This window comes from Haliaeetus leucocephalus, unplaced genomic scaffold, assembly GCF_000737465.1.
Source record: "Haliaeetus leucocephalus isolate CR32 unplaced genomic scaffold, Haliaeetus_leucocephalus-4.0 Scaffold340, whole genome shotgun sequence".
Lineage (NCBI taxonomy): Eukaryota > Metazoa > Chordata > Aves > Accipitriformes > Accipitridae > Haliaeetus > Haliaeetus leucocephalus.
This window is the reverse complement of record NW_010972776.1, coordinates 1431082-1499290: the sequence shown is the minus strand read 5'-3', so window position 1 is coordinate 1499290 and position 68209 is coordinate 1431082. Positions and strand designations below refer to the sequence as shown.

The 68209-nt window shown below is 59.1% G+C and overlaps 1 protein-coding gene across 2 annotated transcripts; it reads left to right on the top strand.

Moving 5' to 3' along the window:
- Positions 1-26489: 26489 nt before the first annotated feature.
- On the top strand, positions 26490-46618 carry EFNB1 (ephrin-B1). Of its 2 annotated transcripts, XM_010572367.1 has the most exons (4): positions 26490-26765; positions 43399-43491; positions 44524-44652; positions 45759-46618. In XM_010572367.1, exons 1-4 carry the CDS (start codon positions 26492-26494, stop codon positions 46145-46147), a joined length of 885 nt encoding a protein of 294 aa, XP_010570669.1. In that variant the 5' UTR covers positions 26490-26491; the 3' UTR covers positions 46148-46618. The 2 variants fall into 2 exon arrangements, with proteins under 2 accessions (XP_010570669.1, XP_010570668.1); XM_010572366.1 differs by lacking the exon at positions 45759-46618 and having other exon boundaries at positions 44524-45207.
- The last annotated feature ends 21591 nt before the right edge of the window (positions 46619-68209 follow it).

The following is a 68209-nucleotide window of genomic DNA, read 5'->3' as shown; positions in this document are numbered from 1 at the left end:
GCCCGTGCGGCCCCTTGCACGACACACGTCGGGAGGTGCTTGGGTTGTCCCCTGGAAACTGGGGGCTTAGCTATAGGGGTGACCCTCTTCTTTCCGTGTAGGATTTTTTGGGTCCCGCCTGCCCCACAGCTTCCCAGTGGCATTCCGGTCCCTGCCCCGCTGGCAGGGCACCCTGTCATCAGCAGAGCGGTGGTAGTGCTGCTGGGAAGCCGGTCTACCCAAGGAGCACTGGGGTCCGGTGGGAAAACATCTTGTACCGATCAGTAGCACATGCTACTTGGAGTCTGGCAGCTGAAACAGGGTGGGGAGAAACAAAGCTGAAATCCATTCTGTGTCTAATTAATGATTGCTTGTATCGGGAGAGCAGGAGGAGGACTCTGGGCTCGGCGCTATCTTGGCGTCACATCTGGGCAGGAATGTGGCGGCGGTGCTGTGGGGCTTTTGTTGTGCTCGCCTCGAAAGAGCCGGGGTCCTTCCTGCTGCTTTCTGATGCTTTTCTCCATCCCATCCCTGGCTCTGGGGCCGGTGGCATGGTGGAGAAACCTCCTTGGGCGAGCAGGAGGGGGGGGGTGGTGGTGGTGGTGGATTGTGTGTTTGCAGAGAGGTTCGGTGCCCCTCCGTGCATCCCCAGCATCCTTCGGGGAGGTTTTTCTTGCCCCTCGTATCTTGTCTCCAGTTGGAGCACCGGTGTTCTGCTCATGGCTCTGCTGGAGCTTCGGCATCCCGGTGCTCCCGGCTGGCTCCACCAGCCTGTCCAGGCTCGGTCCCAAAATGAGTCGGACAAGCCAGGGCTAAACGTCCTGCCTGGTTAGGCTGGATTTGCGGACGGGGTGGGGTTTGCGCAGCTTCTTCGCTTTCGGGGAGCGGGGTTCTTCCTCTGGGGCTGGAGCCAAACCCCGCAGAGGCTGTGGGTGATGCCAGGAGGGGATTTGGGGCTTGGGGGGCCTCCAACACCCTCCAGCCAGAGCATGGGGGGACAGGCTTGGGGGGGTCACTTGTGGTGTTTCAGCGAGCGGTGGCTTCTCCTCGGTGAGCTCTCCCCGCTGGCGCCTCCGGACGGGATCCGACCCGGCTCAGGTGCCGGCGTGGCAGTGCCGCCCCGGCCGAGCCGAGCAGCTGCACTTCAAAAATGCCAGCTATTTATAACCCTGGCTCGGCTGCTCTGGAATAACCTTTCCCTACCCGCAGCCGGCCCTTCCCAGGTGGGCTGCTCCTGCTTTCCAAGGCCGTGGGACCGGGTTTGCCAGCGGGGCTGCCGTGGGGGCTGCGCCGAGAGACAGCGGGGCGGGGGGGGCTTGTTAGCATCCGACCGTGAACTTCCCTCGGTCTTTTCCAAGGGCTCCATCCCGCCGTGATGCTGCGCCTGCGCCTACGTGTGCCGCCTCTGCTGGCTCGGCCATCGGCGGGGTTGGGCCGCGGTGAGGGGCTTCGTGCTAACGCGGTTTGACGTGGGTCGGCTCTTGCTGGGGGTGGGATGCCCAGGGGACGCTGCGGGAGCTCTCTGTCGCTGCTCCTTCAGGCTGGAGTTTTGGAAGTGCCTTCCTCGTGGTGGCCGGGTCCCCCTCCCCTGCAAAGGCCTGGGGTGGGTGCCGTCCCTGGGAGGGGTGTCCCAGCTGGTTTTGGTGACTGGTGTCCCTCGTCATTCCACGTGCGGTGATGGGACACGAGCGTCCCTTTTCCCGGCAATCCCTTTCCTTGTACGTGGCAGCGGCTGGCGGCTCCCTGGCTTGCAGCACGAGCCCAGCCTTGGGGACCATCTGCCCCGCCTGGCTTTCGGCATCCGACGGCTTCCGAGTAGGTACTCCAGAAAAAACAAAATGCGTTTTCACGGCTTCTCGGCCAGAAATACCCTTACACCATTAATATTGATCACAGAGCGTTTGCATGTTTTCCTTCTCATTAAGGCTGGGAAACGTCTGTGGTTGCACATGCATTAGTGGCAAGGCTGAGACTTGACACCGTCTTCTATATCCCACCCGTTTTAATGTTTTAATGGGTTTCTGAAACGTGCGAGCGCAGTCTGGTGTGTGGGTTTGCGCGCAGGGATGGCAGCCTCGGGTCTGGCGGCAGCGCGGTGCGATGTTCGGGGACGCAGTGATGCTCGGGGATGTGATGGTGCTGGGCTCCGGCGTTCTTTGTCTGGGCTCGCTGTAGTATCGCAGCCGAACGCGAGGGGGAGGTCCACGGGCCCCCCCCCCGGCTCCCACCGGCGTTTCGGGGGGCAAATTGTTGATGTGCGTTGGAAAGGGGGAATGGGTGCAAAGGTGCTTCCCCCCTTAAAGCGGGGGGCAGCCGGTTTTTGCCCAGGCAGAGGGTCAGGGTGGGCTCCCCCCCCCAGTGCCGGCAGGGATGACGGCATGCCCTGCCTGCAGCCGGGCGGGCAGCATATGGAAAGGATCTGGGTGTAATATCCTGGGCTGCAGCGCGGCTTTGCTGAAGAGGCCACTTCAGCAGGGGACGCGGCGTGGTTAGTCCTCCCGGCTGACACATCCCAGGCCTTCCTCGGACTTGAAAGAGCTGGAGTTCGCCTTTGAATCTGAGGATTTATAGCCCTTTTAGGCCTCTCCAATAAAAGCACGGCTCCCTCCTCAGCCGGAGCCCACCGTCTCCCTCCTCCGGGCTCATTATCCCGGGGATTTGCGTTGCGCGCTCTCGCTCTGTTGTCGGCTACCGTCGCTTTCGTCAGATGCGCGGCCGAGAACTTCGGAGCGTCACGGCGGAGCTGCGGGTCCCAGCCGCGCTGCCAGGATGCGGCCCCCGCCATCATCTTCAGCGAAGGCGGCTCCAGACCCAGCAGGGCGAGGACCCCTCCTTCGATGGTGCTGGGGGTACGCCCACGTCTCCCCGCTGCGGTTGGGGACCGTCGGCTCCCCTTGCCCCCGCGTGTTCCCGGTGATCCCCCTGCCGTCCCTTGAGGACCACGAGCAAACTGGGATGCGGTCCCATCCCTCTGGGCGAGCGCGGCGTGCCCCCACCCCGCCTGCCTCGTCTCGGCACATGTGGGCACTTAAGCATCCTCAGCCCTACGGATCGTGTCTGCTTTCTACCAGGCACGACAAGCCCCTAACTGTTTAAAGAGAGGCTTAGGAAAGAGTCCAGAGAAACGACATAATAATTATTGTATTACAAATTGTTTCCTTTAATGGGCCCTGTCGGATCGCTCAGTCTGCTAAACACATTGTGCCCTCCCCCAGCCCCGCGCTGCTGCGGCCCCTTTCCACCGCTCCAGCCTCCCCTTCGCAAACCCGGCCCCGCTGGAAAATTCCTCCCGCCGAGGAGCCCGGCTGGTGGGGTGAGGGATGGGGGGGCTGCGTGGGGACCCACCCGTCCCCCCCCCGAGGGGCTCCGTAAGGTGAGGGGAGGATGGAGCGGGCCCGTCTTCGAGGAGGGGTCCTCTCCCTGCAGGGGGGTGGTGGTCCCTGCCCCTTCCCGTCCTCCAGAGCGTCGCGTTGCCCTGGACCTCGCGCATCCCAAGGGCTCTTTCGGGCCAGTGGCACCCCCAGCTGATGCTGGGGGCTCAAGGGCACCCACTCACCGGTCAAAAACTTCTTGCCCGCACCGGTGCCGCAGGCAGGGCAGGATGGGCAGAGCGAGGCTCCTGCCCTTCCCCGGCGTTGCGGTGCTTGCGTGGCGGTGGACGGCTCCCAGGCAGTTTTTTGGCAGCTCCCACCCCCGAGGGCTGCGGGGTGTAAGGAGAGGAGCCACTAGCGGCAGCGCGAATTTTTTCGTTGCCCCCAAAGAATAAACGTGTCGGAATTAAGCAGCAGGTTACGTTTCTTCAAGGCCGAGCAGCAAATATGTTTTAAATTTGGCAGCCGGCAGCGGAGAGCGGGTGGGAGAAATTTTCCAGGTATTGCGTTACACTTTCCCCTAAAAGGGCTCTGCTTTGGGGCTGGGGATTAAAGGGAGGAGAGGAGGGGGCGGCCGCGGGGACGGGGGCTGCAGACCCCCTCCCTCGCACGTGCTCGCAGCCCCGCGCGCTCCCGCTCGCTCCGGCACATTCCCCAGGGCGTGGGGGCCGCGATGCTCGCCCCGGCTGACTCAGGCCCTGCCCGGGGCAGAGGTGCGCTGCGGGGGATGGTCGGGATTAATTTTTGGGCTTCCTCCCTCTGGGCGCGATGGGAAATTTCCACCTGGCTGTGGGCACCGCCCTGCTCCCCCGGCTTGCCGGGCTCTGCCTTGCCCTCCTCTCCTCCTCTGATGTCTTTAATAAATGCTTCATGCAAGAGCGAACCTGGGATCCACTCCCAGCATGGAACTGGGGCTCGGCCAATTAGTCAATTATTTTAGAAGAAGAAATTAAAAAAAAAAAAAAAAATCTTTTTTTTTTTTTTAGGGGAAGGTCTGGCCAATGCGTCAGCCGGCAGCCCTTCTCCCGTGGGAAGCGCTGGGGTGGGTGGGAGCTGGGGGGGGCTTTGCACAGCCCCTGCAGTCACTGAACTCGGGTGTGTGTCCCCCCTCTGTGTTGGTGGGACAGGGTGCTGCCCCTTGTACCAAGCAAGAGATGGGGTCTTGGCAGCTGCCTGCGCTCTGGCTCGCTGCCTGTGTCCCCTGCACTCGGCTGTCCCCCCCCCAGCATGTCCCTTGTCCCTGGGCAGCCAGGCGGGTGGTCCATGAGCATCCCCTCCAGAGCTGGCACTGGTGCATCCCATTGTTTCCAGCTTCCTTCGCAGTGGGAGGAGGAGGAGAAGATGTTTCCCCAGGAGGTGGGGAAGGGCTGTCCCAGCCCCGTCGGGGGGCGTGCAGAGCCCCCTTCCCTCTCGCTGGGCAGAGCGGCCGTGCCCCGTGGTCCCCACTGCCTGAGGGGGCCGGGGATTGGGGGGGACCCGGCTGGGCTGGGGTTTCAGGAAGGCGCTTGGAGGTGCGAAGGGCTGGAGGTGCCTGGAATTTCCCCTTCAGCTGTGTTTGGTTTTAAATTTGTATTATTCTTTCGTGTAAATTCCGCGAGGACACGGCCTGGTTGCGCATCCCTGCTGGCGTGTGCTCTCCGGTGGTGCACCTCCCTCCCCTGCACTCCTGTTAGTGGTGCCTCAGCTGTAGCTAATTGCTGAAATAATTGGGGCAGCAACAGCCTGGCAGGGCAGCGGTGCTGGGCCAGGGTCAGTGGGGGGAGAAGAGAGAAGGGTCCATCATATGGCTGTGCCTCCCAGTCCCCCCACCCCTCTCCCACCCCTCCGTCCTGCACTGGCACGGCTTTGTGCCTGTTGCTGGTGTTGCTGCACTAGGATAACTTTTCCCTATTTCTTTTTTCTCTTTTTTTTTTTTCCCCCCCCATGCCTGAGCTACAGAAAAACTCAGCGTTGGGGATAGGGGATGGAGGAGAGCCGGCTGGTGGGATGCTGGTGGGATGCTGGAGGCTGTCGGCTCGGTGTTCCCTCCCCAGGAGCGATGGGTGCTGGGGCTCGGGGGGTGGCTCTGCAGGGATGGCACGGAATGGTGCACGGGCCCATCTGCTGGCTTCGTGTCTCAGGCTTTCTTTGCAGAATTAAACTTTGTTCCCAAAAAGGCGGGGAGAGGATGGCACCCTGGGGTAATGGTGGGGAGCAGCCAGTGCCCTTCCAGGGACTGCCTCCATCCTGCGTGGCCGGGGTGGGGGGAGTCCCATGCAAACCCCTTCCCAGGAGCGGCTCCCGATCCCCGGGAGGTTTAACACTTGATGCTTTTGATCTCTGCCTTGACTTGGTTAGCGATGGGCGCTGCTTCCCTAATTACCCCCTTCATGTGGGGCTGTGCTGGTTGTTTGTGCTTACCCGGTCTCTCTCTTTCTCTCAAGAAAAAAAAAAAAAAAAATACCCTGGAAGGGTGTGTGCGGGGTGGGGGAGCGCAGCGTGCTTTCCCATACCACGCAGGAATCCTACAGCGCTCTTCATATAGCCCTGGGTGCTCCCACCCACGGCAGGCAGTTTCATGCTCCTTGGCTGGTTTCATAACATCCAGGAGAGGCACGAAAGTCTTCCAAAACCACCTCCCTTTGCTGCGTGTGGAGCCCACGGCCTTGGGAAGGCGGGTGGGGGGTTGCCCCCCTTTAAGGGTGCCAACCAGTCAGTGGGGCTGGGGGTTCTTCGGTCATGCCACCTGGCTGGGAGAGTGCCAGTGCCCACCTAGCATCCCTTCTCGGCTGGATTTTACTCCTTTCGGGGTGCAGGCTGCACATCATGCCTGGACGTGTTGTGGGATGGTGACGGTGGCAGGGAGAGCGCAGGGACTCCTGCTGCTGTCCCCAGCTAGGGGTGGGCGAGAGCCGCAGGGTCCTCCTGGCTCCTGCTTTCCCAGGCACAGCCTTTGCCTTCTCCTTTTTCCTCTTCGAGCATGAAGGCGTGTGGGTTGAGGATGGAGATGTGTGGTTTGAAGATGGAGGCACATGGACCATCTTGCAGTGCTCCCAGGAGTTCCTCCCTGCCTGTAAAGCGGTGTTGGAGGTTTGAGGGACGTCAGACTTGCAAGTAAAGCATGAACATGCTGCAGCTTTGTACCAGTGCACGGGCGGAGCAGAGAAATTTTTGTATTTCTTATCCGAGAGGGCTTTCTCCTTAAGGTACCTATGGGTGCCTGTCCCTGGTGCGCACGGTTCACCCCGCGTGCCCGAGACTTGGCAGGAGGGACCTTTCCCGTCTACCCTGCGCCCTCCGATGGGAAAGCCTCCGCTGCCTACTTCTTGTCGGGGAGCGGGGCGAGAATCCTAGTTTGTTGAAGAGATTTGTTGATAGTACGAATGGTTTCCTTACACAAGGACGGGGAGCGGGTGACAGATACAAGAGCGGTGGGATAATTGCTTCCAGATGCTGCCTCCCCTCGTCGCCGGAGCGTGTGTGTTCCAGCACCCTGCCAGCTCCAGCGAGCAAAACCAGGGAGTCAGCCCAAAAAAGGGGGCTGACCCAAGCGGTTTCAAACAGCTCAGACTGCGACGGCTCTCGATTTCACCGCATCTTCTGGCAGCCGGAGCGGTCCTGTGTGGATGTGGGAGCAGGCCGGCTCGGGAGCTGCGGCTCTTGGGGTTCTGCGAGCCCCCGAGCTGGGGCTTTATGAGGAACGCTGAGCGCTGCCGGCCTGGGGATGCAATCCGGAATTGGCAGCGCCGGCTGCGTTGTGCGCGGCAGGCGGCTCTCCCGGATCCGTGCCGGAGGAGGCTGCCTCCGCTGCGCCCGGCTTCCCCGCGGCTCGGGATGCTTTTGCTGTAAACACCGCGTTTTTTGGCATCCGGGCTTTCTTGCAGGGAGCATCGTTGCTAGCAATAGATTAATGATTATTTATTGGTTCTTAATGCCAAGTAATGTAAACATCTGGCTAACGCAGCGCACATGTTGCTCGCACAATGAGACATCTCCGAGTGTTTGGCGTTGGGTTTACGCGCTTTATGAATTAGAAGGCGGCAAATGGTGGGTTGTTTTGATAAACTCCCCTGAAGGTAGAGATTCTTGAAGGGCTTCGCTGCTGACCTTCTTGTTAATTACTGCTCTGCAGCGCCGGGAGGACCAGCTGAAAGGGAGTAATGAAGCGTTGTCATCCGGCGCGCTCAGCCCGGCCAGGGCCCCGTGAGGAAAACGCCTTCTCCCTTTTGCACTGGGGATGTGTGCCTCTCTCTGCATATTTATCGAGCTGGTTCCCCACGCCTGGTAGATCGGCGCCTCAGCTCATAAGACCGATTTTAAGGCTACGGTTCTGACCTTGATTTACACCGGTAGTGGGTGTCAGTGCAGGATTTTTCCCAAGGTAACTGCTATAGAGGTAAATCTAGCTGATGGTAAAGGTGCTGGCCAAGAAAAGGGAGCAAAATGGCTTGCTGGCGTCTTGCTTGCTGATGGACATGGGTTTTACTTCCCCGCAATTTCCCCTGCTTTTAGCCCCAGACAAAGCTTGGTGGGAAGGAGAAAGGAAAATGTGAACGGGGGAAAACTTACTACTCCTGTGATTCCTGTAGTGCTTCTGAAGGTGAGAGTTGAGTCACTTTGCTTGGTACTAGCTCAGCAGTTCCACCTCGTCCCCGGAGAGTGTCTGAAGTCACGCAGGGAGAAATAATGCTTGGGGTTAAAAATAGACGCTGACAATAGGAAGGGCGGACTGGAAAAGCTCCATGTCAGGGGAGGTGGACGGAGCCCAGTGAAAGGCATCAGGATTACGCTGCACTGCTAGAGCTGGGCTTTAATGGGTTAGACCGAAATTAAACCTCATTTGCACTTGTCATAACCTGGAGCGGATTTCACTCTTGGGCTTGGATGTCAATCAGTCAACCTGGAGAAAGTGCCTCTTTTTAAGGGTCTTGCAAAAGTTTGTTAGCGAGGATGCGGTGCTGTCAGGGCCAGGGCTGGGAGGAGAAGGCAGCTCATTAAATCCTAATTGTTTGAGGAGGGCAGGTGGGGCACGGCTTTGGCAGAGGAGAGCCTGGCACGGGATGGAAGTGTTCCAGCTCCTCCGGCATTTTTTAGGACTGATTTGGAGCGGGAGGAACTTCAACTCGATCTGCCAGCTGGGATGCGCAGTCGTGCTGCGCCCAAAGCGCTTTTGTCGAGCTTGTCCCAGTGCCACCAGTAGCCACCTTGCTGGGAACGGGGCGTGCAGGGTGCCGGGGATGGCGGTGGTGCCGAGGGGAGGGTGCTGAGCGGTGCAGGACTGCAAATTCTGCAACCCTTGCCCGAGGCTTTTGTTAAAGCTCGTTAAAACCATCTGTGGTTACCAGAGCCTGACCAGAAAACCGGGGCGGCAGCGGAGGCTGGGGCAGCCCGAGTCCCCGTCCCCTGTCCCCAACGCTGGGGACACGGCCAGCGCCGTCCCCCCGGGGCAGCCGCCAAGCAGCGGGTGGGAGGAGAGGGGGGGTCACAGCTCCCGCTGGAGCAGGACCAGGAGCGATTCCGGCTTCTCCCTTAGTTTAAAGCTTTTTTCATTCTCTCCTGTTTCTTTCACTCTGGCAGCCCGTTCGGCCCTCTCCACCGCGCGAGATGCTGCGAGTACAATAGGGCTGCGAGGTGGGGCGGGAGGGTGGAAGGAGATGAAAGGGGAAAAGTAAAATTGAAGCATGTCTGGAAGGGCATTTTGATGTAAATGGGACTTTTTGATAGACTTTGAGAGACACCGGCAGAAAGGGCACTGGCCCCCTTCAGCGTGCTGAGCTCCGGGCTCGGCTCTTTCATTTGCTCAGGAAAAGGGCATTTTTTTTTCATCTGTGTTGGGTGCACCCACAGTTCGTACTGGTCCTCCCCGTCCTCATAACCACCCGTGTCCTGGCACGGGGCAGCCCCGTGGGCACATCATCACGAAATCTGATGAACTGGAGAGTCCTGTTCAAAATGGGAAAGTGGTGGCTGAGTCTTGGGAAAGGGAGGTGGCTTCTTGCAACCCAAGCAGGCAATCCATGGGTGGCCGGGAGGGCACGGCTCCATCCCACCTTCCTCCCCCCGGCAGCTCCTGCAAAACTTTCCCCTCCCCGGGGAGGGCGCGCGTTTGATCCGCTCTCGTCCTTTTGATCCCAGCCCTCGTCCTTGGCACCATCTCGGCAGCTCTCCTGCGTTTGTGGAGATGTGGCCTCGCCGTGAGTCATCCTCCTTCCTTTCTGCTGCTTTTTTATTTTTCCCTTTTCCTTCTCCTAAGAGAGCACTTATTAAAAGGAAGCAGCATATTCATCCAGGAAACAAGAGCACAATAAACGCATGGCATTTAAAGTTTAAAAGCCGTCTCCATCGTGGTTGTCGCTGCTGCTTTGACAAGCTGGGAGCAAGAGGCAGCTGCTGGTGGTGGGGGGCCGGGGATGCTCCCCGTATGCATCGGACTTGGGGTCCCTGGTCCTGCCCAGCAGCGGGGAGCCCTTGGGGGGGCAGGGGGGTCACTGGTCTCCTGTCGCCTTCCTACATGCTCGTGTGCTTCTGCTTGGCAGCTTCTGACCCTGCCAAGGCGAGAGGAGAAGAAATGAGGACAGAGCTGCTCCCCGGAGAGAAGTCTGACAGGTCGGGGGGCTGGGAGGGGAGAAGTTGGAAGGTCGGTCGGAGCTGGCGTCCGCGTCCCCATGCCGTCGCAGGCGATGGGTAGCCCAGGAGGAGACCTGTCACTTCTCATCTCCGTGTTGTCGGCTGAGCCCGTGTCCTCCCTGCATCTCCCCACTGCCATGTTCGTCTTCTTTGAGTTGTTGTCTTGCGCACCGAGCTGTTGGCAGTCTGAAAATTTACTGCCGGTATTAAAACCATCAAAAAACTGAACTGTTAGTCGGTAAAAATGGCAAGGCATTTGCAGGGAAACTTGTTTCTTCCTCTGACAAACTTCTGAGTCAGTCCTTTAATCTCTAATCTAGGTTTATGGTCATCTTTATTGAAATGCTGGGCTCTGCGAAGAGTTGACATGTATGACCATCATAAACCAGGAGTTATGGGAGCCCAGAATTGCCTTGATAGTCCAAGTGTCTGCAGGAAGCATTTTTAAAATCCGTAATCAGGATTTATTGGCCATTGTGGCTGAAACTGTCAGTAGAAAATAAAATAATCAGCCTAGGACTTTTTTTTTTTTGCCTCTTTGGCATTTGACTCCTTCCACATATTCTTAAATCATTTTGTGTCTTGCCTACATGCTTAATGCCTTTCTAACTGGGGGGCTGTGGGTGAGAGGAGGGGGATGCAGCCCTGGTCGGTGCTGGGCACCCCAGGTCCCATCCCTGGCTGGGAACAGGCTCCCTGTGCCCTCCCGCCTCCCCATCCTGGGCAGGCTGAACATCTTCTAGTTGGTGTACCACGGCGTGCGGTGTTCGTGGGCGCGTCCGTGGCAGCACCGCTGCCGTGGAGGATGTGGACACGGGGGACGCGGAGCAATACGCCTGCCTGGAGGAGTCTCAGCTGGTTTCTCGCCTGGGGTAGCTGGGTCCTACAAACGTTATGTGCTTTTTGGGTTTATTTCGCTGTTGTTAAAGATGTACGTAATGGGAAACATAAGTTGTGGAAGGGCATCCTGCTTGGGTCGGTCGGGGAAGGGAGCAAAGCGGCTCCTTGGGTCGGTCGGGGAAGGGAGCAAAGCGGCTCCTTGTGTCCATTGCTGGCCCGGCGGTGGGTATGGAGGCTGTCCTCCTCCTCCTCCTCATGCTTTGGGGAAACGGAGACTGCCAGGACCTTTACCACTCAAACTATCCATTTCCGTCGAGTTACCACGGTACCGAGACCAGTGCGCAAGGCCAACAGCACATTTTTCTACAAGACAACTAATCTATGCCAGCGCCGCAGAGGAGCCCGCGCTGCTCCCCGGGTGGCACGGGCGATGCTGAGCTGTCCTCCCTGGGCTACGGCTGCGTTAGCAGCCCCGGCGCGCCCGCAGCCCCGCTCGGTATTAAAGCAGCCCTCAGTGCCCCGTAGCTTCTCCTTGCGAAGGACCTTGGTGTTAAATCTCCTGTTTTCTCTCTTTTGGATAAGCTAAACCGACGCGCCCCAACTTTTTTTTTTTCCCCCACTCTTTTTCCAGTCTTGGACTCACTTCTGTGCTTTGCAGTTGTTCCCTGTCCATGTCCGATGGGGGCTGTCCAGGCTACGGATGGGCAGTATTGCTCGTCCAGGCTATGGATGCACAGTATCGCTCTTGCTGCTGCCTGGCGTTTCCCTGCTCGTGGGTGCAGGATGCATCCCATGGTCCCCGCATCCAGAGCCAAAACTCTGACCCAGCCCTGAGCATCTTCTTGGCCCTTCCCCATTATCTGTAGTTGCCAATTTGCTCTCCACTAACCTGCGACCACAAGCAACACCCGACGGTGCTGGGTCCTGAGTTAGCCTGAAACAGTCTGCTCAGGTTGATAAATATCTCTGTTTCCATTTTGTTTAACAAATATCTTCTTTAATGGCAAGGGTTTTGGTTAAGCTTTCTCGTATTATCATCACGCTTAATCATGCAGGGTGACTTCTAAAAGTACTTTTTTTAAATGCCAGTTTTTATCCAGGTTTTAAAATTGAAATTCATTTTTTATCCAGAGGCAGGATATAAATGACTCTACTAAAATTAGATTAATCCTAATAAGAATGTCAGTTATCATTTCTGAATACATTAAATTTTTTTTTGAAATTTTACATGCCTCTTTAGCTATAATTGCTAGTGTAATTTCTTACATAGACATGGTGTGTCCTCACGGTTGACAGAAATACTTAATGCAATGTCGACACTGCAGTAAGTTACAAATTAGTGCGTCGCAGTCACTGCAAACATTTTGAACTTTCTCCTTAAGTTAGGAATAAAAAAAAAGAAAAAGCACCTTAAATGGAAAGCAAGGCTAAAATGCATTTAGCTCGTCGGAGTAAAGCAGGATGGTTGGAGGCTGGAGCCCTTCAGAAGGGCCTTTCCTGAGCTGGGAGAGGGAGGCAGAAAGCGAGGGGGGAGCTGAAGGTCCCGGGGGGGGCGATTTGGGGTCCCAGCGAGCGAGAGCAGGTTGTGGGGTTTGTGTGGAGGGGGGGTGAGTCCTGCCCGCGTCCCGGGGGCTGCAGGGCAGGACTTGGGGCGGTCCTGCAGCAGCACCCGTGCTCACTTGGGATTTTTTTTGAGGGATGGTAAATAAACCCCCTTTCCTGGTGGATGCCCCGAAACCGTCGCTGCGCGCGTGCAAGGTGAGCGTCTGATCTCTGTTTGCTCTCGCAGCGCCCTGAAAAGCTGGGGCGATGCCGGGGTGGGGGGGGATGATGGGGTGTCAGCACTGGAGTGGGGCAGACCCCGCTGCTGGCAGCGTCCCCGCGCACGGAGCGGGCGCTTTGCAATAAACTCCCCGTCGCAATGAAAGGGTTGGCAGCATCAGCCCTCTCTGGCTCCCGGCACGGTGGCATCGCGGGGACGTTGTCCCCAAGCCGGTGGCACGGCGCGCGGCGGGGCGAGGACGGCAGCCGGGAATGCCTGAGCTAGCGGGATTTTGGGGCAAGGCTCTGGGGAATCGCATCTGGCAGCAAAGCGGGAGGGGAGGAAGTGGTTGGGGGGAGACTTTGGTCTCTCCTGCGGCGTCTCGTCAGCTTTCTTCCATGCGCGTGGGTGGCAAGCCGGAGGTTTTCGTCTCGGGGCGGGCGGGAAGGATTCCGAACGCTCCCCGTCCGCGGGCAACTGGGAACTGCCACGCGTTGGGCTGGCGAGGGCGGCCGGGGAGCGAGGTGGCAGGCTGGGTGCTCTGCCCTCCTCCTCCTCCTCCTCCTCCTCGCCAGGCCCAAGGGCTGGTTTATTTTTAGGTTTAAAACCCGAGCTTTTCTTAGCGCCTTGTTAAATCTCCCGCTGGGAGCAGGGGCCGTGTGTCCCGGCAGGGTCTGGGGGGACATCCCTGGGGAAGGGGCCGGAGAGGAGCACCAGTCCCGAGATCTCTGGGTCTGGCAGCATCTGCGACACCCGAGACAGCAGTGGGCTTTCTGGTTCCTCTCCTCCTCCTGTTCCCAGCAGGAGGTTGTACATTTTATTAAAGTTCAGCTGTACGTGTATCTGGCCTAAAAATAAAAGCAAGCATGAGCCAGATCTCTTTCAGCAGGAGGAGAGGTTTAAACCTGACACTCTTGTGTTGTGCTGGCCTCTCTCTCGGCCCCTCTCTCAGCTGCCACTGTGCCGACCAGCCCCGAACTGGGTAAACTGGGAGCAGTGAAGGGGCAGGCATGGGGGAGCACAGGGGGTCCCAGCCCCTTCCAGTGGTGAAGCCTTTAGGAGGGTCTTTCTTTTTGCCGCAGCCTGTAGACATGTAGAAATCTGGGCCTTTTGTGCCCAAACGGGACCTTTCAGTGAAGAGGGAATGTGGGCAGCCCTAGGAAGAGGTTTTGGGGAGAAGGGGGCAGTTTTCTCCCCGGCGGAGTCACATCCAGGAGCACGGCCTGAGGCAGAGGCTGGATTCACGCTTTCTTGCGGAGCTTGCTCACCAGGCTTTGGTGATCGCTCACAGTTGTGCGCAGAAGGAAAAGAGCGTGTATGTGGGGGAAACAATCTTTTGAGGTCCTATGACTCATCTTTAGCTTTTTCTCCCAGACCTAAACCAGACCCATCCACCCCCGTGGTGTGGGGCTGAAGGTCCTATACAGCCAAGAGCCGCGACGATAGGGCTGACTCAGAGGTGAGGAATACTGCGTGACCTGGTTACTGGGGCAGTGGTTGCACGGCCGTAGTGGACAGCTGTTGGGTTGTTGTACGCAGGCACTTCGTTATAATGGGGCGGTTAAGAAGGTCTTAATAAGTTACAAGGCGGGCTGCAGTCGAGCGAGTTCCCGGTAATGACATGAGGGCTAAGGGGTTGGTGATTTGCAGCTGCCTGGGAAGATGGCACTTCCAGACCCAGCCAGAATGACAGAACTCGTTTGGCCACATCTGGGAGATCAAAGGGCCCGGCGGTGAGTCACGGCGGCGTGGCGAGGGGTGACGCTGCTCCCCGGGGACCAAGGGGCTGGCAGCCGCCACCAGCAGGGCTGGCGAAACCCGGGAGACCTGTTTGGTGCAGGGCAGGGCATCCCGCAGCTGGGCTGTGGGTAACCATCTGCAGGGTTTTCTCCTATCCCTGCCCGATTCCTAATGTTGGGATTAATCCTTCAAACCGCAGCATCGCTTCCCCGGGGCGAACCTAAGCCCCAGCCCTCCTGGGGATCTGCTCACAAGTGGGGTCAGTGCATGGGGGCTGTCACCCAGCCCTCGGTGGGATCTCCGGGGATGGAGACGCGAGCCCTGGCACGTCGCTGGGGGCTCCGGGGTGCCGGGGGAAGGGGCTTCCCGGTGACTTGGCTGAGGCCAGGAGGTCCCTGCTGCTCCCCAGAGCAGCTGTGGGTTTTATTTTTGTGGAAGTCTTCAGAAAAACGAGTGAGGCTACTTGCCTCCTCTCCCTTGCTTCGGAGGCGGCCACGTGGCCGTGTGCGGCTGGCGGAGTGTGAAGCGGGGAGCCGAGAAGTTTGGGGACCCCTCGTGTACCCCTGGGGATGCAGCAGCAGCAGCAACTTGCGGCGCTCGGTGTCGGCCGGGTGCGGGAGCGCGCCCAGCTGCGGTCCCCCAGGGACCCAGGCGCGGAGAGGTGGCTGCTTTGGGGCTCCCAGTTGCAAACTGGGTTTGTGGGGTGCAGGGTTAGCCGGGGTGTCAGGTACGGGGGTGCAGGGAGGAAGGGGCTGCCTCTCGCCCAAGGACTAACCGCAGGCTGTAACTTCATCTCTTGGTGGTTTGCTTTCAGTTCTTCATTTTTCCAACTGAGCTGGAAAACTGAGAGGTGGGAAGTGGGGGGGTCTTTGGAAAACACCGGAGTTGGTGTCAGGTCTGGTGGGCTGAGCCCCTCCCGCCGCCTTCCCCTGCGTCCCCAGCCCCGCGTTGTGGGGGGCTGCAGTTTGCCTCCTTTCTGTCCCGGCTGGGGATTAATCTGCATGACAATTAGCGGGGCTTGGCGGGGAGGTCTTGGTCTTGGGTTCCCTGGGCATATTCCTGCCGCTCCCGCTTTCCCTTCCAAGTGGGCGCCCAGCCGCTGCCGCGTCCCCTGCCAAAGTAATTCTTTGCTTTGGAACCGGGAGACAAAATCTCCTCCGTCTTATTTTGGAGGGGTCAGGGAAGGAGTGGGAACCCCGCTGATCCAACCTTGTTCCCTTTTAACCTGCCTCTTCGTCTCTCCCCCTCCCGGCCCCCCGTCCTCCGGATGAGCGGGGCTGCAGCCAGGGCACGAGCGTCTAAACTGAAGCAAAGCCGAAAAACACACGGGGCCGAGCGGGGAACCTGATCCGCTTCCGTTGGATCATTTAATATCTGCAGCATCCAGCGCTTGGGGTTTGGGTTCGTGCCGCTTCTGGTGCCGTCTGGCTTTTGCAATGCCTGCTGGGGTGCCGGGCTCTGCTCCTTATTGCTTTCCTGCTTCCTTGGGGTTTTGGTTGGGGTTTTTTTTTGGGGGGGTGTGGGGGATGGTGGTACGGCTGCGGCCTCCAGCTGCCAACCTCTGGACGGGCAGCCGGGGCGGAGCAGAAGGTGAGCGCTGCTGCCCACGCCTCGGCCCTCGCCGCCGCTGCCCGCGCCTCATTGTCTCACTTCTCTCTCCATTCCTACGCCAATTAAAGAGCCGCGTTGCCATTCATGGCCCTTATGGTTTTGTTCAGTTGTCTGTCAGCTCTTGTCAAGCCCTGTCCCCTTCCCCTCCCCCGTTTTCAAAAACAAAACCCCTGACAAACCCCCCTTTGAATCCCCTCTTACCTCACTCCCAGCGTGGGGCCCCATTGACGGGAGATGCCGGCGGCGGCGGCGGGGAGACCGCTCCCCACGCCGCCTTTGTGGGCCGCCGGCAGCCCCCCCCGGCCCCCGGCCTCCCCGCTTCTTGCCAGCATTAATTAGATAACTCGGCTCGTCTTTATTTCTCCGAGGGGAGGTGCGGGACGATATTACTTGAGGGAGAAAATATGGCTTTTTTCCTCTTTATTTTCTTGGCCAAGCCCTTGGTTCCATCGCCGGCGGAGTTGCTTATTGTGCTGAAAAATAATGAGTTTGCGGGAGCGTGTGTGGGGTGGGGGGGCGAGCCCGGGGGACCCCCAGTGCTCCTTATTCTGCCCAAACGGCATCTGCACCCCATGCCGGCGCTGCCAGGAGCCCGGGGTCCCCGGAGCCGCACGCCACCGGCTGCGGAGAGCGCTGCAGGTGGCAGCAGCAGCCTGCGCCAGTGCTCTGGCCCCAATTAAATCTCCTCCAAACTCCCTCAATTACCAGCTTTTTTTTTTTTTTACACCCCCCCCCCCAGGGTTTGGATTAATATCATTTGCTTGCATGGTTTGAGTGCAACATCTGAACGCACGGAGTGCTGCACGGAGGTGGGAAGATGGAAGAGCTCATGGCTGCTCCCATCAGCGCCTGGCTTCTGCGAGGGCTGTGAGCCTTCCTCCTCTTCCTCGGGGTGTTGGGGTGCTCAGCAGCCATCCCCTTAAGTGGTGGATGAGCATCGGGAGGCATCCTGGCCGAGCCCACGAGGGGACAAAGGAAAACATCCACCTTTTGGTGGGTGCTGCCACCCGCCTTTGGCAGGTCTCGGCCCCGGTGTGGTGGCGGGCTGGGGGTCCCAGCTCATTGCCCACTGCTCCCGTGTGTTTTCTCCAGCCACAGGGGAGGCAGCGAGCATCCAGGCAGGATGCTGCGGAGGTAATTAAAGCCCCGAGATCCCCATCCCGAGGGAGGGGGTGTATCGACAGCGAGCAGGGGGCACCCAGCGGCTCGAGGGCTGGCACGGGACCCCCCCTCCGGCAAGCCCCGGCACGACAGGACCCTGCGCCGGTGGTTTCTGCAGCGGCTCTGCTATCGCTGGTGCATTCTCTGGCCTCTGCGGGACGAAGCCCGAAGCCACCCAACCTCTGCTGGGTGTTTGTGGGCGGCTGACGGGCTGCGGTTGGGATGGGGCAGGAGGAGAGGCAGCTGGAAACGTCAACCTGCCGGTCCCTGCCGCGGGAGGGGACGGCAGAGCTTTCTCCCCGGGCTCCCTGCCCGGTTGGGTGCGTTGGTGTCCACCCGTGGTCAGCTGGCACCGTGGGTCTCCCACCGCCCGTCCTCCTTGGGGCTGGTGGGGAGTCCGGGGCTCGGATGCTCTCCGGCGGCGCGTACCTTCGCCGGTCTCTGATTTCATGGATGGCTCGAGGAGAAAGCCCTTCCCGCAGCCCTGCCGCGGGCCCTGAGTCACCAGGGCTGGCCCTGGCTGCCGGTGGCCGTGGGACCGGGGACGTCGCCAGCTGCGGTGGCAGCTGCCGGTGACGGGCACTGAGGTGTGGACGGCACCCTGCAGCACGCGTGCATGCTTTCCCGAAGTCTGGCTGCTGAGCCGTTTTCTGCAGCGTCCTTGATGGCTGGAGCCCTCTTCTGCTTGGTTTTCTTCTTGGTTGGCAATAACCTCGGTGTAACCGCTGCTGGAACCGCCTGGTCCAGAAGCCCTTGGGAGCAGAGCAGACTTCTGAGCTTGGTGGCAGCAAAGCTGGCGCAGAGGGCAGAGTCAGACCTGTGGGGATCGTCGTTTTTGCCTGGTGACCCCTGCTAGTTGTTCCTCATCTGGACTTTTCCTGCCACGGCATCTGGTTCAGGGACAGCAAAAGCAAAATCTGTACGGAGGGACTGCATTGCTGCTTCGTGGGTGGCTTTTTGGCTGAAGAGCACCTCCGCTAGTGGAAACGTGCTGGGTGGTGGTAGCGGGTGGAGTTTTGAGTGAGCCCTTGCCCAGTGTTGCTCTGGATTTCTTTTTCCCTAGGAGAGGGGTCTGAGCTGGAGGAGGGGAGATCAGACACTTTTCCAAGGTGCAGGTGTGCAGCGGGAACTTGAGTTCTCCTCTTGGCTTCCCGTTGCGGAAAGACACTGCAGTTGTGTGTGTTTTCACGGTAAAATAGGTTCTCTCTGGTCTTTCTCCATTTGCTAATCAGGTACAACTGGGCCGTCCCCCTTTACATTTTGTAAGGGCTTGGTCTTCAGAGTTACAGCAGCGAGTGGGCAACTTCTGAACAAAGCTCGAAGAGGCATGATGGGATCTCTCCAGCTTCCCAGCTGGGGCAGGGAGCTCTGTGCTGGGTAAACAAGATGCTCACTCGGCCTTCAGTGATTGAAACTGGTTAGGGAGAGTTGCGGTACGAAGCATTGAATGTGAGGCTCGTGGTTACTAAGCCTCTGCTTGAGGTGTTGGAGTGGCCTCCTGGCATCACGAAAGCCACCGGCTTCCCTATGGAGAGATGCTGGGAGCTGAGTCAGGGCTGGGGCTGGCACTTGAGCGTGGGCTTGCCTGCACTGTCTTGAGCATCGCACCTCTTTCTGGGCAGAGAGGGGTGTTTTGGTGTCATTTTCCCCCTGCAGCTGGTGTTTCCTTGCCTTCCGCTTAATTTGAACCCCAGCTTGACCGTGACCTGGAGTCGGTCATGGTGCAGAGTTTACTGGGGCTTGAGCATCTTTTAACTTCATCTCAAAAAATGGCATCCCTGGCACCCGGGGGGGTCACTTTTGGGTGGGTGGGTGTTTTCACCAGCCTGTGATGAGCCTTACAGCTGACATTAAAGCAACAAAGGGGTTTTGGGGAGCAGCGGAGTTAGAAAATGGCATCCTCGTGCTGAGGGGGGGGTCAGGGTGCGGGTTGCCATGGCGACCCGTTTCTGCCTCACTGATGCGTCGTGTAAATCCGTTTGGAAACGAGAAGGGCCTTTTGTCTTTGGGAGGGTTGAATGGGCCTCATTAAACCCGAGATGTGGAAAAAGGGCCTTAGAGTGCATCTGGGAGGGGAACGGGATGGGACGGCCCCGTGGGGCGGCCGCGGGGGCTCAGCGGAGGCAGTTCCCCCTGCCCAGGGATGGCGAGATGCTGGGGGGCTGGAAGGTGCCTTTGTGAGTAGCTGAAAAGTATCTCTTTGAGCAGCGGAGGTCGAAGGAGCGAAGGAGGTATGAGGCTGTTTTCGGAAAGAGTTACCTGGAATTGCTGGGTTCTGTGCTGACCACCTCGGCTCCGAAAGGATGCAGCAGAAATAGAAGAGGTCTGCAGAAGGGCAATGAAAATAATTATGCATAGATTAGCAGGGTGGGGAAAAAAAGATCGAAGGCTCTTTTTAGAGGAGACTTAATAATAGAAGAGCACATAAAAGAAGTGGGATCTAAAAGTGTGGGGATTCGCGTGCTCCTATTTACCCTCTCTTGCGGTAACGAATAATTCGACTGAACAAGTGAGAAGGCGACAGATACAGATGGGAGGCAGAGGAGAGCGGGGAACCTTTTTATTCAAGTTGTAATTAACTTCCTTCCGTGGGATATCTTTGTTCCCAAGAATTTAAGGAGAGTCAAAAAGGAGAAAGGGTCCTGTGCCTTTGGGTGCTGGCACTGCTCCGGGAAACGGCTGTGGATGCTGCTGTTGTACTGGGATGAGGTGGGCCATTGGGTTAAGTATGTAATTTCTCCGTTTTAATTGTCCTTGGCTCTCGAGAGGTGAAGTGAGTTGGGTGGTGGGTTGTGGTGTCCCGCAGGGCTGGCTGGGGACCCCCACTGATGTGCCAGTGTCTGCGGGCAGCCCGGCCCTGCCTGGGGTATCGCCGGGAAAACCGTCCCCGTGAAACGGGATATCTGATGCTCTTGGTTCAAGCTCGCAGGGGACTGTGTGGTTGTCCCTGTCCGACGATGCTGTTTGACTTCAGCCACGGTGCTGTGAAGACACGGCCCAAGTAAGGTCCCAGTATTTGGTACCAGCCCCTTGATGTCTCTTGCTTGGTGAAAATACGGGTTTTGGCAAACGCAGAGGTGGCTGGGAGTCGCCGGAGGAGCTTTGGAGCGACGACCAGAGCGTGAGCTCTGGAGGGACCCCTCCAATGGCTGGAGCGTGACCTGTCTCTGTGGCAATGGGGGGACTGGAGAACTCTTCCAGGGACAGGACTGATTTCTTCTAGGTGGTGGCCAAGTGTCCTGGGCAGAGAGAGTCCCCTGAACCTGGGCAGCTGCTGTGAAACGGTGGTGCTGTGTCCTAGAAAAGCGAGTAAGAATGAGGCAGAGAGAGGCAGGTGTTTAATTTTATGTGCCGTTGGGCATTGGTGAAGCTCTTGCAGGTTTCAGAAGTGTTTTCCAGGAGAACACACCCAGTTTGCACATGGAGTTTTGGCTTTTTTTTCACTGGTTCTCTTTACCTTGCGGAGCTGCTGGCTGTTTCCCATCCCTTTTCTGGGGTGGTTCCCAGCTGGTGTGAGCTGCGGTGGCTCGTGGGAGCCGTGGTCCTGCTGGGACGACCCATATGCTCTGTTGGTCCGGAGAGCTGAGCCAACGTGGCCTTCAGCTGCCCGGGCACCAGGAAGACACACAGCTCCTGCATACTAGAAAATGCCTTATGCACCTCAGTTATCGCTGCCTTCCTCTCGCTCTGCCGGGCATCGGCAGCCTTCCTGCAGCCTTCACTGCCAGAAGTAGATGTCCTGCTTGTAAGATACAGTTATTTTTGGATTTCTTTGAAGAAAACAGCATTTAGCATATGTCATCTTGTATGTGTGTCAGCATTAATGCTTTAGAGCATCTTCTCCAAGGAGGAGATTGTTGTTAAATGTTGTTCTGTTTTCTGCAAAGCATGAAATAAGGTGAGGTGCGTCATGTTTCTTGGACATGGGGAAAGGCAATGCTGCCCCAAAGGTTTTGTAGTTCACATGGTGCAAGGAGTGCCTGGGCTCGGGGAGAGAGAGGTTGTTGGAAGTGCGTCAACCCATTCTTTTAAAAAATTGTATTTTCAAGCAATTTACTGGTCATGTTCTCCCTAAGGAAGAGCTGAAGGACTGCTAGCATGTTTGTAAAGGTGCCAGATACCTTATCTGCAGGACACTTGTGTTTGCAGCTATTGCTGTGAACGTGTTAGCTTGTCCACGTTTAACCATGACCCAGTCTGCTAGCCCGTGCATGCCCATGTGGAGAAGAGGAGCCTGCATGGTATGTGTGTGTGTGTGGAGGAGGGAGGTACCATGCCCAACACGAGTCCTGAGCTTGCTCCGACCAAACTTCCATGGTTTTCCTTCTTACCCCTGTGTTCCTGGGCTCCTCGAGCCTCTAGCAGCAGTGGGATGGAGCAGGTCATCCCTGCGCGATGCCTCGGCGGGGTCTGCCGGTTTCAGGAACCGTGGTGCTGCTGGAGCAAATTGGCGCAGCTGGTGCCCTGTGGGCCAGCTGGGGAAGCCGTGGGCTTGTGATTTGGCAGGTGGTTTGCCGGGAGCCCCGCCACCCTCCAATGTGGCTGCTCCTCCTTGAAGCCGAGGTGTGAGCTTCTCGGCTGCCGGTTGGAAGGACAGTGTCCCTCTGCCTGTGGTCGCACCGGGGATCCCGGTCATCCTCGGTGTGCGCAGGGTCTGTGCCCGGCCGTATTGCGGTTGAACCGAAGGAGCAGCCGGCACCGCGGGGCTGGTCTGCGCTCACCCGGGGAACGCGCCGGTGCCGTGGTGTGGCTTGAGCTCCTGCCTAGGCACAGCCTGGGGACACGAGGGCTGGGATCCTTCCCTGAACCCTGGGCAGCCCTCCTGTGTATTTCAAGGGATTGGCATCTCTTATTGCCCCGTTCTTCCTCTCCCTGCAAACCGCCTCCATCATGCCAGGGCGGCCGCCTCTGACACTGGGCACCGGTCGAGTCCGTGGCCCTTCTAGCAGGTCCCACTGGTAGCCCCCAGGTCACTCCATCAGGTCCCACTGGAGGTTTTTGGACCCCTGAGGCGAGACTAAGCTTCCCTGCTGGTGAGACGGGAGGCTGTCTGGTCCGCAGGGGGTTGGGGGTCCCCGTCAGTGGCCCCCCAACTCGGGGCAGGGGAGAGGCTGCTCTTTAATCCCATCCCTCTGCTCCGGCATCCCCCTGCCAACAGAGCTCCCCTTGTTTACCCAACTCGGAGGAATCGGTTTACAAGGCTCACAAATACCCTTTTCACCTTTCCCATCAGAAAACACCTCCCGAAACAATGAGGAAATTGGATGCCGCCACCTGATCGCTCCCAAGGAACCTGTGGGGCCGGGAGCTGGGGGCTGTGGGGGCCGGGAGCCGGGGGCCGGGGGTGCGGCGGCGGGGACGCCTGCCCGAGATGCTCCTCGGCAGCAGGCATGGCTCTGCGGGTGGGCAACCGCAGGTGCCACCACCCAAAAGTCAGCTTGAGGGGCTTTAGGTGGTGAAGCTGCCGATAATGGGAGTGGAGGCCAGTGCTCCCCCCCGGCAGGCTCTGCTCAGCTGGGTGCAGTTTGCAGCACCCGCAAAAAAAAAATTATTTTTTTTTTAAGCTTTAATGGCTGCAGGTAGTCTTTCCCACCACCTTTGGCATCAGGAGAAAGGATGCTGAGATGTTATCTGCGAGCTGAGCCGCCATCCTCCTCCCAAGTGGTGGGAGAGGTGGAGGAGGGTGGTCGGGGGGGAAGGTGCATGCGTGGGGGGACCCCACCGGGTGCCGTGGGTGGTTGGGGTGCCGGGTACGGGCTCACGGGCTTCCACGTGCTGTGCAGGATTCGCCCCGAAAGCACTGGGCGCTCGCCAGTGGGGCACTGGTTGTGGGTCCATCGTCCCCCTCCCGTTGCACGGGGCGTGCTGAGCCTGGGCTCACCGGGGTAGATTGTGGGCAGGGGTCTGCTTGTGTCCCAGGAACGGGGTTGGAAATTGGGCTTTTGGGAGGTTACGGCACTGAGCAGCAGCTGTCTTCCGTCTCGGTGCCCTGCTGCTCTGCTGGACCCAAATTCAAGTTGTCTAATAGAGTGCGTGTCTGGGGCCGTGTCCCAGAGCGTGTTATTATGCAGGTGTCAATCTTGGTTCCAGCGTTAAGGTTGAGTTGAATTTTAATTTTTTCTTTTTTTCCTTCCCCGCCTTAAAACAGGGAAATGAAACTGTAAGGTATGGAGGATACAGCATGTGCTCTGAGGGCACAATGAATTTCTCTATTAATTTAAAAGGAGATCTGTTCATTCTTCCCAGTTAAGATAAATTTGAAGATGTGTCCTTGTAAAGACAAGTCAAGAGTGTAATTCTTTTTTGCCTTCAACGGTCCTTCTGAAGTAAAATTTCTCATACCCAGAACTTGCTGTAATACTGCGTACGGGCAACTTGTGACAATTTTTGGACACTTTTTTCTCTGCTGTTCCTGTGATAAATGTTGCTTTTCACCTTCTGTATTTTAAAGGAGAATTTCCTGGAGAACTGGCTTCTTGCATGATGGGAACCATTGTCAGTCTTCCCTAGCATGGCCCTCATAAGCCATTGCTTGCGACAAAGCAAAATTTTGGGGGGCAAAAAGTCTCAATGTATGGTTAAGAGCTCAAAGAGCCCTGAGAAGGGTTTTGAAGGCGTACGCTTTGGGGGTTTATCTTCACCGCTCGTGCTGCCCGGCCTCTCGGCTGGGAAACAGCCCTGCTTTTAGAGAAGAGAGGGAGGACACTAAGGGGGAAATGGCAGAAAAAATCAGGGAACTTGGAGGACAAAGGGTAAAATGCGTGCGTGCAGGCAGGAATGCGGCTGGCAGGGAGCAGCGGTCGGAGGGAGCACCCCCAAAAGTGGTGCCTGCTTTGGCTCTGTCGTGCTCGATGTTCGCGTAGATCTGGAAAACGTTCCTGGGCTAATTCCCAGGCAGAAGCTGGGTGCTTCTGAAGCTGCGACTGAGCGTTCGCGGAAGAAATGGGGCTCGTCATTTTATCCTTGAAAGAACTGAAACGAACACAGGCCTTCCTTCTGAAGTTTCTGGGATGAAGAAGTGCCAGCAGGCTGTGGTGCTGGGACGTTCTCAGCTCCCCTGATCGCCTGATGGTTAAAAATCAGCTTGACCTGATCCCAGGCGGCCGTGCCGTCCGCGCGGGCTGGTGTCGCGCGGACCGGTCGGTTTGCAGGTGTTGGCCGAGGAGGTGCGATAGGTCCTCCTGGTACGGAGCTGGGGGACGGATAGCAGCCTTCTCCTCCCGCTCCGGCGTTGCAAGACATCTGCTGGACTTGTTTGTGGCTTCCTGTTTGGCATCTCCTGGGCAGGAGGGAGCTGGCAGGGGCCGGAGGAGGGAATTTGAGTCACTGGCGAGTCCTGTGCCAGAAAGCCTCTGACTCAGCCCAACCGTGGAGAAATGAGTGTGGGATCCAGCTGCCTCTCTCGGGGTGGGAACCCGTGAGCGGAGCGTGCAAGTGTTCACTTGCGCTGCATGTCTGCGGCCCCGGCGCGGGGTGGGGAGGGAGGGGCAGGGGCTCCTTTGCATCTCCTGCTGCACGGCTCCCGGGATTGCGTCAGGGCCCCGGCTGTGGGTGGGGGGGAAGCCTTTATCGCTCCCCAGGCTTTGGAAGCGGCGTGCTGGCCGGGGGCCAGCTGACCTACTTGGTAACGTTCAGGCGAAGCGCGGCTCACCTGCCGGCAGCGCCGGGGATGGAGCCGGGCTCTGCCATGCTGGCGGCGCGGCATCCCACCTGCATGTTCAGGGGTTAAGTTTCCTGCAAGTTTCCTATTCTTTCGTGAGGCTGTTGCCTTCTTCCAGAAGTCGTGACTTTGGTAAAACTGAATTGCTCCCGGCGAGCTAGCACGGCGAAGGTGCAGCCGCTGTACCGGTGGTGCCGGGGTTGGGATGATCCCAACTGTCCCCCCCATGGCCACGGTGCTTCTCTGGGTACCGCTGGAGCTGGGGTGGTCGAGGCTGTGCCACGGCTCGGCAGGGAGGATGGGGCAGATAATCTGAACTCAGCTCCCGCGTTCGGAGCAGCGTGGGTGAAGGGGACCGTAGCCCCTCTCCCTGTGCCTTGCCTCCTTTCCTGGGACTGGGCGAGGGCGAGCACCAGGGCTGCAGCCTGGCAGAGAGGTGCAGCTGATGTCTGTCTGTCTGTCCTGGCCATCCCTCCCGCTGTTACAGCTGGCACCGAGCTCCGGAGCCCTTGCCAAGGGCATCGGGGTATGCGTGGGCTCCGGCTCCGCCTGCCTCCTCCCAGCCCGGCCGGTCGGCGTGCAGATCTGCTGGAGCTCCTGCAGCCGGAGGCCTGGAGCCTGGGCTGCTCAGGCGCTAGTTTCAGCTCCGTGGCTTCTTGCTAAGACTTGTACCAGAGCCACGGAGCAGGTTGGTCTTGTGTGTTTGATCTTCCTTCCGCGGTGCCTCCAGCCCCAGCCGGTGCAGCTGGCTGGGGGGGAGAAGGTGTCCCGTCCCCTCATCCGATGGCTGGGGTGGGATGGGACGGGGACTCGCCGTGTCCGAGAGCAGGAAGGGAAAGCGGCAGACGTGGAGCCTGCTGAAGCACACGCTTCGGTTTTTGCCATGCCCGCATTACGTGAGGGAGTCGCAGCAGAGATAACTTTGCAGGAACATCCATTCCCACCTTATCTTCCATCAAGAACGCGTTACGTTGCCTACATCAAAGTAGATGATCTGCTGCTTCCCTCCTTGTTGCCCTAATCCTCTACTTCATGCTTAAAAAAAAGTAGTCAGAGTATTGCTCCACAATAATGAAATCTGAATGCTAATTATCAGCATATTACCTTCCTTCCCTTCGCAATGCCCTGCCTTCCAGCCCCAAATAGCTTTCCTCCCTCCTCGCTCCTCTCCATCCGGTCCTCCCACGCTCCTGGGCACGCCGTTGAGCCCGGCCTGGTAGAAGTTGTCCTGCAGGATGCTTCCCTCCCTTCCATTTAAGGACAGGAATTCCTCGGGGAGCCGGGGCGTGGAAGGGATCCCTCCCTGCGCCCCATTGTCAGGACTTCTCCCCGTGCCTAATTATCGCCTGTCCCTGCAGGAAGCTCCTCGCCTGGCCGTCGGGCAGAGCCGCGGCGTCTCCAGCCCGCCCGCTCCGCAGCCCTTTGTGGGAAGACTCCGTTCCCTTTTGGGAGCCAGGCTGGGGTCTGGGAAGGGCGCTCAGCCTTGTCGGGGCAGGAGGGCTGGGGAGCGGGAATGAACCGAGCAAGCCCCTCTTGTTGTTGGTGGGAGCCTACGCTGGCTCCTTGCACGTGCAGTGACGGTGAAGGAAGAGGAGAGCTGTATTCTGGTGTCAAAAAAGCATCTTGCAGAGGGAAAGCAGCAGAGTTTAAGCACGAAATAAACGGTGTGAAAGCAGGGCTTTGCGGGGGGGTGGGATGGGCTGGTGTGGCGCCCGCTTGCCTGCACGTGGCTAACCTCTCGCCCTCCTCTCTTCCAGATTCATGACTGGGAAGGGGCTGGTCATCTACCCGGAGATTGGGGATAAACTGGACATTATCTGCCCCAAGGCGGAGCCGTCCAAGCCTTACGAGTACTACAAGCTGTACCTGGTGAAGAAGGACCAGGCAGATGCCTGCAGCACCGTCATGGACCCCAACGTGCTGGTGACGTGCAACCGGCCCGAGCAGGAGATCCGCTTCACCATCAAGTTTCAGGAGTTCAGCCCCAACTACATGGGCCTGGAGTTCAAGCGGCAGCAGGATTACTTCATCACATGTGAGTTGCCCTCCTCTTCCTCGCCGCCGTCCCTGGCTCGGGTGGGGCGGCGGGGGCCTGGAGAGTGTCACCAGGCGCTTTGTTCACGACTTGGCCGTTGCAAAGAGCTGACACGTACGGAAAATATTTCCCCACTGGATGAGAGAAGGGGGAGGAATGTGTCACCGGCCGAGCGGGTCACCCGCCTGTATCTGGCTGCTGTGCCGTGTCCCCTGCCCTGCCCGCAGCCGGGAGCAGGAGCAGGAGCATGTCCCCCCGCCGGGGTCAGCCCTGGCAAGGAGGGGCAGCGTGTGTCTGGAGCACCATCACGCCTGGAGCTTATTTTTTGCTGCCGTCTTTGCTGGAGGTGTTGCAGGGCATTTCTCGTAGGGCTTTGCCTTGGGGCTGGGAAGCTCTGGTGGGGCAGTCAGGGTCAGGAGGAACGGTGACGGAGGAGACGCTCATCCTCCTACCTGGGTGCTGCCACCGAGAACAGCCCTGGCAGCGGGAAGCTGCCGCCGGTGCCCAGGGCTGGTTGTGGTCTAAATGGCTGTAAAATTTCTGCGTGGCGGCCCGTTCCTCTTATTTCTTGGTACAATGTGATTTTATGGAGGGGAGAGGGAAAGAGGGCTGAATTTTCTTGGAGCCCGAGGTCCGTGCGTGTAGGGGACCATTGCACAGGGATGTATCTGCCTTTGCCGGCTCTGGCAGGATGGAGTGAGGATTCCGGGGAGCTCGACCGTCCCTCGGCAGCTGGTCTGGCAGCGCCGGGCACGGCAATGCCTGCCAGCTCGCTCTTCCCCTGCTTGTCATCTCCTCAACCTCACCGTTCCTGCCTGGCTCGGCGCGTTGTGCATGAACCCGCGGCAGAGCAGCCGGCGAAGGGCACGGTGGCCGCGCGGCTCGTCTCTCCCCTCGCCGTCGCGTGCCACGGGCTCGCCGGCCAGCAGCCCGGCGCAGAGGTCAGCTACCTGCGTGGGAGGCGAGCGCCGAGCTGTGGGAGCTGGTGCTTTCCAGTCGGTAAACAACGTATTTTTAGCCTGAAATCTTTGCCCTCGGAGGGGCTGCCGAGGACGTTGCAGGCGGCTGGGGGCAGGAGGTGCTCTGCCGTAGCGCGGTGCCGCGGTGATGCTGCCAGCCTGGATTTCCCCAGCGAGTCCTCCCTGGGGCTGGGGCTGCCTGTGGTTTTGCTGCAGAATAATTTGACTAAACCCGGTGCACGGAAAGCAGCCGGGACGGGCTCCGGCAGGTCAGCCCTGAGGCCACCCTTGCTTCCTTGGGTGATGGCGGGGAGGACCTGGCGCAACAACCCGCTCGGCCTGCTCGGCGTGGCGGTGGTGCCGGCAGAGACCGCAGGCTGCACGGGGCTGAGTCACCGTTTGGCGGGGCCGGTCTCTGCCGAGAGCTGCCATCGCTCGGTCATTCTCGCTGTCAGGATTTGGGGCCATCTGCCTGCTGTCACTCAGGGGGCACAGGTGGGGTCACCAGCTTTGCAGCCGTCAGGGGTGCAGGCGACCCTGGCTGCGAGCCCAGGCGCCGCGGGGATGGGCTGGGAATGCCAAAAGCCCTGGCACAGCTCCCGTGCAGGCTCCCGTCTCCCTTACCGCGAGTAACCGTGGCCAGTGGCTCTGGGACCCCGAAAGGTCAGCCCTTCTGCTGTCCCTCAGCTGATGCAAGGCTTAATTCAACAGCAAGCTTTCCCTGCAGTGGGCGAAGAGGGGGGAGAGGGGCTGAATGCGCAGCCATGAGTCTGCCTTTCGTATGTCAGGCAAACATCTTGAAGCACTCGGTCAGCAGCTCCTCCGTGCTCGGGGGTCAAGTTCAAGCAGCGGCACGGTCGTCAAGCTAATGAGGGCTGAAAGCGGGGTCCTGCCTCGCGCCCTGCTGCTATGTCGCCTGGGACCCCCTGGGCTGCAAATAGCCCCCAAAGACAAATACGTTTCCCAGAAGGAGCTCAGGAGCCTAACGAAGCTCTGGGAGGAGAAACGCGGGGTCCCTCGCATTGCAACGCAGTCCGGCAGGAAGGTGCGGGCAGGGCAGGCAGAGGGATTTACCAGGCTCTGAATTGCACAAGTTTTAAGGAGCTGCTTTGCATTTCACACGAAAGCTCTTGCTTAAGTTAAATCAACTGCCCGTAGCTTTTGGTGGCGTTTTCACAAGCGGCCGACAGTGCGCTGCCGAGTACAAACGTGGCTCCCCAAGGGCCCCCATGGCTTTGAGCCGGTGCCAGCTCCCCTCCGACGCTGCCAGCGCACCTGGGTCACCATTGACTCCGGCTGGCTGCACCTCTGATGGGATGCACAGCCGGGATTTTGCAAGCTGCGCCGTGCCGGCTTTGCGCAGCTTGCAAAATCCTGACTGTGCATCCTGTTGGAGGTTTGGCTAAGGCTTTCAAACTCATTGCATTTTTGCCCCCTTTTTCGGTATGATTCTGCTGCCGGCAGTGGGAATCTTCTCCCCTATCTAGAAGTTTTCTCTGTATTTGTAATGCAATCCTGCTTTCATCCCAAGGTGGGGGGATCTCTAAAGAGACTGCCATAAAATCCTATTTATCCTCTATTTCCCAGTCTCCTCTTGCAGCATCTTGGAGCCTGTATAGGGCTGGAATAGGGTTGCGGTGAGCGGGGTGCTCAGAGCATCCCTGCGGGGTCCCCCCCTCTCTCCTCGGGGGGCCGACAGTGCCCTCTGCCCCCTCCTTGGACCGTTTCTGACTTTAATTTCTCTTGACTCCTCTGCGCTTTGATGCGAGCCCCCTCGGTGCTGGGAGCAAGCGGCCGCTGCCAGCTGAACTTTGGCCCCTGGGTGGGCCGAGGATGCTCCTGTGATCTGGCCGTACCCTCTGCCGAGCAGCCCCAGGAGCTCTTTCTGCCAAGAAATAAAATAGCCAAAAAAACAAAGTCAAAAGTCTCCTGAGCAGACCACCCACGTGTTGTCTTTTTTTTTTTGTCTTTTTTTTTTTTTTCTCCTTTTTTTTCCCCTTTCCCCTCCCCTCTCCCCAAGCTTTGCCTCGATGCACAAAAGGTTTTTTTTTCTTCCTTTTCATTTGCCGGCGGCCCTAAGCTGGGGGAAGCGATGCTGAAGCGGAGGGGAGCGAGGCAGCAGCAGGACGTGTGCCGCTTGGCCCCCGCCTTCCCCAGGCGGCTGGAAAACCTCCCTGCCGGAGCTGGGGGGCTTCCCGGGGTCTCTCCCCATTCAGGGCTGCTCCCCCCTCCTCGCCCTCGCCTTGGATATGCCAAGCCTTGTTTAGGGCCACTTTTATCACGGAGGGACACGGCCCCAGCCCTCGGCTTAGCGATGAAAAAGGCTTTTGAAAGAGAACGTAACCTCTCCCCATCCTCTCCAAAGCCTTGCACCGAGCCCCTCCGCGCCAGCCCCAGGCTTTCGTTAAAAGCATCTTTTCTCCCGGGGCTGGGCAGGGGAAGGTGATGCTTCTTCCTAAGCCTTTTCATAAAGAATGAGATGCGGCAGCTCCTGCCTGCGGGTCCTGGGTGGAGGATGTAGGGCTCCAGCAGGACATGGGGCACCGTCCCCGGGATGGGGCCCTGAGAGGGCGGAGAAGTTGGGAATTGGGTGTTTTGCTCCACGGCAGACTTTGGATTCAGGGCAGCCTGTGGTTTCTTCTGCCCTTGGTCTCCTGCGGCTGCCTCCCTGCCTGCCTTTGGTGTCTGGGTGGGAGTCTCCTGTCCCCAGCGTCCCGTCCCCTCCCTGCAAAACCATCGTACGCCGTGGGCAGACAGAGGGAAGCGCGCGGTGGTGGCTCTCCCAGGCGGTTCCTCCTGCTGTGCTGCGTGGGAGGTAGGAAGGTGAGGTCCAACAGGAATGAATTCTTGCTTTTTGCCCCAAAAGAAACTCCTTTTAGGGCTTCCTCGGCCAAGCACAAAGCTGTGGGCAGGCTGCTGGAAAGGTTGAGGGGGACTCCAGGGTAGCTTGTACTTGCAGACCTGTGTGTGGATGCTACTGCTGCCACCATTCCCTGGGCCAGCAGTGAGGTTTGGATCATTCACACTGTCCTCATCAAGGCAGAAGGTGCTTCTGGCTCATTAGCAGGTGTGTGGTTACTCCTCCCTTCATCCCCACTGAGCTGGTAGAGAAGCTGGTTGCTTGTGAATGGCTGAAATGGGAGGGAAGAATGTGTCCAAGTACTTAAAAGTAATCCATCCGATTGCTTTTTGGGCTAGCAGGAGCAAAAGGCTGGAGGAAGGTGGAAACCGAAGACTGTTTTGTGAAGGTGCTGTCCTAGAGGCGGGATGGGGGTCCTGCTTTGTGCCCGTGGGTCATCTGCACCAGGTCTGAGAGCCTGACCATACCGGCATTTCTCCTCAGCTTTGTTTTTTACGAATTTCTGATGATTTTTTCTGCTTCCTTGGCTGTCGGTGTCCCACGCAAGTAGCCTTCCCCATCTCCCTGGTGTCTGTGCTCCTGGGATGCTCGTGGGCAGCTCCAGCCCCCCCCACCGCTCAGCTAGCCGTGCAGGTTTGGCTCTCTCCACCTCACCTCCTAATTCACTGCAGCTCTTAATTGCGTTTGCTGCTACTCTTTGAACTTGCTCCAGTTTTACTATCTCCGGTAATGAGGTGCCTAGATAGAGGTGCATTAATCCTGATGTCCTGGCAGCGGGGCGGCGTGAGGAGGAGCTCCCGGCGCAGCTCCCTGCCATGCCGATGCAGGAGCTCGGGATGCAGCCCAGCGGTGCCCTGCCTGCTGCCGGTGCCACCGTGTTCTTCAGCCTAGGTGCTTGCTTCATCCTTGGACACGCTGGTGGTGGTCCCTGCAGCCCTTTTTGTGTTTGATGGGGTGCGGGGGAGCGAAGACCCCCAAGCGAAGCCTCGCTCAGCCTTTCGATGCTCTGCAGGCAGCTGTTTGCAGATGTGATGGGCAGCGCCTCGGCCAACCAGCGCTGCGGTGTTTTTCCAGGTGGGATCTCTCGCCCATCCCTCTGCCAAGTCTCTGGGCACGGCCGCAGTGTCCCACCTCTCTTGTGAGCTTGTTTAAGGCAAGGAGACCTTGTTTGATGAAAATGCTAAAGTAAAAGTGAGGCCCCAGTAGATGTTTGCCCCATAAATCTAATACATCTGCTGTTTATTGTTAGTCTTTAAGCCCTTCAATCCATTTTTGATGTAATAATGTTCGTAATCCAATCTAACGCTTTTTGGCAGCAGGATTCAGTGAGACCAGATATATTACCCTGAGTGTTTCGTTAAACCCCTTGTCTTGCATTTCTGTTTTTAGATGCAATTAGACTTAACCTGGCAAGAATTATTTGTTGTAAACCATGGCTGCCTCTGCAACGTGGGCTTCGTCCCTGGGCCTTTCTACATCAGCATTTTTCTATGGCTTGCGCTTCAGCATGGAGAAGGGGGTCACCTATATACTGGCAACTGCCAGAATCATCCTTCCTTCTTTTTTTTGGGACACGCTGCCTTACTTGCTTTTCTGTCTGTACTCCTCCAGCTTCCGAAATAGCTGCCATTTGGTTTGGGAAGCCTTTTAGCCCATGCCAGCATGTGTGAGAGTGTCTGCAGAGCTGCTTGACTCCTTTCTGCAACCCTTGGTATTTAATAATTTCCTCCCTGGTTCCTTCTGCCCTGGCAAGTGCCGCGCTGGCTGCCCGTCTCCGATGGGTGCTGTGCCGGGGGGGGGCCGGGGGCAGCCCCCCCAGGGCGGTTTGTCAGCCCGCCAGCTCTTTGCTGGCTTTCTTTGCTGATTGCATTTGAATGTGGCCACTTTCATGTGCTCCTCATCTTCCGTCCCACAACTTGTTTGGTGAAGATGAGTTGAAAGCAAAAGTGCTGTTTGATGCCGTGATGAGCGCTATGAACTTCTGCTGATAAAAACCCAATTAACCGGCTTCCTCATTCTTCACCCAAATGGGCCGACGCTGTCCTCATCCCACCAGCTTGCGACACACCTGCGGCGACGCGGAAAGCCTGGGTGAAGCAAAGCCGTCCTGGCGGCATAACCGTCTGGTTTTGGGGACCGGCTTTCCTCCTCCATCCCCATCCTGCCGGGAGCTGGTGGCAGAGGGTGGATGAGACCCTCTCCCCGCAGGAGATGCTGCGTGGGAGCTGGCAGGCTTGCGCCGGAGACAAACGGCTCTCTAACGGTGTCCCACTCCCAACTTCAAAGCCTGGGCGCTGGACATGTCAAACCCAAATAATGGCCCTTAGACAACACGCGGTTCCTTGTCTTGGAGGCTTGTCTGAAGACCGTGACCACAGTAAATGCGATTTTGTTGAGCCCTGTCCCTTAAGCCTCTGCCTCTTTTCTCTTCTCCTCCTCCCTCCTGACCTTTTCAGCTCAGCGCTGTCCACGGACAGCCCCTGGCAGCTGATCTCATAGCTCAGCCTTTCACGGCCCTAATAGGGATGAAAAGCCCTATCAGAAAGGGCCAGTGTCCCTCACCCAGCCAGGAGGTAAATACCCAGCGCTTTGATCTGCTCCTGGGCCGGGGAGAGGGGGGCCCTGCCCGAAACAGGGGTGCTGGTGCCGCTTAACTCTCTGCCTGCTGGGCACCAGGCTGCCTGCATCCGAGGATGCTCTTCCCCAGGAGAAGCGACGTCCAAGAGCAGCTCTCCAACGTTGGCGCGACCCGTTAGTACAAAATAAAACGCGTTTGAGTCCCCAGTGCTCCTGAAAACCGAGGTGATGCGCGGGCAGGACGTGCAGCCGGGGCGATGGCAGCAAGGAAGGTGACGTCCAGCTGGCAGCCGTGCATCCCCCGCCCGATCCTGCTCTGCGGCCCCCCAGGCTGCTGGAGCAGCGTGACTCTGCCTGCACCCCCTGAAAGATGCTCCCTTGGCAGCTGTGGTGGAGGGCCAACGCTAAAGGCGTTTTGTGGTGCACGCCGTGGCCATGCATCTGCCTCCATCCTCTTCCTCCCCCTTCCAGCCCCTGCTCCCCCCGGCACGTCGGCAGCGGCGAGGCTTGGGGACCCCAGGGAATCCTCTGGAGCTGCAGGTGCACGGACCCTGGCGGACCCTGCTCTCCAGTGCCGCTCACCTCCGAGGGCTTCCTCAGGAATGCTGGAAGAGATTAAAACTTGGTTCCTTTGGGACTTAACTTCCAGTAAGAGATTTGAAAGGCAGAAGAAGCCTTCAGCTTGATGAAGACTTGAAAAAAATCCCAGCATACAGCAGTGGCTGGGAAGGGCATACAGTAGATAAGTGCAGGCAACTACTTCCTTGGCATATTTTTTTTCAAATAACCACTTCTTCGTCGAGACCCTCTCCCAGGGCTTTTCCCCTGGGATCCCCTACAGCTCCTGTACCTATGGTGCTTTCTTGCTGCCGGGGCACCGGGAAGAGGCTTGCAGGCACCACCGCAGCTCCAACCTGGTGTGAAAGGCTGCATGTTGTAGCTTCGGCTGCAACCTGGGATGCTGGGCGATCGCCTGGGGCGTGCGTGTTCGACCGTGGGTGCTGGGGTGGACGCTGGCTGTCGGACCAAGAGCATGCTGGGGGGGCTCCAAGAATTGATGCCAAGCTTGGACCATGAGACGTGCAGAGTACGAGCAGGTTTGACATTAACGAATTGCGACGCGCAGCCCTTTTCCATCTCTAATTTCTAACGATCTGTGTTTCGAACGCTTCTCGACCAGGCTGGCTGTGCTGGGGAGGGCTGCCCAGGTTGCGTGCGGCACCTTTCAAAGCTTGCCTTTCTGGGGAGAATTGGTTTTACTTGCTATTTGAAGGGTTTTTTTGCCCTAGGAATGATGGTTTTTCTGCTGCTGCTGCGTAATGACTGTGTTCTTTGATCCCGCCTGGCAGCGCGGAGCGGGTGTTAACACAGCTAATAGATAGCCGGCCGGGGTGGGCTGGCGGGGAGCAGTGGGGTCGGGGGGGGTGGCTGGTGGTCCCTCTGCAACGGGGGTCGGCCCTGACTTGGGGGGCAGAGAGGCCTTCCCTCCATCCTTCACTCGGTGAGGGGGCGAGTCCTTGTCTGGATACTCGGGTGTCGGCGAGCTCCTGCGCCGGCTGACGTGGGATGAGGCGCTGGGAGCCGAGGGCGATCCTGCTCCGGTCCCTGCGTGGGTGCAACACCAGTGGGTGCACAGCAGCGGCGGCTGCTCCCCCCGTGGAAGCGGTGCCTGGGCCGACTCCTGTCCCGGCCGTGGGGGCTCTTTGCAACTCCAGGCTGGGAGTTGCACCGATGTAAACTTCCCTGCTGCCTGCAGATTCCTGATGTTTATGCAAAATTTACCTTTAATTGCAGTGGGTTTTCCTCCCGGCTGTCCCACAGTGCACCCTGAGCTCCTGTCCCTCCCTGCTGCCCTGCACCTCCTCGGCTCCCCACGCTCTCCCAGGCAGAAGATTTGCACATGAATCAGCCTCTCTGGTCCCTGATAACTTTGATTTTTCTCTGAGCTGCCTCCAGCCCGGCACCCAGGCAGTGATGGTGTAGCCTAAACTCAGCCGGCTGCTGCGGCCGCAGTCTCGGTGAGCAGCGCTGGCTCCGCATCCCCGCATCCCTCCGTGCAGCATCTCGTGTGCGAGGAGGCGCTGGCGCTGGCATCGGCCTCGCCGGAGGCGGGGGGGGCACCGTCCCCCTGCGCGTCCCTCTCTGTCCCCTTCACGACAGATTTCTCAGTCAGTTGCAGATGTTTTGCTACCTAACCGAAGAGATTTACACCCTGTTAAAACGCAATAAGTGCTTTCCTCCTCTCCGGCTCCCAGCGGGGCCCACAAATGACTCTGGCAGAGCATCAGGTGGAGAATTACGTGGCACTTTTTTCCTGACCTATAACCAGTTGCTTGGGGCTACCGCAGAGACTGTGCAAATAACCTTTCTCTTCCACCGACGCTCTCTTTTTTTGGAAGGGGGTGGATAGACTTGAAGACAAAGGCTTTATTTAGTGCCGTGGTCCTCCTGAGCTGCGCGAGGAGCGAGGCCGCGCATGCTCCCCGGCGCGGGACAGGGACACGGGGAGCTTGCAAGGCTTCTCCGCATGGACGTCTCGGCAGCGTTCGTGTAAAAGGGCTTGCGAGCGAGTAAGCAAGCAGTGGTCTTGCAACCAAGAAGTGCTTTCCAGCCTTGATGAGGTTACCTGCGATGTAGCTGTGGCTCTTAATTATGATGCTAATTGGTGCTGATTATAATTTTTCTATCAGAAAGCTGTTTTAATGGGAAATTAGGTTTTCACTTAAGCATTTACTTGTGTTAAAGTGTCTTTTTCTATGCAGTACTTCGGTGTTTGCCTGTTGCTCTCCCTTCGCCCCAGGAAAGCACCCTAGAGAGTCCCAAACCAGCGCTTGGGTGTGGGAGCAGTGCTGTGGCACACGAGGATGAGTGTGGGCGCGTGGTATCCCCCCTTCTTACCCCTTAACCCGGCTGGCACTGGTGGACCTGTGCTTTGCGAACGTAGCTGCTGCCCTTTAAAAGGGATGGGGCTAATTCAACATTTTTGTTTGTCTTTGTCGGGGGGGGCCGACCCTGGCCAGGAAGAGGTGAACTCCGTCCCAACCAGACCCAGTGCTATCGTTTTCATTCCTATTTCTAGAAGCATATTTGAACCTGGCGATTTTCACATTGCGGTGCGTTTGCTGTTTGCTGGAGCAAGAAGTGTGGGCTGGGATGTCTGGGTTCCCCAGGGCACGCAGCAAGCGGTCCGTCCTCCGCAGTCACCCCGGCTGTCCCCTGCTTGCCGTGTGCGTGGAGAGGATGGAGGTGAAGCCCCGGGTTCCTTCGCTGTGCCTTGGCCCCAGCTGGCGGGAGCTGGACCAGAGCAGCACACCAGGTTCTCCCTTTGGTGGCGAAAATTTGTAGGGTTTTTCAACACGACAAAGTTATTACTATAGCCAGTTCAGCCTCTGTCAGCACTGTTAGGTCATTTGCTCCTGCCTTGGCTTGGAGACCCACCAGCTCTTGGCCATACCTGCTTGCTCCCCCTTGGTGGAAGGACTTGGTCCGAGGTTGCGGCGGGGAGGCTAGCATTTCCCTCCCCAGTGCAGGGAGAGTCACGTGTTTTTATATATAAAAATCTATTTATTTAGCCAGGCAATTCCAGGGCTGGGCGCATGGTGCTGGCAGGTGTTGGCATCCCCCTTCCCTCCAGCCGCACTCGGCTGCTCCAGGGCTTCCCAGGAAGACGTAGCACTTCAGAGCACCGAAATCCCCAGCAAACACCACAACCGTAAATGGGACCTTTGTGTCGGCCGGCAACTGGGTTTGCCGTGTGCCCCTCCAGCTCCTCGCCCCGCTCGGCGTGGGCGTACCGCCGGCAGATGGGCCGGTGCGGCTGCGCCTGCGGGAGCTGGGTTGGGAGCGTGCGGCTCTGCTCGCGGCTCCCAGCTGCTCCGGAGGGCTTGATGCCGTCAGCAAAAACCGGAGCCGCGGGCTGGAAGGAGCTGCGGAAGCAAACCGTGCGCCCACACCTGGCTTTGCACATGAAGCGGTGGCGGTGGGAGGCTTTACGGCTACGCCAGAGGAGTTAAGCGTGGCCGTGAACCTCGGCACGCCATCGCCCAGCGTGTGCTGGTGGGGGTCCCGCCGCCGCTTCTCCGGCAGCCTGCGGTGGTCAGCCCTCGGTTCGGTGGGTGTAAACCGCCGGGACCCCCGTTCGTCCCCTGCGGAGGCAGAGGGGAGGAGATGAGCTCCGTGTCCCTTCGGTGGCGTTTCCCAGACCCCCAGAGCTGCTGTGCTGCAGGCAGAGGGAACCCAAAACTGATCGCTGGGACACGAGGAGGGTTCGCCGTTCGGTGCTTCAAAACCCCGGCTGTGGCAGTTCCTGGGACGGGCTGTTTTCTAGAAAACACCCACGTTTTTCCTGAATTGCTTGTGTTTGTGGGACCCTGAGACAGTAAACCCCAAGGAGCAAAGAGGAGGATGCAGATAACAAACAGGGAAGGTGTTGCTTGTGAAACCCAGGTTTGGGTCTTAGGGCGCTTTGGCAGGGCAGAGCAGGAAGGTTGTGGTGGTTGCCCCCAGCTCCGAGGATCTCCGCGTGTTTCCCACCCCGTGGCAACTGCCATCGCCGTGCACAGAGCAGCCTGGAGCAGAGCTTTTTCCTGCCAGAAGGGGTTTTTTGGGTAATGGGGAGTAATGGTGGCAGTTGCCGGGCTGGGAATCCGGGCCCGTGGTGGTCATCTCCTGGTGCCCACCGGGGAGGGTGGGGAGAAGGGACCCGGGGCTGCGTGGGCTGTCTGCAGGCTGACCTGCAGTTACGGGCTCTCTTGCATGCCCAGTATAGGTGTGGGGTGCAGAGAAATCCCAGTTGGTACCGTGGTATCGGTCCTGGCTGGCTACGTGGACCCGGCAATGCCCTCCGATGTTGGGGTGGCGAGTTGGGGAGGGGGCAGCCCCCTGCACCCCCCGGGCACCCTCGGGGTTAGCTGCTCGGCTCTTCTCTTTCAGTTGCAGACTAGGAGGCTGGAGCAGCTCTGGAGCTGCCAGGAGGGTGTGTGAAACCCAAGCCTTGCACCTCCTGCAGCCGTTCGGGGACGGGACAGGGCTGGGCTGGCTTGCACACGCATTTCTGGGGCTTTAGGGCCCCTTCCCGGTGCAGCTGCCTCTGGGCTGGAAGGCTCCTGCCGGCCTCGCTGGCAGCGTGACAGCGTGGGGCTCGGCTCCCCCCGCGCAGCCCCTGCCCTTGCTCTGGCAGCCGACCCAGCGAATGTGCCGGAGCTGATGGAAAGGGCTTGGGAGGGGGGTTGTCTGCGGGGGGGGTTGGTGGGCTCACCTCCCTTCAGTGGGGTCCGACAAGGCAATAATAATAATAATAATGATAATAATAAAAAAAATCAATAACAACAACAACAATAATAATGTTAATATTAATAATGGTGGTGGTACCGTGAGTGTAGGCTGCATGCAGCCGGGCTGCGTGCCCCTGCCGCCTCCCAGCTCAGCCAGAGAGGAGGAGGAGGAGGAGGAAGGGGCTGCAACTAAGCCCTGCTCTCTGGGCAGCCCCAGGGCACTTGTGTGCGGTGGAGCAGGCGGGTGCCTCTGCTGGGTGACCTGGAGTGGCTTTTGGGGGTCCCCTGGGGTGCCAGCCCTGGCCGGGATGGGGGGAGGAAGGAGCCCGGTGCCCGTGAGGGAGCTGGGCACCGGTACAGCACCTCTGCTGATGGAACACCCGCACCTCAGGTGCTTAAAACAGCTTGAAAGACTTGGAGGAGAGGAAAGGTGGCAGGAGCTAGATTTTTATTTTAAATAGAGTCTGTTTGTGGATTCGTGCAAGGGTCTGCCGGCACAGCATCCACGCGCACCGGAGGTGCGTGAGGCGCATCTTTGGGGCCACCCGTAGGGTCTTCACCTGTGCCAAGAGGATCTTTCAGGCTGGTGTGGGTGTCCTGGCTGAGCTGTGGCTGATCTGAGGCTGCTCTGCACCAGCTGCCCCTCAGCGAGGTCGGTCGGTGCCTTCCCACCGCCCCGTCTGCTCCGGCGGTTTGGGGGTCAGGCTGCGGGGGCACCCTGAAGCCCTGGCAGCGAGCGGCGGTGGGTGCCGGTGGGATGCTGCCGCCTCCGCCTAAAGCTGCGCGATGGAAACGGGAATCTTGGACGGGTCTGGGGGCGAGGGGGGGGGGATCGCGGGGCGGGGGACCGGGCTGCGTCCACACAGCGCCTGGCTGGGTCTGGAGCAGGGCTGCGGTGCACAGATGGAAGAGTAATTAAGAATAATAAAAGGAAAGAGACTTGGATTCGCTACAGTCTCAGCACATTAATTGTGCTTTGGGGCCCAAATCATAACGGAGTCCTGCTAGAGGGAATCCAGAAGAGAAACCAAGCGTCTCGCTCTGTCCAAAGCTGACCGTTTAAGAGACCCTTGCCTTCATCTGCTGCCAGGTATTACTTCCAGAGTCTCCCATCTGCCAAAACGCAAGTTCTCATTCGAAATATTTTTAGGGGAGGAAGAAAAGCTATGGTGACACTCTGAGTGCTAGCGGTGGGGAGGCAGATCGTGATGCACAAGGGACGGCACACGGTACCGCTTGCTGCTGGAGGTGGAAACCTGGGGTTGTTGGGGCTCTCGGAGGCATCTGTCCCAGTTGGCTGGCGTGTGTCACTGGGCTGGGACTTGGTGTTTCGCTGGTCTCGTGCCCGAGGACCGGGGCGAGTTGTGCCAGCAAGTGGAGGTCCTGCCTGTGCTTCCATGCACGCTGAGCATCTCTTCTAAATTGACAAGCAATTACATGGTTAATGGTATCAATGTTAAACCCTCATCACTCAGCAGCCTGAGGCTTAATGCTTCATTAAGGGAAAGGCATCTAATAGCTCTCTGGGCTGGGAGCTGCCTTTTCTTTAAGCCGGAGTAGAAGTCATCTGTCCAGAGGCTGCTTTTGCTCTCCCGGTCCTACAGCCAAACTGTAAGTAAGTCCCTCCAAAATGGAAGGGGGGCAAGAAAATGCTCCCATGCACTCCGTGCTGCTGGGGCTGGCCAGATCAAGCCTTGCTGATGTGAGAGCTGCACGTTGCAAACGCGGCACGTGGAGATCACAGCCGTCGTTTGAGGCCTGCCATTTCCTATTCCCTTGGGTATCCCCAGCTCCCTGCCTGTCTTCGTCCATCGTTTTATAGCTCTGCCTCGTGCTACCGCCCTGCGGCTACCTCTCACCAGGCTCAAGGCTGCCTCTCGCCTCTCCCTGCAGCTCGCCGTTGTGCCTATGGATTTAACCTTTTTCTCCCCTGCGTTACCGTGCGTTTGTTGACACTGAATTTCATCCGCCGTTGAGGATCGGTGGTGCCTCCGCCGCTCTCCCATGAGCGCAGCGGCGAGTATCACAGACGCTTTGGGCTTCCATCTCACTGCCTGCCAGGAGCCTCCCGGATTGCGCATCTCTGCCGGAGCGGTGCCGGCCTGATCCTGTGGCCTTCTGCTGGTAAATCTTCCACTGAAAGCAAGAAACAGAGCGGGAGGATCAGCTCTCCGTCTCTGAGCTCCGAGCAAAGCACGACAGAGGAGCCTGCAGTGCCGCCGCCGCAGACCCCTACCCATGGATCAGTGGGGACCCCCCGGCCGCAGCCCCCTGCCTGCCTGCGGACCTGCTGCTCAGCAACACGTCAGCCTGTCCTACGTCTTTATATAAAACCTGACAGATGTTGTACTCTCTCTTTTAGCCATTTGGATGGGATTTTGACTTTTGGAAGCCCCACCAGCTGCGTGGAACATCTTGCTTTGCTTTGGTTTGGCCCATTTTGGATCTATACAGAGCGTGGCAGCGTGTGTCCTTGTTTCAAGAGGCTGTACCGGAGATGATCGCCATGGTTTTTGCAAGCGTTTTACCCTTTTAGCCTCCCCTTTTTATGTTCTCTCAAGTAGCTGCTTCATTTTTTTCATGCGGTTCCCTTTCAAAGCTACTTTCTCCCCTCATCATTATGACGATCAGAACAAGAAGAGGCTTCTTGAACAAAGTCCTATGTGTGGCGCGGGAGGAAGGATGCTCAGCTGCGTCCCCTCGTCCGTCCCTGTGACTCCAGCTGCCATTCTTCTGTCCTGCTTGAACCATTAATATTTTTGTTGTATCCAAATGCAATGTCTCTGTCATTATTTTGGAGGAACTGCTGTCTCCCGTTACTGCTGCATGCTCTACCTTTGCAGGATCTCCTAGTTCCCCACACTCGAGCCACGCTTTGTAGATCGTTTTGATATAATTAGCTTATTACCTTATAAATAAGACCTTACGTGGTCTCGCAGAGGCTGGTTTTTACAGACTGCTCTGTTTTCCCCTGCCCCACTGTGTTGCAGCATGAATGGGTGAAGTCTGTTCGAGATGGAGCAACCTGTGGCATGGTGCTGGGAAGCTGTTCGTGGAACTGCTTCAGGGCCATGAGCAGGGACGTATTGGCTCATTTCATCCGCAACCAGTGCCTTTGGCCTGGGAGAACTGGGCTGCTGAGCCTTCTGCTGGAGTTATCTCCCCAAGATGTTTTTATGGGGAGTTTTTACTCGGGCCCTGACTCTGGTTCACATTGGGAGGAACTTGTGCAGGCTGTAGGGGGATGTTTATCCTGTTTCCCAGGCGCTTGCATCAGGATTTGTGCTGACAGTGCTCCTGTCAAAACGCCTGCCAGCGAATCCCAGATGTGTGGATGTACGGCTCCGTCCAGGGAGCTCCAGGGAGCTGCTGGAAGGTGAAACCCTGCTGCGAGAGAGGTGATAACTCAGCAAACGGCCCAACGACTTTCTGATTAGTAAAACATTTGCTGGTGTTTCACACGAGAGCCTTGATTGCACAGAGGCATGTGGACAGAGCTGATGGACTTTGAGCCTCCATCCCAGCATGATCCAGGCTCGCTTTCCAGTGTAGCCTAGCATCGAGTCCTCATCAAGGCACCCAAGGGTCCTGCTGCGGGACAGGGAGTGCAGAAGAAAAAGAAAGACCTTGCTCCGTAACTCAGCCTCTTCCCATCACCTCCTCACCAACACCCAGCGGGGTCTGATGGATTTGTCCCCACCGACCATCAGTCACCCCCCCTCCCCAAACCCGAGTTTTTGCAGGGTGGAGGCAGGAATTGGGCTGCACAGGCAATCTGAAACCCCGGGGCTGAGTTTTGGCGTTGAGGCTCGGGGTAGGTGTTGGCTGTGCTGTGCTGGCCAAATCCTGCTTTGCTTCACTGCCTTGTCTCTGTAAAATTATCCCCGTAGCTTCGTGATTCTCCATTGCATCACCTTTCCTAAGCCCCGCTCATGCCATATGCTGTCGCCGTGCTCCTCCCAGGTTTTGTTGCTTCTCTGGGTGAATAAGTCCCTGTGCCTGGATTTGGTGGAGCACCGGGATGATTTGCGTTTGCCATGATGGATGGAGGTGCCGGCTTGGTAACCATCCCTGCTTGCTGGGGAGAGCCGGCTGCGTGCCAGAGCCACCCAACACATCACCCATCTCGGCACAGCATCCCCCGGGTGCTCACTGGTGCCAGCATCAAGGGCCCTTTTGGAATCAGAAGCCATTTTTTTGAGTATGTTTAGCAGAATCTGCCATTTGGGTTCTTAATCCTGTAATCCTCTGGTTTGGGTTTTTTTTCTCTCATGTCCACCCCTGCCCCGAGCTGTCCCTGCCACGGCAGAGGGCTGGTGGGTGCATGGGTGGGGGTCCTCCTCTGCGTGGTGGTGGTGGGAGATGTGCAGCTCTCTGTGCTTCTGCAGGATTGAAAGGCTTAAAAATCTGTGCCGGCTAAAGCAAAAAGTTAATGTGAATATAACTGACTTCTGCCCTGCAATTAAAGCCACTCAACCCTATTGGGGCTCTGAGTTTACATTCTTTACTGAGGCACAGTGTGTAATTATATATGTATAATTTAAACTGTGCATATGCATGTGTTCCTATTATACACCAAGGAGCAAAGGAAATTATCCAGGAATTAAAGGGGGAGGAGGGTGCAGGCACGGAGAATGGCTCGCTTGTGTGGATGTGGCAGTGAGGGGAAGCTGGAGGGATCACATCCTCACCACTGCGAACAGCCTTGGAAGGTGCAGAAAATGAGAACTTGGTGTATTAAACACTTGTGGTGGGCTTCGGACTGGGGCATGAAGAAGTGGCCGCAGCAGGAGGTCAGGAGCAAGCCCCTGCATCGGGAGGTGCTGAGCTCCTGCCAGGTCCCTCGCGGTGCCTGGGGACAGTGGGGACCTGCCCGGTGGTGCCTGGGGGGAACTGGGACGTGCCCAGCAGTGCCACTCCAGCTCCCAGGAACCCTGCCTAACGCTCCCTCTCTTTTCTTGCAGCCACTTCCAACGGGACACTGGATGGCCTGGAGAACCGGGAAGGAGGGGTCTGCCAGACGCGCTCCATGAAGATTGTCATGAAAGTGGGGCAGGGTGAGTCCTTCTGCACCCTGGGGTCTCCCATCGCCAAAATGCCTTTGCCCAGCAAAACGTTGGCCCCTGTCCTGCTGTGCTGTGGGGGTTCTGGGGAAACTGAGGCCAGGCCAGCTGGTCCCTGGAGCCTACGAAGCCTCCTTGGTTAGTTCAGCAGAATCTCATTTTTAGGGTCTTTTTTTCCTCCCTTTTTTCTTTTCCAACACTTGCACACGTTTGTTGCATTGGGATTAAAATGGAGTAATTGTTCTGTGTTAACCTCGTGGTTGGTGTCCCGGTGGGAAGCTAGCTCAGTGCGGGACCCACAAACTGTACCAGTCCCTCGGCAGGGGGGCGTTGGCACAGACAGTGCCCCCGTCACTTGCTGGGCACCCAAGGAAGGGTTTGAGCTGGGCAGGCATTAGTGCTTGGGCTCAGCATGGTCCCGGCAGCTCTCAGCGGTGGTGGCCACCGTGCTTCACGGATGATGCAGGCTGACGGTGGCAGTGGGACACCAAGGGTGTTGCCGATGGTAGTGCTGTGGCAGAGCATGCTCTTGTCCTGGAGGGAGCTTCCCAACACCTCCTATCCCGAGCTGCCGGCTGCCTCCCAGTCCCAGCGATGCCTCGGGCTCGTTTCGGCCCCCGACCTGGATGCACAGCTCCTGGTGGCTGCTTTTCATTATTGTGTTTTCGCTTTGGGCCCAGTATTTATAATAAACAGAAGAAGCAGCGCTGCAGCCTTGGCAGGCTCCTTTCCCTTCCTGTTCCTCCCGCTGCCTGTGCGAGAAACTTGCCCCAACCCACGCAGAGGAGCTCAGAAAACATAAAAGCGGGGGGGATTAGGGTGGGGAGGCTGCTTCCCACAAGCCCTGAAGCAGCTCAGCCTTGCTCTGTTGCGCTCGGCATCTCCCGTTGCTCCTGCATCTCCCCACGCCCCATGGCGGGTGGCTGGCTGGGATTTTGGGGGCAGTTGTTCTTCAGGCGGGGAAGCGAGCTGCCACCATCGAGGTTGAATGAGGTTTCTCATCCGTCCCTTCCCTCTCCCCCCCAGATCCGAACGCGGTGATCCCAGAGCAGCTGACGACGAGTCGGCCGAGCAAGGAGTCCGACAACACCATGAAAATCGTCACGCAGAGCCCGCGCAGCAAGGTCCCCGCGGTGGAGGAGCCTGGCAAGCCAGGTGGGTTTTGCCAGGGACACCCCGGGAGAGGGATGGGGTCTCTGCCTGCTGGCGGGGCTGGAGCTTGGCAGGCAACTGCTGCCAGCAGAGCAGCTCCAAGCCGGGCTTGCTGCATGGGTCCTGGGAATACCAGGCGCTCCGGAGCAAGGATCCAGAAGGGTTTCCTGGAAGCACTGTGCCCATCTCTGCCGTCCCCACTGCTCGCAGCATCTCCTTGCCCCAGCCCTGTGCCTTCTGGCTCAGGGCACGGTGCAGCCAGCCAGGCTGCAGTACAGAGCAGCTCGAGTTTGTTTTCCCAGCTCCGGTATGTCCTGGCAGGAGCTTTGCAGGGAAGTGCTGTTTCAGCACTCTCCTCCTCCTCATCCTCCTCCTCCTCGCTGACCATCTGTTCCTCGCAGTACAGCTGAGAGGGCTTGGAGGAGGTGAGGTCCCCGGGTTTTTGAGCTGAGCCAGTGTGAAAGCCCTTTGAAGGTGGTTTCCTGAGTTCCTGACCCTGCTGAGAGAAAAGTGAAATCAGATGAAGTAGGGAAGAGTTGCTCTTTTCTTCTCGTCCGGTTCGGCCAGCCAAGCACTCTTCCCTCGGGGAGCTGGGGCTGCCCCGGCCCGGGGGTCAGGAGGAGGTGGGGGGTCAGTAATCGGCTATTGCGGGGCTCCAGGTATCAGAGCCCACTTTCAGTAGAGCATCCAGATCTGTCACGGAGAGCGAAGGCTTCCGAGGTCCGGACTGGTCGTCACCCGGACACGAACAGTGCTCTGCTCCATCGGCAGGGAGATGGAAAGGGGGAGCAGCGATGCGGGGTGGGGGAGAGGGTGCGTGGTCCCTCCCTTGCGGATGCCCAGGGGTCCTGCCCGCCCTGCCCAGCGCCTGCAGGCTGGGCTGGAGGGACGGGGTGGGAAGGTGGGGAGATGCCGCCGGCCCCTCGGAGGTGAGAGGGCTGCTCCCCTCCCCAGGCAGCACGGAGGGAAGCCGTTGCGCCGATTTTGGGGGGTGGAGAGGGGCTCCGATGGATGGCTCGCCCACCCGCCCCGCAGATGCGATCCGCGCGGAGGTGGAGTGCAGGCTGCTGCCCGCCGGGCTCTGACACCCCTCTCCCCTCGCCTTGCAGGCTCCGTCAACCAGGACGGCCAGGAGACCCAAGGTCCCAGCGATGGCTTCTTGAGCTCCAAGGTGGCCGTCTTTGCGGCGATCGGCGCCGGCTGCGTCATCTTCATCCTCATCATCATCTTCCTCGTCGTCCTCCTGATCAAGATCCGCAAGCGGCACCGGAAGCACACGCAGCAGCGAGCCGCAGCCTTGTCCCTCAGCACCTTGGCCAGCCCGAAATGCAGCGGGAACGCGGGCTCCGAGCCCAGCGACATCATCATCCCCTTACGGACTACAGAGAATAACTACTGCCCGCACTACGAGAAGGTGAGCGGGGACTACGGGCACCCCGTCTACATTGTCCAGGAGATGCCCCCCCAGAGCCCAGCCAACATTTACTACAAGGTGTGAGGAGCAGCCTGGGCAAGCCGCCGATGCAGAAGCGCGGGAGCGCCGAGCGCGGGGGGCAGCCGCCCCCCCGGGTCTCCCCACGGGCGGTCTGGCGCCGGGAGGGAGGAAGCGAAACGAACCCCACGGCACGGCGCGGGGAGCGCCGGGGTCCGGCGCCGGAGAGCGGATGGCTCGCTCGCACGCTCGCGCGCTGATTTCTCCCCTTTGTATTTAGTTTTGTAGTTCTCAGCTTTTGTAATCCCCGAGACTCGAGGGTGAGCCTTCAGCGTCCTCCTCTTCTTCTCCAGACTGCGGCCGGCCAGGGGGCGGGCGCCGTGCCTTTCCGTGCTCGCTCGGACACCGCCGGCAATCCCGGACGCTCCACCTCCCCTTTTCATTTTGGGATTTCCCTGCGTCGCCCCTACGTCCTTGCGTGAAGTGCCCGTGCGCCTGGCGCCGCATCGGCCGCCGCTTGGGTCCCGGAGCCCGGACCGACACCGGGGCCGCGGCAAGGAGCCTCGGTCCGAGGAGGAGCGAGCAGCCGCGGGGGGAGGAGGAGGATGCTTTGCCTAGGTGCCAAGATGCAGACAACTGTGCAGGGAGGAAGCTGGCAAACCCGATTTACTACTACTACTATTATTATTATTATAATTATTTTAATTTTTTGTAACATTTTTATTTTTGTGAATTCCGGGCGGGACTCCGGCCCGCCGCCCACCGCCTTCAGGCACACGCCGTCGCCTCCTTCCAGCACGCCGTCCCGCCGGCCGTGGGGCAGACCCCGCTGCTCCCGCCGCTGCCCTTTTAAACTTTTGTGTTCGTAGCTGTTGACTCTTGTTTTAGTCTCTTTATAAAAAGAAAGAAAGAAAAAAAAAAATATATCTATACCATGTCTCAAGCATTCAGTGCGCGAGAGTCCGGGTGCTCCTCCTGCCCCGCGCGGAGCAGCGGCCTCGGCTCGGCAGCTCTCCCCGACCCCCCCGAGGGCACCCCGCTGCAGAGAAAAGACTTTGTTGAGGGTTTCCATCGGGCTGGGGCTGAGCCTGCTGGAAGCGAAGTGGGGGGGCAGCGGGAGGGCAGGGGGTAGCTGCAGCCCCCGGTCCTGTACCCCAGCCGGCAATGCTGCGGGTGGCTGTCCTTGGGAAGGAAAACTGGAAAACAAACGTTCCTGACCCACAGCCCGTGCCGGGAGGGGAGCTGGGGGGGTGCCAGGAGGAGGCTAGCGCTCAGAGCTGGAAGCCCCCCCGGGAGGTATCCCTCCGGCCGGCTGGAGCACCGGGCTTGACTTGGTTGGGAGCGGAGCTGAAGGCTTCTCCACCCGCCTGGTTTACCAGGACAACCCAGTGCCCGTCTGCGGGACCTGCCTTCGGGAACTGGTCCCCAGCAGCGCCTGCCGCCCACCCGGCCGTGCTCCCGCCGCAGGAGCATCACCCGGCCCTGCCACCTCCCGGGGGTCCCGCAGCCCGGGCTCCCCCTGCCCTTGCCTTGCCCATCTTCTGCCCAAAACTGGAAGGGGGTTTGAGCCTTGGGCTCTTTTGGCGGGATCGTTCCCAGCTTTCTCTCCCCGGGAGGACCCGCCGGCACCGTAGCTGATGCCGGTGAGCACGGCGGGGCTGGCGGTGCCCGCGGCCGTGCCTGCTGCCCTCCGGTCCTCGGGCTGTCCCAGCCTGGGGGCCGGCGGCCGTCCCCTCCTTCCTCGCTTTCTTTTCCTTTCAGAAGTAGCTGCTTTTGCTCAGGGAGCAAGCGCGGGGCAGGCGGTTCTGCTCCCCCAGGGCGGCTCGCCGCGCTGCCGGGCGGTGGGTTTGCGGTGGCACGGGGGGGTTGCCTGGCCTGGTTTGTCCTTGCCTGTCCCCAGGGCCTCGAAACCCGCGTTAGGAAGTGCCCAAAGAGCGAGAGAGCTGCTCTGCAAAAGTGCCTTGACGAGGAGCGGGCAGGAGGGGCAGAGCAGGGGACGGTGAAACCTGGCGGCTCGGATGCTGTACTGGGGGTTTGGCCGCGGTCCTGAGCGGGATGGGAGCATCCCTTGGTGTCGCGTTGTTGGGTTTTTTTGGTTTTTTGTTTTTTTAAAAAGGAGTTTGGGCTGGAGCGGAGCAGGCTGCCCCAGCTCTCCTCCCGCCCTCGGCATCCCGAAGTGAGGACGGCTGCCAGGGTCCTAAACCGGCTACTGCCCTCAGGAGAGAAGAGCTGCGGTGGGTGCTCCCCCCTGCCCAGCCCTTCTCCCCGCTCCCCTGGCCCCCCGTGTAGCACCTTTCAGCCCCCTTTCCTCCACGGCATCCGTGCCAGCGCTGCCCACCCCGGGCTGCTGCTGAAGGGCTGGGAGCCGCCCCAGCCGGGACCCCCGTTCCCTGCCGGGGGACAACGTTTGCTCTCAGAAATCACAGAAAATTGTGTCTTAAAGAAAAATCCCCCTTTTCCCTTACCGGTGCCCTCTTCCATCTGCAAAATCATGACCTGCAGTTCCTGAAGCGAGCAGAGCCCCAGTTGGGCGGTGGTGATGGTGGTGGCAGTGGTGAAGGATGCTTTATCGATGGGGAGCTTCTCCCCGCAGCCCGGAGAGCAGCAGCTGGCGTGGAGGAGGCGGTTGGGAAATGATTTAGTTTTGGTTCATTTTTAGAGGAGAAGGGAAGGAGTCTGGCGATGGGTCGTACCAAAAGCAAACTGATGGCCCTGGGTGGTTTCCCACGGTGGCTCTTCCCCAGCACGGTGGCTGTCCCCAGCCGGGCTGAGGCTCAGCAGCTCCCATCAGCTTCACTCCTGCTGCTGGGGGCAGCTGAGAAACCTTGTAAATATGTGAAGAAAGGGTGAAATCGGAACTCTTGGTTTTTGCTGAGCACCTCGGTCTGCTGGGTCCTGAAACGGAGTGTGTCCCTTTGGTTCTTTTCATTGAAAGCATTGAAATTTGGTTGGTTTTTTTTTTTTTTTTTTTTTTTTTGCCCCCCCCCATTTTGTTTGTGTAAATACTAGTCTTTTTTGGAAGAAATAATGTAAAGATGTTTTGTATAAACTCTGAATTATTTTCTGGTTGCTTTTTCTTAGAAAAACAAATGAGAACTAAAAAAAAAAAAAAAGAAAAAAAAAAAGAAATTTTAACCACAAGAACGGGTGTAAAACATTGTCATACTGCGCTCAGCCCTGGAGCTGCCCCGCGGGGCTGTGCTGGTGTGCGGGTGCTGCCGGGCAGAATGGCTGCGGGGGGGGGCTCGGTCCCCCTGGGGGGGTCGAGATGGGGTAAGGGGCCATGCCCTTGATATAATGCAAGATCTGCCGGGTCCCAAGCAGAGATCGAGGCCGGGAGCACCGGTTCTGCCCCCAGCACGGCACAGCGGGGCTGGTCGTGCCCCTTTGCACCGGCACGGCCCCGGCACTCGCGGCAGGGTCAGACTTGGCTTTTTCCCAGCGAGTTTCTGGCCGTCCTGGGTCCGGGCAGAGCTTTCAGCCCTGGCCTGAGCACAGGCAAGAGGCTCGGTAGCACAAGGTGAACAAAAGGAGCATCAAATTTATCTCCTTTTTTGTCTTTAACCAAAAAAACCCAAACCTCGGGATGTGTAACTCAATGCAGCATCCCGAGATCCTGATCCACTTTTCCAGACCCGCGGAGCTGCTGCTGTTGCAGATCTCTTTCCCCAACTATCCCCATCTTCCAGTTGCAAACCGCAAGCACACCGTAGCCCGATCTCTGCTTGGTTCCCCGGGCCGGGGGCGGCTCGCTCCTCTTCAGCAGCCCCCCACGTTTTATATGGGGCAGTGCCAGGGGTCCCCGTGCCCACCGAAGCCATCTCCGGTGTCACCGGCATGCCTGGCACTTCCCCGTGGGCAGCCGGGAGCTCCCTGTAGTCCCACTTGCTCACAGGAGCCGGGCAGTTGCCTGTGAATCTGCATTATATCAGCAGAGGGTGAGGGGGGGCTGCCGCAGCCTCCGCTGCCCCTGGGGGGGGGTGGAATTTGGAGGTGCTGGAGCAGGGGCTGGTCCTCCCTCCCTCCCGGCCGCACCGCGCACCAGCACACCCGCATCGCGTGCTCCCCACATTTCAGAGCTGTGACCACGTCTACATCCCACGGCGTCGCATCCGCACCCTCGCCACGGTCCTCCCGCGTCCCGAGGTGGGAAAATTCCCTGCGTTCCCGGGCAGCCCCGCGTCGCGCGATCAACCAGCCGCGGGGCCGCTGCCCCGACCCCGTGCCCGGCTGCCTTTGCCGCGGTGCCGGCACTGCCGGAACATCAAGGCTGCGAGGTTTTCCCTGTCCGTCCTCTGCTGCCGTTAGCCGAGAGGTGGATTCGGACTCGGAGCCTGGATGTGGCCGGTCCCGCTGCCGGCGCAGGGCACGCGGGATGGCCGGCTTTGGCCAAGGGCCGGGAATTGCCGCTGGCGACCGCCCGGAGCGGTTTGGGCACCACGCGGCTTGGCGGTGCGGGGGGACGCCGGGGCTTCGGCCGGGGCACGGAGGGAGCAAGGACCCTCTGTCCCGGAGCAGGGCTCGGCAATCCCGCGCTGGTTGATCGTCCTCGGCTGCCGGTGGGGCTCCGGTGGTGCCGGGCGCCGGGGTCCCGTCGGCCGCTCTCCCCGGCGCCGCAGACTTTTGTTTCTTCGTGTCATGTTCCTCTTTTTGATTCCTTTCGCCTTCTCCCCAGCTCTCCCGCCCAGTAGCATATCATCGGCATCGGTAACCAGCTCTGTGGCATCTGAACTCCATGGAGCCGTGATGGAACCTGATATATTGTTAAATAAAAGGGTTTTTTTCCTATGGAAACCCGGCTGTCTCCTGTGTGCTTTTTTGCTGCCCCACGTTGTCTTCTGAAATCGCAGCCTGGTCTGCAGAGATCTGGGACAAGTTAGCTGGCGCAGTTCATTGCTGGCTTTTCCTGCTGGTGTCGGACGGAGCTGTTGAGTTTGTTTTGGTCAGCGTTAAAAATTTGGAGATTTTTGTCTAATATCTGCAGCAGCTCATGTGGCCCCAGTGACTCAATGGACTTAGGGTTGGACACAGATGGGTCCAGTTGGATGCTCGATGGATACTCGATGATCTTAAAGGTCTTTTCCAGCCTAAATGGTTCTACATTTCTATGACTCCGTCCCTGCTGCTGGAGGCTTCTTGGAGGCCACCAGCTCCCCCCGGGCGAATGCCCACCTGCCTTGCTCCCAAGAGCAGAACTGCCTGCCCAGCTGCCGTGCCGGCACGGCCCCCGGGCTCGCGGTGTGCCCGGTGGTCCACGTCCCCCAGGAGCTCGAGGGGCTGCTCCTGCAGTCGGGAGCAGGCAGAGCCTCGCAGGAGCTGTGTGTGGATTGGGCAGGACGGTGATGCTCGTCCCATCTAGTGACTGATATTTATTTAGTCATTCCTCAATGTACCTTCATTTGATAAGTTATTAAAAAGTCATTTTAGGAAATGGGATGGTAATAAATCCTTAACAGCTGGTGCTTTTGCTGGCTCCAAAATGGGCTCTACCACAGTCATTGCTCTTGCTTTTTATAACCAGCTTTCATAGGGCACTTTGCATTGCTATAAAGTACCACGCAATGCAATACATGATGAATGAGAAGCGGGGTGTGGATGGGAAACTCTCGATGGGTTGGTTCGGCCGCGTTACTCAGCCTGGAGCCCATATTTCTGATTTAGGTGGACTTTGGACACCTTTTTGCTGCAGGGACAGGACGGCTTCCCTGCCCTCTCTCCCTGCTTCCCTGGTTCCCTCGGCTACAGCTGATGCCTCGTCCGAGGATTGCCTTTCCCGGGGGTGGCAGTCCAGCAGCATGGGATAGCAGTAGCATGAAGGCAACTCAGGGAGCCTGGGACAGCTGAAGAAGAAAGATCCCGGGAAAGGGCAGTGGTGGAGGGTTACATGTCGTCCTCATTGCTGGTGCGGATCTGGGATGATGGATGCGGGATGCAGGACGTGGGAGGTGGGATGTGTGCCGGGGATGGAGCAGGATGATGGGGAAGATGTCGCCTCCCAGCCAGGCTGGGCTCAAGATGATGTGGGAGTGTGAGTGCCGGCCGCTGAGGTCCCAGGCAGAGGCTGCAGCCTCTGGGTGCCCCCTCCCTGCAGATCCCAGGGGACTGACATGGTGGTGGGGAGGCTGGGGCACCACAGCCTGGCCAGTCTCCAGCCCAGAGGAGGAGGAAGGCTCTTAGTGACCTGCTGGTAGGAATGAGCCTCCTCCACAAATGGGCAAGGGGAAAATCGGGGTGCACCAGGGCACCCAGAGGAGGGGAGCAAGGCCAGCTTCCCTCTAGCTTGCCCAGCAGTTGCTCTAGGAGAGGACGGAGGAGTCGAAGCTCTGCCTGCCTGGTGTAAACCGTGTCTGCACCAAGCCAGGTTGTCCCATCAGGGGTTGTGGATGCTGGATTGCACGGTTACTGCAAGGATGCAGGAAGGGATGGGTCAGGTTTATGGGGTCTCGGAGGAAAAATGAGGCCGAGGCACCAAGAGAGGGTGGAGAATGAACTTCTTGGCCAACATGCAAGCGGTGAGAGACAAGGTGGGCCAAGGAGATCAAACGCAGCAGGCTGGTTCGGAGGTGCTTGGGGCGCAGCCCGAGCCACGGGGACCATGCCAAGGTGTCTGTAGGAGCGAGCAGGGGCTGCTTGGGATCGGGGTCAGGGTGGGGGGAGCGGGCCTTTGGGTGTGACAGACGTGCTTATATGTGGTTTGCTGGTTGGAAAACCCTTCTTCTCTGCATGCTTTGATCCCAGTGTGAATTAAATAATGCTTTTAATTTTAAACAGCTTCTCTGGTCCCTGATGCCCAAAGGGTAAAACTGTAAGCGCCAAACTTGCTCGGACCTGCCAGAGAAGGAGAAAAGTACTTTAACAGGTTCCGTAACCCGGCACCCGGCCGGGGGAGCGGGAGCGCAGCAGGTTCCCCCGGCTCCGGGGCTGCTCCGGCTGGGTCCAGCCGGGGACCTGGCACGGGCTCAGGGACACTCACAGCAGGGCCTGGTGGGACAGACCCTCTCGGATCCGCGGGATCTCCCTACCCCTGCGAGTCCCAAGGCTGCTGCAGAGGGGGGTCCCGTGGGGCATCATCCCCATTGCAGGGGGCTTGGGGGAGCTGCCACGCTCCCCTCCTGCTTGCACCCTGGTGCAAAGTCCTGCAAAAGCACCCAGGCTGGGAAGGGCTTTGCTTGGGAGCATCCTCGCCCCTGGCTCTGGTGGGGAGAGGACATCGAGCCGCGGGAGCCGGTGCCCATGGGGACGCGGGAGCCGAGGGCACGCGAGCACGTGGCAGCTCTGCTCCCAAGGGCCAGCTGGTAGCGAGGGGGACCGGCAGGATCTCGCCCAGGAGCCTCCAGATCTGGAAAGTCCATTACAGCTGCAAAGCTGCTGATGTTTTTGGACGTCCATCAGGCCTGGATAAGTTATTTTAATTATTTAACATAAAGGAGCTTTCTGTCAAGTTTATTAACTCGCCCTTGGCTGGATCCCACTCGGGTCTGAAGCGGCTGCCAGGTCAGCAGAGCCGGAGTGTTTGCAACGGCTGCGCACCCCCAGCCGCGGCTGCGGGGAGGCTGGATGCTGGGGTGCAGGAGCTGGCCCGCGGGGTGGCATGGCCAGGGTGGCACCCCACGAGTGCCCGCTCTGCTCCGTGGAAGGGGCAGCCCGTATGGGAAGCACCTGTACAACCTGGTTAAATGATGGGAAGCTCAAACCGCCTCGGTGGTGGGTGACCAGGGAATAACAGATCTGCAGCACTTGCAGCGCCGGTTTGAGACGAGGCTTGACTGGAGATGGGGCATCAAGCTGGGCTGCTGCGGGGCTCGGGCTGAGCCCTGGTGTGGGGAACGCAGAGCAGCCCCCGGGACGCCCGGGTCACCGGCTGAGGCTGCCGGAGGTGCCGTCGGATGCAGGGCAGATGCGTGCTCGGGGCGCAGGTCCCTGCGCTGGGGCTGCAGCATCACCTCTCACGCCGCACACCCCGCAGCATCCCTGTGCTGCAGGGGAGGGTCGGGCTGCTTTGGACGAGGAGATCGGAGCAAAGGCTTCCCGGGCCACCTCTGGCCTCGTGGCCACAGACGTGCATACCAGCGGGTCCATGTAACCTGGCAGCAGCCTCCCCGAATGGAAAGCAGACCGCAGAGAGAGGCTTGATGCTTTTCAGATGTTTTTGGTGTATTCTGATCTCTCCGTTTATATAGGCGCCTCCCGAGGATCGTCCGGTTTGTCCCGGCGCGCCAGGGGGTGCGAGCAGGGGAGGCAGGAGCCCTCGGGGGACCGAGCCTGCAGCAGCGGCTCCATGCGCTGGTGCTGTGCCGGTGGCACTGGTGCTTCGATGGGTGCTCTCGCAACTGCACCGCTCCTTGCCCTGCTATTTCCAGCACTGTCAAGCCATCGCCTGGAGCTTCCCTCTCTCTGCAAGGCCCTGAGCAATGGATGCTGCTGCACATCCATGGGATCAGCTGGCCCCAGGAGGCAGCAGGGACAGAGCCGGAGCACCAGTGCCTCCAGTCCCCTGCTCATCCCAGCCTCAGCTGTGTTGTCCTGGGTCTTGGCTGGACCGAGGGTAAGCAGGGCAATGGAGCCCCAGTTCTCATGGCTGCTCCGAGTTCCCTTTCTGTTATCACACCCCGTTTCCCCCCTTGCTGCAGCCCTATCCTGGACACAGCCGCCCTTCCCAGCCCGCTCAGCCTCCTCCTCCGGCATTTCCACTCCAAGGGGAGCATCTGAAAAACCCCAGCCTGTAAGAGGCTATATAACAGCAATCCCTTTTAATAAACCTTGGCTGGGCCAGCTGCTGCAATGAGGTTTGGGAAGTTTATCCTTGTTTTCCCTGTAGTATATCCAAAATAACTAACAGGTTCCCCTGGTCGATGCGATGGGCTTTTCCCACAGCCAGGGTTTCTGCGGCATCCACCGACGCGGCTGCACCTGGTTTCCACGCTCGCACGGAGAGGAGCCTGGAAGATCCATTAGGCTGTCGTGGTATGCAACGAGTCCCGCGGGCTCCGTAATGAGAGCAATAACGGCAATGCACCGGAGGGCCGTTTGTCACCGGCCCATCGCGCGGGCAGCGGGGACGGTGCCGGGGCATGGGGGACAGCGGACCCTGCCCCAGGGGCTGGCCGCTGCTGCTGGCTTGGTCTGCACCATGTGCTGCAGCCCTCTGCATGGGAGAAGAGGAGGAGGAGAAAGAGGAGGAGGACGTGGCTCAGGATGCCAAGGCATTGGGTCGGGATCCAGCGCTTGCTCCGTGTTTATGTGCAGCAACTGGCAAGCAGCACCCTCCTTCGTGATAGCGAAGCCATCTGTGCCCCAAGGCAGAGCAAATCTGGGACGGGGGAAAAAGCCCAGCCCAGGCTCGACACAAAGGACCGGCAGTTTTCTGTAGCTAAAACCAGCTGATCTCAAGTGCTCTAAGAAAGGCGTCACGTGCTGCCAAGGTTTTTTTTCTCTGCCGGCAGGCCTGAAGCCAGGGGGATGGTTGCAGCCTTGTTCCCCTGGCAGGGCTTCCAGCATCCCGAAACAGCTCTTCCTTGGACGTATCCCAGCGGGGATGCTGTGCACAAGGAGGGGAGAGCCAGCCAGCCGGGACATACGCAGCCATGCAGGGGCTCCTGTGCACGACCCCTAGGTTGCCAGCAGCCTGGTGGGTCAACCAGGAGGAAAAGGCTGGGCTGCAGGGGCAGCAGGGCTGGGAAAAGCAAAGGACCTTTGGGAGGGTGCTGGAAAGCCAGGGAGGGAGGAGGGAGGGAGCTTTCTTCCAGCAGGATGAGGCCCAGCAAAACAGGGAGCTTTGGGACAAATTCAGTAGTTTTTCATTCGTTAAAAAGGAATGAATACAAGTATTGCTCTACAGCAAACGTAAATTAATTATGTGCAAGGTTTTAATGTTACTGAAACACAACCCTTGGAGAGGGTCCCCCGGCTGCTGGAACAGGGTCTGAAGGAAACACAGAGCTTTTCCTTTTTCTTGTCTTGAAGGACGATGAGAAGTAAATGTGAAATGTCAGCGCGGCGGCCACCCCGCGAGCCAGGGGGGATCCTGCTTCTCAGTCAGCCTGGGACCCCGCTGGGGGGGTTTACCCCATTTATTTGGTCGTTCTGCTCCTCTGCCTGTAGAGCAGTGACCTGTCCCCAGGGACCCAGGGGAATAAGGGCACCGTGACTGCAGGGTGGACATGTCCTGGGGGGGGGTGACGTGAGCCATGCACCCACCACTTCATCCCGCCCCATGGAGAGATGGGTGTGAGTCTTTCCTGCCACCTCCCGCATCCCCAAGGCCAGGGCCCAGAGCACAGGGATGCAGTTTGGGCAGAGCCACGACAAAGAGCTGTGTGTTGGGGTGATGCCCAGCACGTCTCCTGCAGCCCTCGTCCCAGCGATTGCCTCCTGCCTTGGACACGCACTCTCTGCCCTGGCTGGGAAGGGCCGAACGAGGCTTCAGTTTCAGCCAGGCTTCCCCCCCTTAATTCCTGCAGCCTGGTGTAATTCTCCCGAGTGAGCCCAGCGCCAGGTTCCTGCTGGAAATTGGCTCTTGCTGTGGCTCTGGGGTCTTTGTAAGGTAGCTGAGCCAGAAAGAAAAGAGAGCTGGCGATTCAAAAGGGCAGGGCCTGGGGAGGCTTTGCTCTCTTCTGCCTGGGTTGGGGGGACGGGGGACCTCAGGTGGGGATGTGGCCCCTCTGGTGTCTGGCGTGGGGAGGAAAAAGCCCTGAATCCTGCTGGGGGGCTGGTGTGGGGCTGGCCCCGAGGCATGGGGCAGGGGATGGGGTGCCTGTGGGGTGCCAGCCCTTCCCAGCAGCAAGAGGCAAAGGGCTTCTCTCCATGCCCAGGACGTGTCCTGGACGGAGGTGGGCTTCTCCTCCTCTCCGCAGGGTCTTTGTCCTTCCCCTCTGACAGCAAGGCAAAGCCGCTGTGGCATGGATGGAGCTGGGGGATGGATACAGGGAAATGCCCTTTTGCAGTGGTGTTGGCCAGAGCCAGGAGCACAAAGGCAGCTGCCTGCGGGGTTTATTTTCCTTTTTGCATTAATGAGATGAAAGCGCCAGGAGGCTTCCTACCACCCTGGCCCCATGGCTGGGGCTGCCCAGGCTGCTGGCGGGTGGCTTGTGCCCAGCGCTGCTCGCTGCCCTGCCCGGGCACCTTCAGGGCCGGGGTGCGGTGGGCTCCTGCAGCCGCTGTCCCCTTGGGACCCCCTGGGGTTTGGCTGGCTGTGGGTCCCCCTCCACGAGCAAAGCCGTGGCTCCCTCTGGGGTGGAAGGCAAGACTGGTGCTGCCCATCTCGGATGGGAAAATCTGGGCACAGGCTTCCTCCTGAGAAAAAAGGTGCCGTTTCCCTGGCTGCCCCTGGGATGATGCTCTTGCAAGGGCAGCCATGGTCCTGGCGCTCGGCCGCGGGCATGGGAGCTGTTTGAGGAGCAGGCGCCAGGGACCGTGCTCTCCTGTCACCAAACCTGCAGCTCCTGGGCAGCGGTACCCAGGTCTGTGCCCTCAGCATCCCAAACCTCTGATCCCCAGAGCTGCCTGTGCATATTGCAGGCCAGCGCTGCATTGCCCACCAACGCCAGAGCTTCCCCTTGGGCAATCTTCCTCGCTGCCTTGGGGCCATCGAGAAATGGATGGATGAATGCCAGACGGTGCCTGGCAGCAGCTGCAGCCACGAACAGTGATGGGGAGAGGAGGCCACGGCGCAGGGCAGGGCGGTGGAAGAAGCCGCATGGCATGCTCTCCCAAGAAGAAATGTCTCGGTGCGTGCCGGCGGCACCCTGGCCAGGGGTTTTCAGCCATTACCTGTGGGCAGCCCAGTTTCACCTTTCGTGTGACCTCGGCTGATGCCCAGCTCGCTCCATGTGCCGGTACTGTGCCAGGGCAGCGGGATCTTGCAAGGATGGCAGCTCCTGTCCCTGGATTGCTTTGGACTGGCTCTAAATGAAAAAGCAGCTTGTAAGAAAGATGCGTGACAAACTTTGGCATCCTGCTGCTTAATGTAATAAGGTGTCGGCCATTAATTATGTGCTTAACAGGCCAGCCTGGGGAGGAACCTCGAGCAGCAAGTGGCCAGATCACGAAGAGGGCTGAGCTGTAAAGCCAGAGCTGTGCTACGAGGGAAGAGGTTTCCCGGCGAATGGATGGGGAGGGCTGAGCTTTGTCCCAGCGGGAGAAGGCAGCCCTGGGCAGGCAGGGAGGGGGTGCGTGGACCCCGCCGCCCTGCCGCTGCCCCTCGGCTCTACCCGTCCCCCTCCCCACGCTGCCCGCTCCCACCTCCCACCCGTGAACCCACGGGCGCAGCCTTGCCAAAGCCTGACACCTCTCTCCTCACCCTCCCCGGACTTCCAATAATAATCCCGGTGCCTGCTGGGTTTTGCTGCTCTTGGATGCCGGGAGTGGGGCTGGAGCGTTCGACACGTAAGGCGATACTCCGTCAACAGCCGCAGCCTGCGCGGCCGAACAAAGCCCCACTGTCTGCCGGCCGGCCGCGCTTCCCCCTGGGCGCGCATCGCCCAGCACGGGGTCAGCAGGAAATTAATCCCAGGCTGGGGTGAAAGGGTTAATGAATGCTGATTTTACAAACTTCGCCACTATCCTTCCCCAAACTAATAGAGGGATAATTAGCTCTTAATAAAAGGGAAAGATGAGCCCGGCCAGCCTTGGCGGGGATGCCGAGTGGTGTGAAGGGGTGGGTGTCCGTGGGGTGCGCAGTGCCTGGGAGCCGCGGGGCAGCTGAGGGCTGGGGGGCTCATCCTGCACCCCCATGAAACACCCGGGCAGTAAGCATCTTGCAGCTCAAGCCAAGGCAGCGAAGCCTGGGGGTCAGAAAGATGGTTTTTGTTCCACGTCCTGCGGGTTTTATGTGTTGCCACTGTTGGTTTTGCACCTTCCCAGGTGGTCCCAGCTGCTGGAGGTGGGTTTGTGGGAGCAGGAACCCCCGTGCAGGCTGAGAGGGACTGGGGGGCTTTGCTCCTACCCGTGAATGCAGTTTGGGTGTTGGCAGCCCCATCATTCAGCTGGGGATGGGACAGAGGGCTTGGCAGCAGCCAAAAAGTCTTCTCAGGAGCGGCGGTGGGTTTCCCGGCATGCCCTGCCTTGGTGAGATGCTCCGGCGTTGCCTGCACCCCACGTTCCTTCTGCTCTTCCCCGTGGCACTGCCGGCTTGTGTGCAAGCCTGGATGCGTGCCCGGTGGGGAGGGCCTGGGTGCAGCGGTAACGGGGCAAAACCAGCCGTGGCCGGCGTCAATGGGAGAGAAAGGACCTTTCAGGGAGTGCAGCCATGCACATTGCACGGCCGGGGCCCGCGGAGAATCCCCTGAGCGGTGCGGGCAGGGAGGTGGGCACCAGCCCGTGCCCCCGCCATCCTGCTGTAGCATGGCTGGATGCACAGAGGGGATTTTGTGAGCCCCAGGGTGAGTAAAATTTGCAGGGGCAAGGGAAGATGGAGGCCCGTGACCTGCAGCTGGCGTGGGTTAGTGGCATCCCGACTCAGCACCAGGGCTGTTCCCGCTGCAGGTGGGGTGGTCCCACTCTGTTCTCCTGCAGCACCGCAACATCCCAGTCGTCGCCTGCCCCCAGCCTCCCCCCGGCTCAGGCAGCCGCACAAAGCCGGTACTGAAAACCCATCGCAAATGCCAGCCAGGGTGGGCATTTTGGTGGGTCGTGGTCCCCCCCTGGCGCTGCAGCATCGCGCGCTGCGGGTGGGATGCTGGCAGGAGCGAGCAGGCTGTTCGGCCGCGTGGGCTCCGTCTCGCCAGATCTCCAGAGCAGGACCAGGGAGCTGGGAGTGGTCCCAGCATCACCCCAAGAGCTGGGAGGTGCTGGGGCAGTGGCAGTGGGGGGGCTCTGCGGGGTGCTTGGCTCTCGCCGGGTCTCACCCTCCGCACCGGGAAAGCAACCGGCCGCCGGCAAAGCGATCCTTCTGCCTCCCGCCTCCCTCCCCCGCCAGCAGGTTTTTAAAGAAATGCTTTTGCCGTATAAATCACATATATTAAAATTTCCCACCAGCCCCCGTTACTGTGTCACTACCCACCTCCTCACTCAGGGACGTGCAAGGGGCTGTAAACAGCCGATTTACTGCCCGGTGCTGGGGCTCCCTTGCCCAGCTCCCCCCGCTTGCAGCACAGACGATGGAAGCGGCTTCGCTGCAGCCGCTTTTGTTTCTAGCAGAGCGGGGCGAAACATTTCTGATGAATGCTTTGCTCGACAAAAATATGCAGTTTTGGACTGGCCTAAACTATTCATACATTCTGGATTCGTGGCCAAAAAAATGGATTTTTAAAAATATAAAAATGTCTCACTTTGACATTTTTTAAATAAGATTTTGGCTTTGCCTTTGGAGTCAAAACTGGGAGATCAGGTTAAGCTATATGGAACATTTTTTAAAAGATAACTCTCCCTTCCCCAAATAAACTTTGCTTTTTCTTTGGCTGTATTTAATGTGCGTTTGTTTGTTTACCCTCTTGGAGACAACGGCGTTTGCTTTTGCAGTGTTTCTTGTTTGCTTCCGGTTGCTCAAAATGATTTGTTTTTTATTATTGTTTGGTTGCTGAAGGAAATCCCAAATCAGTTATTTTGACAGTTCTTGTGGCAGTGGGTTTTTCTCCCGCGCTGTCCCGCGCTGGTGCATTACCAGGTGTTTAACCCACCAGCAGAAAAAGGGGTTCGGAGCATCGCTTCCCACGGACGGCTCCTTTTGGGTCGGTCGGCTGTTTTTTGGAGGGTGGTGGGCTCCTCTGCGGCAGAAGAGCTCGCAGCCGGCAGCGAGCGGCGTTTCCCCCCCACCACCTGTGAAACCTCCTGGCTGGGAAGATGCTGTAGCAGCGAAGCCGGCGAGGGAGGCGGCGGAAGCCGTGGGGATCCTTAGGGACGTGTCCCACTCTGCCACCGACTCACCCTCTCTCCTTGGGGGTGGTCCCCAGTGCCCCCCTTCCACACCGGCACCCCTGGGGCCAGGAGGGCGGCAGGGTGGGCAGCGGGCGATGCTCCATGGGGACCAAAGGAGGGTCTCCCGTGTGAGCAGAGCCTTTTCTCCCCACTCTGCCCCTGCCTGCACCCTCCCCGCCTCGGCGGGTGCAGGCAGAGCTGCCTAATGCGTGCTGGCAGCTGCTGCCGCCGGCTCTCCGGGGGGAAGCGGCCACACGGGCTGACGAGATGCGGCCTGACGGCTCGGCCATGTTATACAATGGGCTGCGGTGGGGAGGAGGGGGGACGGGGTATTGCGGGGACGGGGCCCCCCCTCCGCAGACAGCCCCCCGCATGGGTCACGCCGGGGCCCGCGCTGCATGCTCGTTGCATGGCAGGGGACGACGGACACGGGAGGGCTTCCAGCACCCGGGTTGCAAACCAGCGTGCGTCGTCCTGGCCGGCTGCTTTGCTTTCTGCGCCTCTCTGCGGGGTTTTCCGTGAGGATGCTGTGACGGTCACTGAGGATGCTCTGCTGGTCACGGGTCTTATGGGCTGGGAGCAGCCGAGCCGTGGCTGACGGAGAGGATGGTGGAGGAGGAAGGTCTGCCTGGGGCTGGGTTACGGGACCCCCTTTGCACCCACTCCTGACGGCCGCCCAGGCTTCGGCCCCACCAGACCAGCAACTCTCTGGCACACCCCAGCATCTCCGGCCCGGCTGCGTCCCCCGGGACCGGCTCCGCTGGTGTGACAGGCGTGAACGCTGCAGCAGTGACATGGCTACGTGCCCTTATTCTTCACAGTGGCCTCTGTGTGCAACTTTTAATTGCTTTTGTGCCGTGGGTGGTGAGCCCGGCTGCCCAGGATTCGCGGCGCCAGCGGGAGCCAGCTCTTCCTCGCTATTGTTAGCACTGACGGCGTGCTGCGTCCCGGCGAGCCCAGGCACAGTTCCCCTCCGTCAGCCGGGATGGTCCAAAGGGGCCCCGGAGCCAGGTGGAAAGCAGCCCCCCGGGTTGGGGTGCCTGGGCACAGGGGGCAGAGGTGCCTCCGAGTCATTCCAGGTGCAGGAGAGCATTTTCAGCCCCTTCCATCATCCCTGTCCCCACGCCTGCGCTCCCCCAGCCCCAGGCTGATGGCAGGAGCCCAGCGGGTGATGCAGGGAGCTGGAGCAGTGGGGGACGTGCTTGTGGCCAGCTGAAGATCTCTCCCTCTCGGACGCCTGGTCGGACTTGGCCGAGCTGCAGGCATAAAATATTAATTGGAGGCAGCAGTGCAGCTCCGTCCCACTGGCCACAGGACAAGCCATCAGCTGGCAGGGGACGGAAAAGGCAGCGGGAAGGGGCTGCGTCCCTCACCGCGGGGATGGGGGACGGCGCCGGGTGCTGGGGGAACGGTGAGCCCCCGCGGCTCTCCTCCTCCTTGGCCTCCAAACACTCGCACCTGGTGTGAAACTGTGGTTTCTTTCCGGCAGGAGCAGAAGGGTCCTGCGGCTCTCAGCATCCTCCTTGGCTGGCAGCGCGGCCACCTGGAAGACAACAAGAGTCAGCCTGGTTTGGAGCGGTTTGGACCCCTTCTGCCTACCCAGTCCGTCTTCTTGCATGTGCACCAGGGTAGAGGGGGGGGGCCGGGTCCTGCTTGCCGCTGCCAGGGTGGGGATTTGGGGGCAATCATGCCCCAGGACAGGGTCACCCCGACTTTGCCGTGGGGCTGAGCCTCTCCTCCCCACTCAGAGCCCTCTCTCAAGAGGGAGTGAGAAGGGAGGGGGTGTGGGAAGGAAACAGCCCTGCCTGCAGCCCTGCTGATTCTCCCCTTGGCAGAGGATTCTGGTGGGTGGCAGAGGTGGGTGATGGTGGGACGTTGCTGTTCCATGTCTCCAGCAGCTTGGGACCTCAACGAGCCTGTGAGTATGGAGACGGCCCCCGCCAACATCCCTTGTGCGAGGTGATGAGCAGGATGCTCCCGCACGGATGTCTCATGACACGGTCCCCATCTGTGCCGTGGGGCCGTCAGTCCTTCTGTTGGTGGGTCCAGCTCCCTCAAGGAGCTGTGCCTTGAGGACTCGCCACCACCGTGGGGCCCCGAGTCCCCGGAGAGCCCGAGCAGCCCCTGCCAGGCAGTTTCACGGCAAATCTCCAACCTCACCGGGAGCCCGGGGTGAAAGCACGCCATGGCGTGTTGTGAGGAGGCTGAGAGACCTGGAGGAGCCCCTGGAAGACGGTGACAGCTCCTGAGCCCCATGCAGCTTTGTGCTTGGTGTGATTAGTGTTACTGGGGATTTCAACCTCTCCTCCATTCCCTGCTGCTCCACGAAGCGTGTCTGGGCTCCGTGATCCGCAGCTGATGGCTTCCCACTTGCACTTCCTTTTAAGGCTGAGGCAAACAGGTCTTTTATTATTATTTATAGCAGAAAGCTGGGGCCGACCTCCCCCGCTCTCGTCTCCCTTCGGGGCTTTGTGCGATGGCTGCTCATCTCAGGAAAAGCGGAGCTGCGGCACGCTCCGCGTGCGGCCGCCGAGCCCCCAGCCCCGTGCTCAGGTCTTGGACAGCCACCTGTGGGGAAGGTGCCATTCCCCATCACAGGGGCCATGGGAAATATATTCCCTTTTGGCTTTTTCAAGCTGCAAAAGTTTCGCAGTCCTTCCCAGAGCATAAAAGCTCTGGAAGCAATAATGAACGTGATACAGCCACGTGCTGCTCTATTGCCACCCTCTAAACCGGCCCACCAGCCAGCACCGGGCATGGATGCCGTGGATGCCGGTACCGCTGCTCCCAGGATGGATGGCACCGGAGTGGGGTGCCGGCATGGGTCCCTCCCTGGGTGGGCAGCAGGGTGGTACCCTCAGGGCAGGACAGACACAGGCAAATTGCAGGAGAAGCAGCACAGAGCTGGGAGAGAGTGACCCGGTGGCTGCGGGGAGGGAAGCCCTGCTTCCCCAGAGCTTTTGGGGGCATGAGATGGGGTTTCAGCTAAGATGCTGCCTTGGCTGTGGGGCAGCTGAGCTTGGGGTTTGGGTGCTGCTGGCCCTGGGTGATAGCCCTCCTGCCCGGCAGCACCGAAGCTGAATAGCAGGAGCTAATTTGACCTGGAAATCATTAAGAGGCACTGCCAGGCACCCTGCAGAGGAGAGCCGCACGTTCCTTGCCGCACTCATCCTGTCCTGCAGTTCTGTGTAGCAGCTTTTGTCCGAGTGGCACCGAGCACCCCAAGGCAGCATGTGCTCCCAGCGGCACGAGTCATGGAAAGCAAACAAAACTTTCCTGTCCCCAAGCCCATGGCAGGTGACAGCGCATGGGGAGGGAGAGACGAGGGAAAGCTCTGCTGGGAACTGAAAAGAGAGCAGAGGAGGCATGGGGAGCTCTTCCTCTCCGGAGGCAGGGATGTGGAGGAGCAGGCTCCCACGGAGCAGAGATGGGGGAGGGCCATCCCCAAATCTCCCCCAGCCCTGGCAGGAAGGTTTCTTCCCCACAGTTGCACGCAAGAGGTGGGATGCAGTGGCCCGTGAGGACCATGCCCAGCGGAGGGGCTGTCGGCAGATGCTTGGACCAAGCTCGACATCTGCCTCCCTGCCCGTCCTCGCTGCGGCTCCCGTCTGTTCTGGCCTGGCCCTTGGCTGCCGTGTGAAGGAATGTTAATAAGTGCCGAAACGAGAGAATAAAAATATAATTGTTCCTCTCTCCAGCGCATGTCGGCTGCTGAGTTGATGTAAGGGCTTCTTTGTGCTGAGTCGGGAGCAACACGAGCTCTGCTGTCTTCCGCGCTCGGAGCTGCTTTGCCTGGTAATTGCAGGTGTATCGCGCTCGCCGGCTCTCCGGAGATGGTAATTGGAAACACTTGCAGGGACTGCGGCAGGGAGGCCGCCGGGCCGCTCTGTGCTCCGGGAGCACCGGCGTGTTCGGCACCGCTCTCTGCCCGCGCCGCTTGCCGCTGGGGAAGCTCCGATTCACGCCCTGCGGACGGGAGCAGAAACCTGTGCTGCTTGCAGACCCGGCTGCTTCCCTGGGCTTATGTACACCTGAGCGCGGAAGGTTTTGATTCTTGCCACCTTTAAGTGGCACAGATCGGGAATAGGATGGTATAGAAGCAGCAAAGCCCGCAGGTGGATTCATGGGGTCTCTCGCGTCGCCCAGGCACGCCGTGCTGCGTGGCAGCACCCTGTCCCCACACCCGAAGCAGTGCCGTGGCTCCGGGGCGGGAGCGATGCCGGAGCAGGAGATGCGAAGCCAGCGGTGGCCTCAGCTTTCTCTGGAGCCCTGCCACCGATTCAGTCCTCAGAAACGGGTCCCAGCACCTTTGTCCTGCTTCCCTCGCTCAAAACCAGCCGAGTCCTGCGTCTGCCCATCCTCCTCCTGCCCCGTGGGTGCCGGCAGCAGGCAGCTCTCCCCAGAGGATCCGTGACTCTCGCCGTGGCACGCTGCACCCCTCTGTCCCTTCTCCCCGGGCTCGGTGCTGCCGCGGTGCCTCTCGCACCCGGCTGCAAATTCGGCTCCGTTCCAGGCAGCGCGAGCCTCCGCCGAGGCTGGGGGCCGTGATTTACCGTCGCTTAATTGACACGAGCAGTGCTACCCTCACCCCCTTCCCTGCAGCCGCTTTAATGACCTACTTCTAATCCGGGGACTGGGATAAATTAGAGGCAGAAAAGGCCTGGGAGAGGTTTTGTTTGGCCTTTCTGGGTGTTTTTTTTTCCAGCTTGGGCAGTGCATCTGGGAGCCCCCTTCACTCTCGGGGACTCTTTAAACCCTGCTCCTTGAAAGACTCCCCCAGAACAGCTTCTCTCCCGCTCTCTTTATTGCCGTGATTAAGCTCCTCTCCCCACCCCTGTATCAAATCCAGCTGCAGAGCTGAAGAGATTCTTGGCAGGAGACTGAAGACAGAAACAATACTTCAAGTGGAGAAGGGGGGCCGAGGGCCAGAGCTCTTCCTAAAGCCCTGGAGAGCTGTGGGGCTTCATTAAGGGGATTTTTGCAGCCTGTGGTCAGAAAATCCTTCAACTTTGTAGCTATAAAAAGTAAATTTCTATAATCTGTTTTGCCCAAGCAAATTAATGCGAGTGTTTCGTGGCTGGCGCCTTGGCTGCATTGATCTGCGGATCACCTGAGTGACGTGCCCCCGCTCCTGCAGCACGCTCGCTCCTGCCGTGTCCCCGTCCCTGGGGATCTCCCCCTGCCCTGCCTCGGTCCCCGCAGGGCTCTGCCGGGCAGGAGTCCTGGCACCAGAAAACTCTTTGAGTCGGGGCTGAGCAGAGCTGGGCAGAAGGTGGGAGGTGGGGGGGAGCGTGCCGAGCACCCACCGAGGACGTTGATCCCCCTCTGCCAATCCCTGCTGTGTTTCTCGGGAATTTGCTCCACGCACATCTCTCCTGCTAAATGCCCCCGGGATGCTGAAGGCATCCGAGGACTCAGGAGATGAGCTGGTTTATGGGGGGGGAAGGATTCCCTGGCTGCCGAGGTGAGGTCCTTACCCCCCCACATGCTGGGGTCTGCCAAGGGCTCCTGCGCAGGGACCGGCAGCTCGGGTGGCTGCAGGGTGCTGAGGGATGGATGACGCACTCGGCACATCCCGGCGAGGAGAAGCCTTGGGTTGCTTGGGGAGATGGTGCCTACAGGAGCCTTCCAGGCCTTGGGACTGCAAATGGGAAGTCATTAGCAGTTGGGTGGGGGGCAGGAAGGGGTAATTAAAAGCCATCAGTAGGCTTGGCAAGGAGGGAGAGGGGTAGATCCCTGCCAGGGGTTGCCCATCATCACAAGACCTGGATGGAGACGGGAGGACCGGGGCCGCCACGCTGTGCGGCGAGCCGTGCGGCTCCTTGGTGGGACGTGCGGCCGCCGAAGAGCCCAGGATCAAAAGGTAACTGGAGAACATCGTGCAAGATAAAAGCCGGGAAGGTTTATAACTGCAGTGACAGAAATATTGACCAGCCTAGCAGGATGGCACGTCCTTCTCGAGGTGCTCGTGTATTCATGCTGAGCACCATTCTGCCCACAGAAGGGCTTCCCATGGCACAGCCGGGAAGGGGAGACGAGGAGTGAAGATCCAGGGCATCTGCAGCCTGTTTCAGAGGTGAGGCTGCCTCGGGCAAGAGGCAAGAGCAGACCCAGCGCAGGAATGAATGTGAGAAAAGCAGACTTTGCTCTGGGTGGGGAATCACCGAGGGATTAAAGGTTTAATAAGATCAGAGGGACAAAGCAATAATTAGCCTAAATTATGCTGTAATTTAGGAAATTAAAAACAAAGCCTCTAATGTCAGAGTAATAACCGTGCCAGCAAACAGGGGGAAGAGATGAAGAGCAAAGGGGGGGACGCGACAACTTGGGGCGAGGAAATCAGAGGAGCGGCCGCCGCTCAGACCCGGGAGGGACGATGGAGGAGCAGCAGGAGGGAGGAAAGCCCAGCTCGGCCCGGGGGGGGCTCAGCTTTGGCAGTGCTGGGTGTGCAGGCTGGGGCAGGCTCCGGGGTGCGTCCCTCGCCTTCGCCTCCCTGCCTGCAAGGAGCGGGCGTCTGGCGGGCGGTGGGGCTGCAGCCCACCCCCGGGTGCTGGCAGGGGGGCTGCTGCGAGCGGGAGGGGGCCAGCGCCGCTTTCAGGGCTGCCAGCACCACGGGGCTTGGACCCCAGTGCTGCGTTTCTGCTCCCCACTTCCATCAGCTTGGCATGGGATAGCCCCTCTGCACCTCTTGTCTCGGGGGGGTCCGCCGGCCACCGAAAGCCCCCTCTTATTCCTGGGAAGCCCAACCCTCGCCCCCCGCCCCCGCCAGCAGCTCGCCCGGGGTCCCAGCGATGCTCAGCACTGGCGTTTGCTGAGGTCCTGCACCAAGGGGTGCCCGGGGATGCTGCGGGACCCCCGCTCCCCCCGCACACTGAGACGGGGAGCTGGGGAAGCCGCCCCTGGCTGGGTGCAGCATTTTCACTGGTACTGAAGAATTTGCCTGGAGAGACAATCAGCTCAGACCCCAAGACTTAGCTCATTACAATAACATCAAGATTAAATGGGATATAGAAACAGCTGTCCTAAAGCTCCTTAAAGGATCTGAACAGATGTAACAAAAATAGATTTACATTTAATTTATTAAGTTTTTCCTCCCTTAACGTTTAGATCATTTGATTTTTTTAATAGTGTTTTATCTCTGCCTGGGCCTCCCCAGCTACTGCTGTCTCCCCTGTTAACCCAAGACCCTCATTCTGCAACACAGTCACGAGGAAAAGACCCATTTCAGGGGACCGGGGACACTGAACTGGCCGTTTTGGGTACATTCACATTTGG

What these genes read in the sequence shown, in the direction of transcription:
- EFNB1 (XM_010572366.1), top strand. Translation starts at nt 26,492, where the DNA reads ATGACTGGGAAGGGGCTGGTCATCTACCCGGAGATTGGGGATAAACTG. An exon ending in GCAGGATTACTTCATCACAT is followed by an intron (nt 26,766 to 43,398) that starts GTGAGTTGCCCT and finishes CTTTTCTTGCAG; the next exon opens with CCACTTCCAACGGGACACTG. An exon ending in TGTCATGAAAGTGGGGCAGG is followed by an intron (nt 43,492 to 44,523) that starts GTGAGTCCTTCT and finishes TCTCCCCCCCAG; the next exon opens with ATCCGAACGCGGTGATCCCA.